The sequence below is a fragment of the Dermacentor silvarum genome, chromosome 4, assembly GCF_013339745.2.
Source record: "Dermacentor silvarum isolate Dsil-2018 chromosome 4, BIME_Dsil_1.4, whole genome shotgun sequence".
Lineage (NCBI taxonomy): Eukaryota > Metazoa > Arthropoda > Arachnida > Ixodida > Ixodidae > Dermacentor > Dermacentor silvarum.
The window spans coordinates 34,549,297-34,621,228 of NC_051157.2; the positions used below are offsets into that span (position 1 = coordinate 34,549,297).

General features: G+C 47.5%; 2 protein-coding genes across 5 annotated transcripts in view; both read left to right on the forward strand.

The window, feature by feature from the left end:
• The first annotated feature begins 4,959 nt into the window (after window positions 1-4,959).
• Window positions 4,960-28,502, forward strand: LOC119449760 (cystinosin homolog). 4 transcript variants are annotated; one of them, XM_037713014.2, is made up of 10 exons: window positions 4,960-5,444; window positions 14,756-14,847; window positions 15,601-15,682; window positions 16,579-16,758; window positions 19,361-19,501; window positions 19,780-19,879; window positions 20,936-21,055; window positions 22,528-22,710; window positions 23,599-23,716; window positions 26,575-28,502. In XM_037713014.2, the coding sequence occupies exons 2-10, from the start codon at window positions 14,778-14,780 to the stop codon at window positions 26,715-26,717; spliced, it is 1,137 nt and encodes a 378-aa protein (XP_037568942.1). In that variant the 5' UTR covers window positions 4,960-5,444; window positions 14,756-14,777; the 3' UTR covers window positions 26,718-28,502. The 4 variants fall into 4 exon arrangements, with proteins under 4 accessions (XP_037568942.1, XP_049521387.1, XP_049521386.1 ...); XM_049665430.1 differs by lacking the exon at window positions 4,960-5,444 and adding an exon at window positions 6,045-6,064; XM_049665429.1 differs by lacking the exon at window positions 4,960-5,444 and adding an exon at window positions 6,110-6,148.
• A 24,292-nt stretch (window positions 28,503-52,794) lies between these two features.
• Window positions 52,795-71,932, forward strand: part of LOC119449764 (E3 ubiquitin-protein ligase RNF14-like) — a 103,426-nt gene continuing 84,288 nt past the window's right edge. Inside the window, exon 1 of the mRNA XM_049665433.1 lies at window positions 52,795-53,221. Within this exon, the coding sequence (XP_049521390.1) occupies window positions 52,930-53,221 (292 nt within the window). The 5' untranslated portion in view covers window positions 52,795-52,929. The remainder of the gene's footprint in view (window positions 53,222-71,932) is intronic.

Here is a 71,932-nt window from a genome sequence, read left to right on the forward strand (position 1 = left end):
CGCGCCAGCGGCGTTTGCTCGCGCGAGCTTGCACGTGAGGCTGCAGCGACGGGCTGCAAATAAAACGCGCATAGCATGGCATTTTCAGCGCAGCTTAAGAAACTAGGGTCTTTAGAGTTACGTATCTATGTATTTTCTATTAAAGGAACACACCTCCTAATACTTACCTAGTGATGTTGCGCCTCAGATATGCGTAATATTTACTTTGTGATCGATAACGTTCACAAGTATGAACAGCCGTACCAGTTTAAGTAGTGTGGGCGGTAAGCAAGTGGTCCAATTTTGGCCGGGTGGCTGAATCGGGTGACAGACAGACAAACAGACAGACAGACCAAATTTTCAGCGTTTAAGTTCCCCAAGAAAGACTATCGTCTTTAATACTTCCGACGCTGCTCGACGAGTGTCCCGTTCTGATCTCGTCGAAAACCTCCGAGCCGCCCCCAGAGGCCCTAGCTGGCAACAGTCACCAACGATGCGCGCGTTCGGTGCCAACGCGGGAAAACCGCCGACGGCGTCGACAACAGTTCTGCGCGTTGCTGGTGCTGCTGCATGTCCAAGTTTATACAGCTGATAAAACTACTATCCTTACTCCGTATAGCTCTCTACTAATTTGCTATCGCAATTGATGCTTCAGCTTTCGGGTGAAACTGCGACAATTTTTGATTGGAGTGAAGTTCTGGTTGTTAGTACTTGTGAAAACAAAATACCAATTACTGCGCTAATTACGCTTTACCCCAAATAACTTTTTTGCGAGTGTACTCTCCCTGGCCAGAAATAAAGGTGAACAAACTGTTACAAATTTCATTTATGTGGAATGATGTGTAGGCTTGTGTTGGCTTACAACAATGATCCATTCTTCTCGAATGCAGCACAACGTAGAGTTAGTAATGTTTCATTTTTCTTTTTTTTTTCTTTTTTTAGCTAGCGCTTTTTGAATGGATTGGACGTGCGATAATTAACTGCTGTCAAGCAATTCAATTAAGTCGAACCCGGCTATATCGAATATGAAGGGGATCACAAAAAAGTTCGATTTATAGGTAATCCGTTATATAAAACGAAAAATTCATACAAGAACCTTCAGGGGGACTTTACTGCTGTTCGTTATACGTAATAATTCGCTATATGTGGGTTCGATGTATCCGGTTTCTACTGTATCTAATTAATGTCTGCCGACGAACTTTATTATTATTATTATTATTATTATTATTATTATTATTATTATTATTATTATTATTATTATTATTATTATTATTCCCGTGATAATGTTGTGTTACGGAATTAGGGTGCACGCAGCAATTGCGAAACTGAATCCGGTCTCTGATTAGGCATGTCCACTTACCAGGAATTCTGGAGCCGTCTCTCCACGTCAGTTATTCAAAATGAAAGCCCCCTTCTGCCTACCCAGGCCCGTGGCAGCGTATCAAACTATATTTTGCACATATATCAGCGGTTATACTGAGAACAAAAAAAAGCGAGTGTAGCAACCAGAGAGCGTGAAAGCGGGGCGCACGTTCAAGGGCGGCGTCTGTTCTCGGCCAACGACGCCTGCCTTCTCCGGATGCGACCAAGGCCGTGTGCCCTGCGGAGGACAACGTCCTCTCCCGATATCATCTTGGCCAAGGGCTTCGAACCACCGCCACAACAGATCGCGAAACAGAGACGACAGAAACGCCCCCGTCTGGATATAGCGTGGTGCAGTGTGTGCTGTCACGCTCACACGCGTGCATGCACAAGCAAAGCGAACAAATGAGGGTGGGGAGGGTATATAGGAAGAAGGATATGAGCAAACACGCTAAAATACGCGAGTTAGCCGGAATTAAAAGTACTTGCTTTATGTTTACCCCAAGTAATGTGTCCGAATGAATCTCCGAGCACTAAAGCAGCTTATTTCAAGCAAAGAAGAAGGGAAATCGAGGGGCTCGATTGTGTGAATCATAACCACATAAAGCCAACAGACAATGAAGCCAAGCAATCGCATCGGGGAAATTAAGTCCGGTTGAAGTTGGAATGTAGAAAATAATGAAGAAAATGGGAATGAAAGTGGACGAAAAGATAACGTGTCGCCGGCGGGAGCCGAACCTGCAACCGCCGCATTACGCGTGCGTTGCACTACCAATTGTGCTATACGGCGCGACGGCCATCAATTCGTTCGCTATCTAGCCCTGGGTGTGTTAGCCAGCGCCACTCGGAACCATGGTGGGCGGATTTGGAACATCCTTTTTAGCCCGATGGCGTCCCGTAACACGTTATCTTGGGAGAGCAGACACGTGGTTCGCATGCTACCTAATGACATCAAGGCTGCCAGATTCGAGAAGGTAAGGAAGTAATACAGGTGGATTCTGATTCCAAGTATACTTTATGACGACTTCTGCAAATCGGTGTCCTAAACATTTTTCTCGGTCCTTCAAGAGAATATTCATTGACCTCTGCGATCTTCTCGCGGTAATTCTAATGGCATCCACTTCTTCATGTCGTTCTCGTGGTAGCTAGTTTTGTTATTGTTGCCACAGCTTCTGCTTTTACTCGTCCATTTTGTGGACATAAGAATACCTTCATATCCAAAACAAATTGATCAATTGATTTATTGAGCGAGCGAACGTCCCAGAGCAATTATATAACTTGCACATAAATCTCAGAACACGAGTGTTCTTTAAACTTTGCCCCCATTGATCAACTAATGTGATTGGTCCAGTTGGGTTGGTGGCACAGAATAAATGCAGTTCAGCGAAAAAAAGAAAAGAATGAAATTACATTATTTACCTGCCAAAACCACGATCTGATTACGAGGCACACCAGAACGTGGGGGACTCCAGAATAATTTGGACCACCTAGGGTTCTTTAAACGTGCACACGGGCGTTTTCGCATTTTGCCCCCATCGAAATGCGGCCGCCGAGGCCGGGATTCGATCCCGCGATCTCCTGCTTAACAGCGCAACACCATAGCCACTAAGCAACCACGGAGGGTGCAGCTCAGTCAAGCTTCGCTTGTTCGCATTGATAATGTTCATCCCTTCTTGATTCGTTGTATTTCACACGGGTGCAAGTCGACGCTACCTTTTCGCAACCGCGACCTGAACCACACCCCACGCCGCCTGAAAGGCGCTCCCTGCTGCTTTTACCGAGATTATTTTGCATCCTCATTGCGTGTCGCAGCTGGCTTCGCGGCGTCAACTCGCGAGCGGCGTCACTTGCGTCAACGCGGCGACGCCATTATTTCAGGTTGGCTGACGTTTTTGCGCGCGCAGTCAAGGACGCGATACGTAGACGCGACGACGCTCGGGCACACAGTTACCTCTCTTTTCCCTTTCACCGCCGACGAACGCCGCTCGCGCGACTGCGATCAGAAACGAGCATGACACAGTACGTCCGGTCGGAGATAAGTTGAAACAAACACGCCGACCGGCAAAATCCTGTTCATACTGTAGTCATGCATAGCCTTGTTATTATTGCGATAGCAATTATATGGACACTTGAACCGGATTTCTGCCGTCGGCGTCGTCGTCGCCGTCGTCGTCGCCGTCGTCGTCGCCGTCGCCGTGACGTTCCCTATAGATAAAATCTTCGCCGCGCGCCGTATGCCCGAGAGGAAGCGTGCGGAGACGCGCGCTATCACGGAGAGCGAACGCACTCAATCTCCCACGCGCAAGCAAGGAAGCAGGAAGCCAGCGCCGGAGGGAGCAGGGGGGGGGGGGGGGGGGGGGGGGGCGCACTTCTCTGCCAACAACCGCGCTCGTCGCTCGCTCGCACCGTCTCTTATCTCCACACGGCTCTGACCTTTAAGTGCATTCGCCGCTCAGTTTCCGTTGAAGCGATAGACCGCACGTACCTTCGCCCGTTGCGGCGTATGCTTGCTGCCAGCGTTTTGACAGTCGTTGTCTGCTGTCATTCAGTGTGATCTCTTCGTGTTTGTGCGCGCTCACACCACGCTTGTTCATTCAGTTCGTAATAGTCGGGCCACATTTTCCAACGCACGCTACACACGCAATGCTGCCCGGATCGGCAGTGCAGCGCTACAGGTGTGTCCCTTCGCACGCGCTGCCCACGGGAAGCGCTTCTCATCAACACCACCGTTTCACATGCGCCTTCTCGTGGTCATCGAGTCTCTCTTAATGTCGGTCTACTTACGCCGCAGCACACCTGCTTACTTAATCAGGTCATGTTTACTACAATTCATATTGCTACGAAAGCCGCTCACCTTACTTCGTATGACATTGCTGTGTTGCTATCGCATTCATTGCTTCGCCCTTAGGGCGAAACTGTGACATTTTTTTTTAACACGGCTCCGGCACGCGGTAGTGTCCATGTGTATTGTAACGTGTATGGTTGGTGGTATCGCGATTCTTTTCGACAAGTTTTTCATTAGTAAAAACAGACAAACGCTTCAAGGATAGCGCATCGCTGATGGTCTCCGAGAGAGAGAGAGATACAACTTTTATTGGTGCCAGCAATTCACGAGGGCGGACGCAGCCTCCCTCCGCCTAGCAGACGACCAAGATCCCCTGAGTCTCAGCGGCTGCCTCGGCTAGCTGGACGGCCGAGACCTGGTCTTGCTGGTCTGAGCTGAGCAGCAGGGTCTCCCACTGCTGCCGGTTTTGAATTTTGCCGCTCTCGAAAGGAGCCGCCTTCGAGCATGCCCATAGAATATGTGGCAGATCCGCCCTACTTTTACATAATTTGCATTGATCGTTGTATTGCCCTGGATAGATTTTGCTGCAGGCCACCGGGAGTATCGTGAGAATGCGCGCCATGCTCACTAAATCAGATACGTGGTAACGCCTTCCGATGACGGTCGCTGGACCTTGCGAACGAATGCCATTACTATAAGCACTGCAGAGCTTTCCGGGCGCGCGGCCCATTCCGCAAATATCGAGCTTTACGCGATAAGGCACGATAGGCGAGAATCTTCCATATCTTTCAGCTCACTCCGGCTTCATAGATAGGATAAGCGCCGCACAGTCCGAATAGAGAGATGCAGCCGCTTCATCGCCGGGAGCGCGCGGCAGGCGCGACGAAACATGGTAAACCTCTAAACCGCTCCGCGTTCAGAGCAAGGGAGTCACGCGACACTCACTCATTTGCCAGCCCGCTGACTCTCGCTGCGAATACGGGGCCGCTTCAAGCGACACTGAAGGATGTCGACGCAGGCGTATAAGCATCCGAATACGCTCGTTCTTGCCTGTCGCGTGTAACTACGCAATAGCTGCAGCCTTTACAACGCTGTACCGAACTGCGGCGCCTCGGTACGCTCGCAGCGAACAAGGGGCAACCCCGGCTTTCCGCGAGGCATCGCGCAGCCGCCGCCACTCGCTACCGAGGCGGCGACATCGGCGGACGATCTCGCGTGCATCGGTGGAGTCAACCACGGCTGATCACGTGCGCTGCCCTCCCTCCCTGCTGGGCGGCTCGGCCTGCTCGGCGCCAGGAGCTGCGGCGGCAACGAAAAGGTTAGTTTTCTCCGTTCGGCTGGTGCGCTGCGCGCATGACGTGAGGGCGTGCTCGGCGTAGCTGCGCAAAATAACTCCGCACTTCTCGCCCTTGTTGCTTTCTCGTCGCCTACGATGCTAGAGGGCGTTTTGTGATGTCGTTTTGTGCAAACCGCTATCATATGTAGCTAATCTTACAAGTTGATAAGACGTAACTTACGTACAACGCACATGTACCCGACAGAAACGACGATCCAAAAACATGATCGGCTGGATGGATAATTTCGCCTATGGCCACGCCAAAGGCGACGCTAAGCTCGTAACAGCTGCTCAAAGCAGTCTTGAGCCAAATTCACTCCACTGTTTACCACACTAAAAACATTCGGCGCTGGCCATGCGCTACTGTCTTTGCTCCTGTCATTTAGACAGCCAGGCGCAACGAGTCATCCTTCCCCGGGAAAGAATAAACAGCTCACAGCTGCGGTCGGGTTTGACACGCTCATACCAGTGAGTCATACTTGAGGCACGTAATTCTGTTCGTAGCTGTCTCTATCTGCTCTGTGTGTTGTGCCATTTTCAGCCGAGCGCGTAGCTGCCTGCGGATCTCCGTTCTTGGTGGCACCAACCCTGTTTTGTTCACCGTATGTAAGCGAATTGGACTGCATCGAGTGCGAGACACGATATATAGCACAACGTGCATAGCTTAACAGCCAGAAGCAGTTATGGTGAGAATCCGTGCTTATGCAGTCTCTCTAGAATTTAGTAATTGGAGGAAAACAGCACGTTGCATTGAACGAAAACTTCTGTAAACAGACTTCCCACTTCTTTGTAAAAACCTCCGCGTTCGTCATTAGCTGGCAGCGCTGTTGATCTTATTTGTTCAGGATAATTCGCTGTGGTGCTGTTTGATACATGGTGTTAAGAACGAAAACTGGATGTTGTTCGCAAGAAATAGCAAGGAACAATAGCCCTCCCTGAGGTAGGCCAACGCAGGCGGGAGAGGGGGGGGGGGGGGCGAGGAGGAAGAAACAATTCGGGGAATAAAGGGAAACGAATCTCCCGACCACTCGGGAAGGACAGTCCCCTCCCGTTAAGGGGCTGCAGGACATTCTAAGTTCTGGCACGCTGTCATGCATGAATGAATGAGTGATTCGTGTGGAAGAGAGGAAAGGGTTGACGCTACCTTTCTAGCGTAGCTAGGTGTGCCGCTTTTGGTAAGCCTGTATGTCGGGCGCAGGCTTTTCGCCCTCTCCCCATTTCTCGTCGAGACCTGCGAGGGTGAAGGCAGAATAGGTGGGATTTCAATAACATGGTGTCTTTATGACGTGTTTCCAGATCCAAAGTTGCTTCCGGTGCACACAATCAGCAAAAGCATGGCCTTCGTGATTGGCTACTGTGATCCGTAGTGTGTACTTGCTGGGGCGTGTATTTGGACACCCGTCTATTGTTAGAGGCCTATCAGACGCGCCTCCATCCAAGCGCTCGATCAGGGCGGTGGAATGCCCTGACGTTTCTTCTACATCGCGCTCACTTTCTTCCGTTGTATTATTTTTTTTCCGGCTTAACAATCGCAGTGTGTAACTTCAATATATCCTGAACGTCATTACATTCAGTTTTGTTGTTATATCTGGCCTTCATCACCCTCCTTGCCAATATTTGGATCCTCTTCGTCCATGCCTTTCATTAATCATTTTCTCTCTCTCTCTCTCTCTCTCTCTCTCTCTCTCTCTCTCTCTCTCACACACACTCTTCGTCCTCGCTAAGCAAAGTAGAATTTCAGCACTCAAATAAGCATGCTACCGAAAGCATATTTACCTTTTAATTCGGATATTCTCTCCCGCACAGGTACACAATGCAGGAGCAACAAACTTAGTGCTCTGCTGCAACCGAACATTTTTGGACAATGATGCATTCCGGATCAGGCGCGCACATCGTTAGTGGGCTAATCAATCATCTCATCTCTTCGATTTGGATCTCTGTTTGCGAGAGACAAATACAGTTCGCGATTACGGTGGGGAGCTATGATAGTCTACGCGCCTGGAAAATCTGTACAAGCACGTGATGTTAAGCTTCATTTTTATCCTCTCGTATAGCTGGAGTATATGCACTGAAAACACAATCGATTATGACAGGGGGCTGCACGTATCCCCAACTCTAGGCTCACTATAAAGGCTGAAAGAGGGCTATACTCAGACAATGAACGGGTGCTTAAAGACCCCCCGTGCTATACCCATAACGCGCAGCTGACTCCGTTCTACGCGAGCTTTCAGACCAGCTGCTGCCTGACCTACAGTAGTTACAAGCCCCTCCTTTTCTTCTACCTACGCCGCACGATCGTGCGTCTCTTGACGCATAAAAAGCACAGCTGGCAACTGTCATGGTGCGCGAAATCGTTGCGCCTTGACGCAGGCGGACATTTCCCTCTGGAGCTGCCGGAAATATTTGAAGGTCAGTATACGAAACTTTGGAGGTTAACAAAGAAGGTCGAGAGAAAGTTAAAGACCACGCGACGAGGCGATGCAGCCAAAAATGATATGATTAACGTCAAGAGGCAGGAAGGCAGCGGCGTTGATTAGAGAGCGGACGGCGGTAGCCGATATTAGGACATTAGGACAAAGAAATGGTGTTGGGAAGGCCATGTAATACGTAAGGCAGATAACCGGTGATTTATTAAGGTTGCAGAATTGGTTCCGAGTGAAGAGAAATGCAGTCGATGACGGCAAAGGATAAGGCGCTGCGACGAGATTAGGGAATTCGCAGGCATAAGATGGAATCAGCTGACGCAATTGAGACAGAGGTAATTGGAGATCGTTGAGAGAATCTTTCGTCCTACGGTTGACATAAAATGCGCTGATGATGATGTGACGATTGTGATCATGCGATAGATTTCGCACCGAGAAGGGGAAAAAAGAAAGTGTGTGCGATGGCTGCGAACATTTTAAGCAGGATACACACGGTATGTGCAAAAATGAAACTTATCTTACGACCAGCTTTCGCTGGTCCGCCACTCGCGTCCCGATATAGCGATCGGCGGGATTACACAATGATCGCAGGGGCAATCACCAATCCCAGGCGGCGTTTGCGTAATAGACGTTTCGGGAATATGGGCTCACCTTCACTCCTTTGGCGATCGTTGTGTACTGCCGCGTACTCCAACTCTTGATGCTTGCGAGTTCGCACGTTGGTGAGCTGGTGGCAACCAGAGAGTTTCCTAGAAAAATATTACTACAACGAACTCTGGCGCCCGTGCATATATGGCAGCCGCAATTAAATATAGCGACTCAGACAGCAGGGTAAGTGCTGGCTAGTGCATGGATTTGCCTCAAATGCTTTTGTGACCTTGCGAATTGATCATTTACAACAAAATATTGCGTTATAAATGAAGCAATTCGCAATGGTTACGCATGTGCGCAGAGACTGTCTTGCTCATTTTAGAAAACTGTGAGTGCTTGGACATTCAGAAACGTAAAGCGTTAGAGATAACGTCACCAGAACGTCTGAATCCAGAAGGGCGAAGATTAGACAGATCCGTGTACTGGTCGTCATTAGCTGAATGATCGCGGTGCCGAAGTTCCCTCTTGTAATTTTTGTGGGAGACTCTGTGGTGGCAACGAGTGAATTGACCGCCTTACGGCGACCAACGTGTACTGCAACACGGAGTCTCGTGCTACCCGCTGCGGGATAGCCCATGGCGTTGCAGTGGTGTGCCCGAGGTCGCGGGTTCAATCCCGGCCTCGGTGGCTGCATTTCCACGTGGGCAAAAGTCAGAAAAGTTCGTGTACGTGGATTTAGGTGTCAGAACCCCAGGTGGTCAAAATTAATCTGGAATCTCCCCGCACTAAATACGACAAATCAGTTCTGCGGAATCTCACGAGATGGAGGAAGATTCACGAAAGGCAGCATTGCCTTCCACCCGAATGTAGAACCAAGCTACAAATGAAACCGGTACTTGTTTCTCAGAAAGAAAGCCGCTTCGCAGTTGAAGAAAAATTCGCGCCAGGACGATTCCTTTGTATCTTGGTGCTATGCAATGTAAAAACCATCTGTCACTTTAACGCTCATTTCTTTTTAAATCATTTTTCGACAAGCCGCGTAATTCCGACAAGACATTTCCATTGCCGTGCACAAGAAGAGAAAGAGAGATTCATGAATATCATATGAAAAAAAAAGAAATTGCTCGTGATAATAACGCTATTCGATTGGCGTTCGTGTGCAGTACGTCGTGGTGTACGCCTTACAAAAAAGCCCGCCGGCATTTTGATGGTCGAGTGCTTCAGAATAGAGCTGTCAAGATATTTTCCGTCATTTGCAGCGGCATTTTTTACAGTGTACGTTCGGGTTAATGACAGTTTTTTTCCGTTTCACGTGTCCCCCACTACTGCGTTCCTCATAATGAGATCGCGATTTTAGTACGTAGAGAACGCCAGAATTTAGGTTTAATTGATTTTCGTGCCAGGTCTGATGCAGGATCGGTTGCCCTATTTCCGGGAGTTCGCTAAATTTATGCCTTTCACTGATTAGTGGTTGTCAGCTTAGGTGTGTGTGTGTAAAAACTTTTTATTTACAAAAGTCCTGAGGCTCGACTATTTCAAGTCGAGGCGGGCCGCTCCCACGATGGCACCGTTAGGCCCAGCCCTTCAGCGACATCGTGGGCCCTCTGGACAGCCCGTAGCTGATCTTGAAAAGATGAACTCTGTAGCATCTTCTTCCAATGGAGCCATTCTTCTTCAGGGTTGGTGAGAGTCGCAGGGCATCCCGCGAGCATGTGTCTGATCCCAATGATGCCATTACACGCATGACAATCTTTCTTGACCTCTCTTTCTGGGTACATTTTATCAAGGTGGTACGGCGTGGGATAAGTTCCTGTTTGTAATAGTCTCATTGAAACTGCCTGAGCCCTGTTCAGCTTTGAATGTGGCAATGGAAATTGTCTGCGTCCTAGATAGTAGTGTTTAGTAATCTCGTTATTTAGGTGCCAGAAAAAAATAATGATCAACTAAAAATTCGCACGCCCATGCGCGTTTTCAGTGCTTTAAATATAGCTCGCGCGTACTTATCCACTCGGGCGGAAGATGGAGTATCAGGAGCAAGCGTTTTTCTAGTTAACTTTCCAGTCGATCCCTCAGGTAATCTCCCACTTAGCCCTGTTCACCTTACGTTTCCGCGCTACTGCCACGCTGCTTCCATCATCCCTATAGGCACCTTGCATTGGCCAGAGAGCGCTATACGCTTTTATTTATCACCCAAGCGTCACCGGCATCGGTTGCTATATGCATGCGAAGAAAATTAGATTACATTCCAAATGACAACGATCCATATGCTTCATTGCTCGTCTGGGTGTTACTCCCCGAGCTTTAATTGCCGAGCTCAGGTTTAGTGTTTCTAATCTCGACCACAAGCATGCCCAAGTTACGCAGAGCATGAGCACTTCCGGAAATTTCAGGTATCGGACAATCTTGCCTCGTGATAAGCGATCGGAGGTGTCACGGCTGATGTGCGTCGCTTCACTCCCATTTAGTTTCCATATCACTCGCTAGTATAGGTGTTGCGGCCGGCGTTGTTGTCGATTGTGAAAAAGCTTCAGCGCAAGGTATCTTCCGTTGAGGGGCCCGGTATTGGTAACGCTAAACACATTACATTGTCAGTTCATTCCACTGCAAAAAAAAAAAAAAAGTGTATGTAATAATACCAGAAGAGCAGTAAATGTCCAAAGGAAGATGAGCGCTGCGCAGCGAGATATTTGAAAACGGATAGATAAGCGTACCGTTTAGATATAAGAGACAACAGTATAAATACAGAACGCGAGTCGATGATAGTCTAACAAATGTAAAAAGGAAAACACCAAGTTTGGCAGAAAGTCATGCGATGCATGCAAATGTACACCGGTGGCATTTGAGAATTTGTCGTTTCATGGTAAGGGAAACATATCGGCCGCAAAAAAAAAAAAAAAAAAAAAGTTAACTCGTGAGATTTGACTTCCCCTGAACTCGTTCCTTGCCGATAGAAATAGGATCATTTTCGGTGCATCTATCTTTAAACGTTTTATTTCAAGACGTTGTAGCCGTAACTTCTATCGTGATACATAAAATTATACCCTCATCACTGGTGTTATGAATGTATGTAAAGCATTAATAATTGTTCAAACACTTCCTGAGAAATTGTATGTGAAACTTCAAAGAAGCACCTGAAGGAACATAAATGAAAGTGATAATTTGCTATTTTTAGTCTAAGTACTGAGAGTAAAAAAAGAGGAAATATACATAATATCCACCTTACTTACTTTTGTAAGTACGACCACGTGAAAAAGTTATAATGCAGATTCGTGGGCGTCAATACTAGTCCTAGTGATGCTCATGATATGCGGAAAAGCCGTAGCTTCGCAAATCCCAAAACCTCTAAGTTATTATTGTGTAGGAAGTACTTGTTTTTACTAATTGCAGCAGGCACCTGGTTTGTTGTTTACTGCATTCTTCAGGCTCGCGAAGCTATGGTTGTCAGGTCAGAGAAGCATGGAGAAGCGTCCTCATACTTGACTATTGCGTTCGATCAGCTTTTCTGTGTAATCTAGGTGACCTATAGTGTGTGTTCAACTGGCGCTACAGCCTCCACATTTATTGTTCAGTTCCTGTGCAGTGATGTATAGAGTAATGCGGAGTGTTGCACAAAATGTACAGTGATGAATAAGGACGCTTTCATAGCCGGTGTTCCTAATGTAAGAGACTGCTAGTCAAGCTTCGGTCGTGCTCCTGTGTGAGTGAAAACCCCACGCTACGGGAAAGATTGCTCGTAATAACTTGTTCGTACGCTGTTGAAACGCTGATGGATAAAATCAACCCACGGTGGGAAAAATAAAGTTGTACTTGTTATTAGTCGCACGCAATTATCAGAATAACACAGGCTCATGGGCATGTACCTTTGTTTGGGGCATCGTTAAAACAGCCTAGACGTCGGATCAGAAAATTAGACAACTCGACAGAAACTTCTATATGTTCACTGCTCCTGTCATTCATAAATTATATCGCCTATTCAGGGAGACGGTAATTTTTTGGCGGGGAAAGGCTAGAAACACTGGAGGCTAGTTTCAACGATACCTCCAGTCGACTAATAAAATTAAAGGGCCCCTAACCCACCCAGAGGTCGAAATTTAGTTGAGGTGTTGCAGTTGTGCACGAGTCTACAACGAACACGTAGCCGCGAGGATTTTTCGAAATGGTGCCGGAATAGCGGAGTTACACGCGTTTGATGATCGAAAGTTCGAAACACGGCCCTCGCTCCTTTCGCTCTTTCCTTCGCTACTCTCCTCGTCGGCTGGTCTCTCCTCCTCGCCGAGTGCTCCTCCAAATGTCACGTGACATTCCTCGTCGCCAACGCGCTTCTCAAAACACTGTTAACTTCCGGTTAAGCTACGTCCGCGCTAGCGGCAAATATACCGACGGCGAACTTAAAGCCCCTCCATCCACACGCCACCGCCGCTGAAACCGCGTATGGAGGGGCTTTAGGCGAACTAACCTGCAGGGCCGTAGAAAGTCAGCCGCGCGAGAGGTGTCCAAAGTACACGGCAGTTCGGCCTAGAATTACTGTATATGCTCGCTCCCGTAGGGAGCAAATACAGTAACTCTAGTTCGGCCGGCGCACTGGCGCACCGCCCGCTGCACGATCGACGGGCCGTTGACGGAGGAGACGTTGACGGAGAACACGCTGGGTTGGGGGTGACTAGCCTGCTGTTAGGGGATCGGTGGTATTCCTAAATAAACGCATCACTGTTTTGATGATCCAAATATAATCTCACTATCAGGGAGGGAGCAGTCTACCTGACTGGAGCAGTATTTTTTTTTATTTGGGGTGTTGCTACGCTGCGCTCCGCAACACCCCAACGACCGCCGCTTCGCGTCGGCGCCCGGCACCACGGCGTCCTCCGTGGCGCCGGGGTTCAAACGACCGCGCTGGCAAACAGAGAGAAAAAAACACCGCATATCCACGGGGTGAATTATGATGAGTGGGCGAAGCTCCGGAGGGAATCATCGGTAAACCGTGAATCTTCCGTGTAATTCGCCCAGTCTCGCCGCACTAAATCGAACGATTGACTTCCACCAATGACACGCGCCATATGTGACGTCATTCCTATTTTATAACAGCACCCTTCATTATAATTGCACCATCTCCCGCTTAAAAGGGGACGCTAGCACAAACGCGTTAGAAACGTGCAGTACTCTCTAGTAAGGGGGAGAGGCCACAGCGTCTTACGCAGCCGTTTACACATGCCGGAACGTGCACCGCGTTTGCCGACGCCATCACATGACTGCTGAGAGAGTATAACCGCCGTAGTCATAAACGCTCCTCGACTTGAACTTGACTTGCCACCGCATTCAACGCGTTCGAATACGGGGGTAAGGCGGAGAGGCCACAGCGTCTTACACCAGCTTCTTACACGGGCCGTAACGCGCTAGCACAAACGCGTTAGAAACGCGCAGTCTTTCGTTAATGTTGGGTATTTATTGTCATCGTGGTGCGTGTGTCCATGTGCGCTTCGTGGCGTAGTGGTTAGCGCCGCGCGTTCGGAAGCGAGGGGTCCCTGGTTCGATTCCGCGCTACGGACACAACTTTCGGAATTTTAGGGGCGAAGCTCCTTAGGGTGTGGGTCTGTCCCTCCTCTGTAGTATGTAGTCGTCGTCGTCGTAGTAGGTAGCCACGTCTACTTTTATGAAAAAAAAATGCGAAAGTTGTGTGTGTGTGTGTGGCGCGCCCGCGGTACAGTGCCCGCGGCGCGTAGCGCTGCAGCGTTTGGCATCGTTGATCGTGACGGCATTCTGAACTCGATGCGCGTGTTTACTTGAAATGGTCAAAAAATATCTGAGCCTTCTTATATAACCTTTTTTTACTGAAAGAGATACTGTATCTATGTATTAACACTTTGTATGTAATTTGTGCGTTTTTGGCATGTCGCAGCATTCTGTCTGGGGTATAGATTGATTTCTGTGCTGTTTTATTTTCTATATTGGCTGTTGTTTAAGCATGTTTACTAAATGTACTGTACTGCCGGAATGTTTGTTCATGTTTTTATGTCACTTCATGTTATCTTCCTTTCCTCATTGACCAATATATTATCTGTGGAGAAGCCCGAAACACAACAGTTGCGATCATTTCCAATATCGTCACAATAAATCACTCATTCAGTCCATTTATATAGGTCCGGTAAGGTACCAGAATGCGCGTCAATATATACTCGCGTGTATCCTATACTGAATATATGCGAACCTCCGGAGGCGCGTGTAAGTGTTTGTAGAGCTGACTCGTTGTCTCAGCGCTTACGCCTTCCCACTTTTTCTTTTCAGACTGGAAAGAACACAGTCAAATATGTTTTTGTTAACCGAAGCGATGACGACCTTCAAGCTGCTGTGCATCTGCTTGTTCATAGCAACACCAGGTGAGAACGACGCTCATAGGGAAGTTAATTCGATATGTAGCAGGAAGAGCAATGTGAGATGCACAAAACTGAAGTCTCTGACAATCCCCCATAGAGAGGGGTGGTCGAAACGTTATAAGTATTGACTTTTGGCAAGTCCTTACGGTGTTTGGTTATGACTGACGTTTCGGAACGCTTGCGCATTTTTTGTTGTAAGGGAACCGCAACCTTTCCCAAACGTCAGTGCTTAACGAATGCGTCACGCTTCTGAAACGATAATCCTGAACGTTTCGATGCTCCCTTACCGTTAAGTGATTTGGTCAGTAACTGCAATTGTCGCCTTTCATTCACGGCGCCCGACCAGACGAACTTAGGACGAACCGCAACTCCGCGAAGCATTTTATTCCCGTCATGGTGATGTCTAGGGTTGTGCACAACGTATAGGACTTCTTTTGGGATGATTCCTTAACTGTAGTGGCTTTCCTGAAGTTGAATGCTGATAGCAACTGCGTGAGCGAATTCCAAGAAGCCGGCGCATAAATGCGGCGTTCGTTCGTCTCGCTTATTCTAAACCTTTACAAAAGTAAACAAAGAGATTCTGTTGTGTTCTTATCGAATTTTAATGCGTGAGCATTAGGAGTGTCAAAGCGGGAAAAGTGCACGTGTGCGAAGTGTGAGAATATATAGTGACTGGCAGGACGCGATGCTGTGAGGAGTGAAGAGTGCGCACGATGGCAAAGCGTGTCCTCGACGTGTTGTTCGCTGCTGTTTCAGGCAACGCCTTGGAGTTGCTCGTGTCGACGCCGGACATGTCCATCCCTCTCGGGAGTGAATCAGGATTCTTCGTCCGCCTTGAGTGAGTACCTTGGCCCGTAGTTCATTATGGCATTCTTTATTTCCTGGTCGGCGCGCGCTTTTTTTCTGCGCTTCTTTTTAGTTCTTTATTTGTAATAAAACATATAATCTCTTCATACTTGATATTAATTCATGTTTGGGCAGCAGCAGGGTTTTACGTGGGCATCATTGCATTTATTTAGCAAACTCGTTGGTAAATTATAAACCCGTAAAGTTTGTAGGCTGTCTACAGCCAACCAATGTACTTACGGATTCGCACCTTTTGTAAACTTTTGTTTACTAACAGTAGACGTGATGTGAACATACTGTTCAGAAGACTATATATGGGCCTCCAACGCCTCGAAATAAATAGACTTCTAACAAGTTCTTTCTCGGCAAAGAAAAGTTCAAAGCAGTCCACGAGGGCGAGGGATAAGCTCCGTTCTGAATGGCAGATATTTTTTTTTCTTTTTAACGGCGTGCGTATGAGCGCCGACATTCTACTCTGTATAGGAAGGGGGAATGAGATGGGAGAATTTTAAAGAGTGAGAGAAAAAGTAGAAAATAAGAAAAATTTCGTTCCACTCATAATGATATTTACTAGTGAGTGGATGTCGAAAACATTCAGGTCTTTTTATATCACGAATAGAATTTTGGCTAAACATTTCCGAGAAGGGTAATTTTAGAGAGGTCAGTGAACAATAAATCCAAGGCCTGCCACTGTATTGAAGAGCAGGGCTTGGGACTTAACATGTCACATAACGCCGGAGCGGGATACAAGCCCGAGGTCTATCGATAGTCCGTGAACTGCATAACTTTCACAAAGGTGTAGTCCTTGGTGAATTATAAAATGGGCACACGCGTCTGTCAAGAACTTCGACGGCTGCACTGTGAAAACGTTGTGGCCGTTGCTTGCAGTCGCGCTTCGAACGAGAGTGTTCAAGTGCACGCAGCAGTAAAGGAGGGCTGCAGCGCGGTCAACCTGCCTGGGCCAGCCTGGATACCCTTGGAGGGAATCGAACCCGCCTGGATCAACGTCTCGGCCGTCGGAGCCGGCCACGCTACTGTCAAGCTCAACACGTCGCGGCCTTTCGTCAGGTTCGATTCTTCTCTCTCTTATACACGCAACGTTATGATGTGCCCGCATGTAGGGGCAGGGGCCTAGAGCCGAAGCGAAAAAATTTACGCTCGATTACGTCTGTCTTTATGGTTGCATGCAGCGCGGTATAATCTACCAACGCAATTGCATAAAAAAAAAGAGTGAGCGTACACTGTTATACGCATATCTTCACTCGTTTGGTCGGTTGGTCACGAAATAAACAGTAAACGTGAATGACGTACACGGCTTTATAAACTGTGTATATACATTATAAACGGTTGATTCTGCTCTTCTCCGTAGTTCCTATAGCGCAACGTAACAGGAAGGCCAAACTACACGTACGGGTGTCGCCGCGCGAAAGCACGCGCCTCACTCAAGCGCAGATGGTTCAGGAAATCAGTGCTGCACCATCTGCGCATGCGTGAGGCGCGTGGGCGTGAGCTCTCGCGCGCCGGCACGCGTACGTGTAGTTTGGCAGCAGCTACGGACAGCTGTTACGTGACGCGTAACAACTGTCCCATGCCGAACGATGTTTGAAAAAAAATGTCACAGTTTCGCCCTAAGGGCGAAGCGATGAATGCGATAGCAACACAGCAATGTCATACGAAGTAAGGTGAGCGGCTTTGGTAGCAATATGAATTGTAGTAAATATGAGCTGATTAAGTAAGCAGGTGTGCTGCGGCGTAAGTAGACCGACATGAAGAGAGACTCGATGACCACGAGAAGGCGCGTGTGAAACGGTGGTGTTGATGAGAAGCGCTTCCCGTGGGCAGCGCGTGCGAAGGGACACACCTGTAGCGCTGCACTGCCGATCCGGGCAGCATTGCATGTGTAGCGTGCGTTGGAAAATGTGGCCCGACTATTACTAACTGATTGAAGAAGCGTGGTGTGAGCGCGCACAAACAAACATGAAAATATCACACTGAATGACTGCAGACAACGACCGTCAAAACGCTGGCAGCGAGCGGATATATACGCCGCAGCAAGGGGCGAAGGTACGCGCGGTCTATCGCTTCAACGGAAACTGAGCAGCGAATGCGCATAAAGGTCAGAGCCGTGTGGAGATAAGAGACGGTGCGGTCGAACGAACGACGAGCGCGGTTGTTGGCAGCGTAGAAGTGCGCCCCCCCCCCCCCCCCCCCCCGCTCCTTCCGGCGCTGGCTTCCCGCTTCCTTGCTTGCGCGTGGGAGAGATAAGAGACTGTGCGGACGAGCGACGAGCGCGGTTGTTGGCAGAGAAGTGCCCCCCCCCCCCCCCCCTGCTCCCTCCGGCGCTGGCTTTCCGCTTTCTTGCTTGCGCGTGGGAGATTGAGTGCGTTCGCTCTCCGTGATAGCGCGCGTCCCCGCACGCTGCCTCTGGGGCATACGGCGCGCGGCGAAGATTTTATCTATACGGAACCTCACGGCGACGGCGACGGCGACGCCGACGGCAGAAATCCGGTTGAAGTGTCCATATAATTGCTATCGCAATAAAAACTGTCCCATGCCGAACGATGTTTGAAAAAACTTATACTATAGAGGTGTGTTGTAAAATTGTGGAAGAACTTTATGTCCCGATGACTGCCATACTGAAAACTCGTCATGACCATCATCACTGTCATTATCATGGACATCATCATCATCATCATGTGAGTCAGCGATGAGCGTCATCATGAGATGTCGTTGCACCGACACATACATCGTGCGCGGAGCCATATATGGGGGATCCATGTGTCGCATAGAGGCCATATATAAGCCTGGTCCAAACAACGTGATTCTGGAACAAAATCGTCATAGGCACATTTCTTACCTTGAAGGGCGCCGTTCTTGTGCGCGATATATCCCACAGTATGTGGCCTGGCAATATACTGGCTGTTTCTGCGAAGACTGTCAGAAATTAAAGATCACCTGTGGTACATATAGCACAGCTATGGTGCTTGAGCTGGATTACTCAAAGAGGCGGACATAATTTGCAAGAGAAATCTAAATGCATTTTTGACTCATTATTAAACTAATTTTGTTTTGCTTTTATCTTATTACCGTGCGGTACATATTGAAATTTACACATTGTAGCCGGTGAGACTTCAAGGCACATCCTCTCAGAAAAAATTCGGTACATTACACAATTATCGAGATATGCGCCACCAAACTTGTGGTAAAAATGCACCGTCGTTACACTTACACTTTAAACGCAACGGCGTTTTGCGAATTGGAGCACAAAAGTAACTAGACCGCCAATGTGATTCTCCGCAACTACTTGCAAGTGGATATATATATATATATATATATCGCCTTGCATTCTAGCAGTCTACAATTTGTAAATTGCAATATGTGCCGTTGGGTAATTCGTTAAAAACTTAAATAGTGAATTTTAGTCATAAGTCACTTATGCATTTCGATTTCTCGCGCAAATAATGTTCGCTTCTTTGAGTAATCCAGCTCAAGAACTAGGAATGTGCTATCTACCACATGTGATCCTTAAAACATTATCGGCAGTCCTTGCAGAAATGCCCATATGCAAGCTGCTTATATACTTCTACACCTCCAAGCGTGTGCCACCTTTGCTTGCGTGGTGGTAAGTGGGCCGCTATACTTTCGAGCGCGAAGTGGATGACGCCTGCAGGTCGGCCGACGCCTTCGTCCACATCGAAGTCTTCAAGCTGGGCTGGCTGGAGACCTTGAGCGTCGTGGTCGGCTGGATCTACTTCCTGGCGTGGTCCGTCTCCTTCTACCCTCAGATCTACCTCAACTGGAAGCGAAAGTGGTGAGTGCACTTCGGGAGAGGCCTTTTTTTTTTTCTATTTCTGCCCTCTTCTTCCTTACTTTCCCTATCAGATTTCCGTGCAAATTCAGAATTAAAAATAAACGCAATTAGATCCATCCTAAAAGGCTTAAGCGGCTCAACCCTATCGCTCGCGCATTGCTGTTTTCATCGTAATTCTAAATTGTATTTCATTCAGCATCTCGTTTCTTCTTTGAGTTCAGCGGATGACCCTCCTTTCCCAAAATTAACGCAATCTGTCTTGGGCGAATATTTCGCAGTGTGGAAGGACTGAGCTTCGACTTCGTTGGGCTCAACCTGACCGGATTCCTGGCCTACTCGTTCTTCAACCTGGGCATGTACTTCAGCTGCGTCGTTCAGGTAAACGCTGGCCGTTGTGTAGACGTCCATTACGACCTCTTGTTACTCCGTATCTTAGAAATTTTACTGCCACTGCAGGAGCACGGCTAATGAGGTTAACCTGCTAGGTGAGGCGCTTATAGCAGCCAACATTTAACAGTGGCAATATACCTGCGTTTTATCAGTAAGCGAACGCTAATGTGGTGCGCCCTTTCTTTCCGCAAGCGTACCGTTAATGCGACGCTTCTTGGAATCGGTCATGAACAGTATCGTGGTGCATATTACACGGAACGTTTAGTGAACGCACCTAACGTAATGTGACCGTGATATCCTGTGGCTTTGGCGAGTAGTATATGTACCGTGGTGCACATTGTGTAATATATTCGTGCAAAATAATTAAATGGGGAAGTTTCACGAAGAAAGCGTGCAAGTTTAAAAAATAAGCTATCCGCTGGTTGCGAGAATACGCTGGTGAACCGCGCTATAATACCATGTCTACTCGCCTTGCGCTGGCTTTGTCCGTAGTCAACTTGTGTCAACGATCGACAGCGATTGCGACACTTCGTAAGGCAGGCTTCGATGAATACAGCTGCATGCAGTAGACACGACCTGCAATGAACATTCCTTTTTTCTTCCTTTTTTTATATATATAGAAGCAGCATTCAGATAGAGTGGCGCGTTTTATTTTGTGCATGTGACGGGTCAGTTGAAACCCTGAAAGAAATGCTATGTGCTTCATAAGAAAGCCGTCTTCAGAGCAGGCAACGTAGTTTCATAGATGCCTGCCTCCCTCAATAGACCTGATTTGTCAACCGTAGCAAAGCCTGTCATTATAGTACAACGAACAGACCAACGCCGATGTAGCGCACCCTATAAACACTGTAAAATAATTTACACCCTTAGAAGTGAAAAAGGGTGTAACTTTGTCTATAACTCACACCCTTACATTCAAGAAGGGTGCAAGGGTGGGTGCTATGGACAGAGTTACACCCTTATTTATTTTTAAGGATGTAAATTATTTTAGAGTGCAGTTGCCTTGAGTACGTCTTGACAGCTCCGTGCTCTGCTTGCGAACAGGAGGAGTACCGCGAGCTGCACCCGACCGGCATCATCCCAGTGGAGCTGAACGACATCGTGTTTGGCCTGCACGCCGCGCTCGCCACCTTCGTTACTGTTGTGCAGTGCTGCATCTACGAGGTGATCCTGCTCGAAAGTTTTCTTTGTTCTCTCGGCTCTGCCCGCAGATTATTTAGAACTTATCTAAACATTTGCGGGGTCTACGTAAGTTTGAATGTTCATCTGTGGTGCGGGAATCGAATCAAGAGTTCTTAATTAGGGTTTTACCTTGTCTAATTATTCCCGCTTGCGCCGCTTGTATTCGGCGAAATTCACTCTGGGCAATCTCAAAGTTACCTCACCCGGGAAAAATGACCCGTTGTATCGTCATTCCGCAAGACATTTTGCAATCGATAGCACTGACATGGTGACGCGCCTATAATGATATTTTCATCGCCTACTAATAACGGACAAGGAGTATAGACGTGCTGTTATTGCGATAGCAATTATACGGACGCTCGAGGCCCACTTCACGCCGTGGTCTCGCTGCCGCCGTCGACTTGCGTGGTCCCGCTATCGACGGCGCATGCGCGACCTGCGGGCAGAAGGTGACGCAAAGTGCACTTGGCCGCTGAAACGACGAAGCGATGTGGACGCATCCGTACGCTGTATACGCTCAATTGGATCAGCACTGGAGCCAGATCCTATCCTGCACCCCCCCCCCCCCCCCCCGGAAAGCTGTGATGGGGATTTGGAAAACGTTGTTTTGGCTGTTGTTTCGGCTCTAGCCCAGCCGTGACACGAGCTGTGGCACGGCTGGGCTATGCAAATCGCGCGATATCTCACCGTATGGTTCTGCGCATGTTTCTTTGGCAGCCTTTAAATACATGGCCACACATAAGCGATCACGCTCTCTGTTCATCGACTGCCGCCCGTGCAAGCACCTGCTGCCGTTCCTGGCCTAGTTGCTTTTGGTTACTAATGCGTAAGCATCATTTGTCCTATGAGGCAGAAAAGCCGACGTTGCGCTCAATGAGTGCTACCAAAAATCATCATCAGCGTGGATAAAGGTGGATTAAGGTTGGGACAAATTAGAGCAAGGTGGATTAACGGGTATAAAAGTGGATTAAACTGGATCAGGGTTTATTGAGGTGGATTAAGGTGGATTAAGGTTGGTACAAATTAAAGCAAGGTGGATTAAGGCGGATTAAGGTAGAGTTATGAAGGACACGTGACAATGTATGAGGACACGCATCATGGACGTATAACCAATTAATTAGAGAAGTCACCGTGCTTTCGCATTCAAATCACGTAAGGATACTTAAAGTGACTGTCAATTTTCGGGGCTCAAGCTCGCCTCAGAAAACGTTTGTCTTGCAGCACGCTCGTCTTGCGTATTTGCCGGCGTCGAGCACCACCTGCGACAATATACCCAAAGTGGTTGAATGAGTTCGTGCGCCTATCTGCCAAGTAAACGATATTCATACGGGACTCATATGGCCCCGCGAACGGCGAAGAGGGCTATAACACGCGGGCAGTAGACCTCTCTCGTACGAGATGTGTCTGCAATATTGCTCGGGTAGCAGATGTGTTCTGTCCTTGTGTGACCGCAGCACCGGGGTCAACGGGTCTCGCTGCCGGCGCGACTGCTTTTGGCCGCGGTGTGGACTGGAGCCGCAATCTTCGGAGTGGTCACACTCGCCGCGGGCAGTCACTGGAGGACCCCGTGGCTCTTCTACCTCTACTACTTCTCTTACTGCAAGCTCATCATCACGCTCACCAAGTACATGCCCCAGGTACGCGCGCCCGTCATGGCTAAAGCCCCCTAAGTCCGGTCACCAAGTAACGCTATACGCTCAGCTCATTGTGAAGCACTGTCAGGCGAGAGAGGGAGTAGCGAAAGCTTGAGATGGTCAACCCTGCTACACGCAAGGAGGAAAAGGAGAAGGAAGGACGGTAAAAAAAAATAAAAAGAGAAAGGGTAATAAAGGGGTAAATGGAACAAAAGGGGATAGAAAGAGAGAACAGATGCAAAAAAAAAAAAAAAAAGAGGGCAAGAATATGTCCACATAAGCGCGGTGTAGCGCGCCACAGCTCTTGAAGTTTGTCATGCAGGATCTAATACTGTTGATTGGGTAGCGAGCCTTGCTACACGTGTACGACTTTGCTGAACATTAAATGAAAGGTACTGAGATGATGACTAGAAAAATATAAGGCGATAGTAATGAAGTTACTCGCATGCAAGGCTGCCTTACATCTCTTAATAATATTAACTCTTTTCCACAAAGATGCGCTTAGGTATCAAATCAACTGCTCGTATATGTGCGTTGTTCGGGCTCCTCACGCCTGCCAAACGTCTTGCGATGTTTCCGCATCGTGCTCGATATGTGCGCATGTTTGTAACTTTTTTGTTTCGTTCTTAGTATGTAGTTCCGTGTCTGGCGACTGTATTTTTTTTTTATTCCGCCTGTTTGTTGTTGTTGTTTTTGGAAGTGAAAAACATTTGCCTACTTTCCTTCAATTTTTATTTGGATTTTGTTATATATTGTTATATACAGTTGACATTTTCGCATATATACAGGCTCCTCAGCAGCCAATTTTCCAATTATGTCCCAACAACAAATATGCTATCGGTGCTGTCATTCTAATCGTGCAACTGCGATTTGATGTGTTCCTGTACCCAGGCCTACCTCAACTACGTGAGGAAGTCCACGTCAGGCTGGAGCATCGGCAACATCCTGCTCGACTTCACAGGAGGAAGCTTGAGCCTGCTCCAAATGTTAATAATCGCCTACAACTACGGTGAGTCTCCTATGCGGTGGTTCGTAGAGCAATTTCTTGCAACGGCTGTAGCTCCAGCAGTGTTGCTATACATCATGCCTTCACTATCTTTCCGCAGTCAATTTATTACATAATATGGGATCAGAGTGACGATGACTCAGCACTCATTATTGCTGAGTCACGGTCCGAGTTTGGTCACATAAGGATGACTTGAAAAATTGACTTTGCAAAATATGAGTTCGGAGTGAAGATGACTCAGCAAAAAAGTGGTCGTGTCATTGAGTTAGCGGCACTCGGGCTTTCGCCTTCAAGTCGTCTTACCTGTAGTTGTAGCACAAGGGACCCATAGTAATTATTATTATTATTATTATTATTATTATTATTATTATTATTATTATTATTATTATTATTATTATTATTATTATTATTATTATTATTATCATCATCATCTACCGTGAATCAGCAAAAACATTTTTGACCGTTCCTAAACCATGACATGCGTTAGACCGTCAATCGTTTAGATGGACTAAAAGAAACGTCGAAAAACATGGCGCGTATAGCTTTCGGAAGTTCAGCACCGAGGCATCGCACCTGAAACGTAAAAAAGACAGATCAAACGAGTGCAAATTCCAGCGCACATGTGCCCGCGCGTATCAAAACGTTTTGGACATGAATATCTTACTGCGCCTGGCAAACCCCCAAAATCACTTACCAGCTGCACAATACCGGTCGTTCTGTTTTTCTCGCATAAGAGCTCTTTCATGCACAGCAAGCGTGTGGATTCTACGGCTCTTTTTTTTTTTTTTTTTTTTTTTCAGGTTTGCAATGTTATAGATGGTGTGTTTTTCATGGTGTTTTCTTGCTTGTTACGGAGGCCAGTCTTGTTTTAGTTGTTTTGCGATGTTATCGACGTGAGTAAAATTTACTATGTAAAACAAGCACGCAGCATAAAATTCTCTCTACAGCCGGACGTTGCACTTTTTTTTTTGACGTTTCTGTTTTCATTGTAGTTCATCAAGTTGGCACTGCGGCGCAGCGCGCGGTAAACTGCGGACATTTTCTCAATGCTGCGTATTCCTTCCATACTTGCTTCCGTAGTGTCGAAAGCAGTCTTATGTGTGTGGCTTGTTTCGGAGATTGTTGTTCGCACCTGCGTGCAGGCATGTGCTTGGTACGTTTTCTTCGTTTTCTTACCACCGTTGGACGTCAACACCATAAGACTATTTTCCGGGGGTCGACATTACCGAGCCTCGTTAAGGAAGCACTAAATATAAGCAGTTGCGCAAGTAACGAGAAAACCCAGGCCCTTGAGTTGATGCTTCGTGGCTCGAGAAGCAGAGCAATTTGTTACGCAAACAATCACGCACACGTGCGATATATAGGTCGGGACTATGAAGAACAAGCTGCACGTGTAAAAACGTGTAAAAATAAGCGCGTCCTTAGGGTGATCGCATGTCCGCTGCAGGCTTGTGGATGGCACGGTTAAATAGATGTACTCCAGGCGTTCTGAATTTAACGCGGTGAAGACGCTCATGCGTTCTCGTTTTCAGCAGTAATCAAGGCCATGAACGTTCATGACCACAAAAAGTTCTTTCATCGCTGCGGTTCGAGTTCGTTTCTCTATATAGGTTGTTTCACATGCTCATTAGCGGATCCAGAGGGGAAACCCCGGAGCACCGACCCCCCCCCCCCCCTCTACCCACCTTCAGACAGACACTGGCACTTTTTCTGACACATTACATCATTCTTGCACATTTTGCGCATAACATTCGTTTGCTCACAAAATTTAGTCTAAAGTGAACCTCCCTTCTATCCGCCATATCTTGATGCTGCTCCCTGGATTATCCCTGGATTCTCCCTGGATTCTCCCTGGATTCTCCTTGGATTCTCCTTTGATTCTCCCTGGATGCTATAGCTGCCAGTATGCAATGCGAAACGCCACGACGAGTGCGCCGCTCAGTGCCTGATCTGAATTTTCAAATCTTCTCAAAAACAAATTTATCCCTGTAACCTATTTCGACGGTATATACCATCCCAACAAACGGTATATACCATAGAACAAAGAAGCTCGAGAACAAGGACCGCACAAAGAGCGATGCAACGAAAAATGTTTGGCCTAACGTTAAGAGACAGGAAGAGAGCGGTGTGGATCAGAGAGCAAACGGGGATGGCCGATATTCTTATAGACATTAAGAAAAAAAATGGAGCTGGGCAGGCCATGTAAGGCATAAGATGGATAAACGGCGGACCATTATAGTTACAGAATGGGTACCAAGAGAAGGGAAGAACAGTCGAGGACGGCAGAAAACTAGGTGGGGTGATTAGGTTAGGAAATTTGCAGGCGCAATTTGGAATGAGTTAGCGCAAGACAGGGGTAATTGGAGGTCGCAAGGAGAGGCCTTCGTCCTGCAGTGGACAGAAATATAGGCTGATGATGATGATGATACCATCCCCAGAAGGTGCAGGAAATATTTTTCTCTTCACTTTTTTTAATACCGCACGCTTGTTTCGTTTGTCTTATATGACTATCAATCGATTATTCGCTTAACAATTAACCGTACTGACAACACTAATTTATTGAGTGAAGAGTTAACTGCTCAATTGCTCCGCTTGAACAATAGACTTCGTGCATGGAGAAGAACCAATCCTACTTATTTGACCTATCTATCTATCTATCTATCTATGTATCTATCTATCTATCTATCTATCTATCTCTTTCTTCTTTTTCTCATGGATATGCGATTATCACGATCACGGTTAGAACGGTCATTTAATCTTTTTCACTGACCATTGGCCAGTGTTACATAAGTGTGTGTACGTGTAGGTGGCGTTGTTAGACTTGTTGCTAATCTTCGGTTGTGTACGCTTTCCGCGTGCAGACGACTGGATGTCGCTGTTCGGCAACGTGGTCAAAACGGGACTCAGCTTCATCAGCATGGCGTTCGACATCCTCTTCATCGTCCAGCACTACGGCCTCTACCGAAACGGCAGGGTCGAGCTTACAGATCAAGGAGAAGGCTAACGCCGCAGCAGTATAACCACGAGGTTCCTTAATTGTCACGGCGTTACCGTGATACCGATATACTTTCAGCCACGAACTGCGCGCAAGTGCCGTATCGCGATTTAAAAGCGGGCGCAGCGATTTTGACCAAAGGGAAGGACGCCTCGGAGGAGGTCAGTGTCAAAGATAATGGGAAGTTTAGATGTCTATCGGAAGTTGCTTACGACGGGTCAGCTTCGGCCCCGTATTCGCAAACTTATATTACGCAAGTGCCGTCCGTGATTGGCTATCGATCGCAGCTTCGATTGTCTCTTTATTGACCCGGTCCCTGAGTGACAGGCGCCCAAACGCCGGCTAATGAGCAGAGATTCCGGCGCAATATAAATGTAGTGACCACGGGCCCTGGTTTCGAGCAGAAGATTCTGCCGTATTTAGGCAAGATAGTTAGAAATGATACGACCCCTCGATTGACATTCGACCGACGTTTCGCGTGCAAACAAATTAATTGCTTGCATTCATGTACTTGTAAAAAGAAAACATACGAGCAGCGTCATACTTAAAATATTCCCAATGATTTCACGCAGAAAACCAATAAGACCGCTCGCCCTAATTGCATCCCTCACCCATTCAACGCAGAAGGGGCGAGAGGAAACTATAGATAGTGAAAAGTCGTTGCCATGAGCTATAGGGATGCGGGATTATTAAAATCAGTTAATAATAAAAACAGGGTTTACAAAAAAAAAAGGAAAAGTTACCAAGGAAGATTGAGATGAAGTGATCAACTGTTAGCGAACGAGGGAGGCGTCAGGTTGGAGCCAACGTTCCGACAAAGGGACTTGCATTCGTCAAGGCTTACCCGGAGCTGATCCTTAATGTTCAGAAGGGCGTCCTCTACGAAACTGATGCCTTTGTACATAAATGTCGATATCGTTTCAGTGTACTTATAACGTGGCGGGCGCTAAGTGCTTTGTAGAGGTTTTAGCTAGAATACTAGTCATGCAAACACGAACGCGGTCGCGCCACAGCGAACGTTAGCGGTAAGTGGAACTGGCACGAGCGACGAAGCGGCGAATGGCGGCTAGTGCATCAAAGCTAGGGCGCTACTTCGCGAAAGTGGTGGTAACGTACGTTTTTTACGACTCGGTGCCGTTCGCGTTGCGGACGCACCGCCATGCCAACCTGTTCCGATTGGTCAGCGCTTGGTCACAGGGCGCTGCGCACACGTATACAGCTTGATCGACTCGGGACCGAATTTCCAGCGTGCCAAATTCTTCCAATGTCTCTTAAGAACGGTTTATCCTGTTATTCTGTGTACGCGGCAGCTGTTGTACATGTTTCGCAAGGTGTCATTCTGTGATCACATGCGCCCATCACCTTTGCCTGTGATTGGCACGAAGTGCGCGCTAGCATGTAGTCTATTGCATGTAGTGTGCGGAGGCTTTCCGCCGAAACCTTTCTTTATATCCAAGCATTGTTCCAAAAGCTTGGAGTGCTGTATTGTAACGGTCACGTTCCCGACATTTTGAACTGGTCCTGCCGTGTGGCGTGTGGCTCTCACTTTGTACATGACATTACCGTGATTCCGGTTGGAATGATGTCTCAACCAAGCGGTGACCCTGCAACGAAGGAAAAAAGAAACGACATGGACGCCTCTTGTGGAGGTTGCGGAACGTGACTTCACCAACTGCCTGCAACAATGTCCAGCAGTTCGTTCGCACTTCGTGAATCGCTTTGTCTTAAGCTTAAGTCGAGGGCACGCCGACTCGCGTTGTTGATGTGCCTTAAGTAAAGGTTCACATGAAAGTGTCTGCGTGTTTGTGAAATAAATATGAATATGTATGTACGCATGATGATCCTTATCACCAGCCTGTCTTCTGCTGTACAACTGTCAAACTACCCGCCGTGGTGGCTCAGTCAGCTAAGGCGTTGCGCTGCTGGGCAACGCCTTAGCTGGCCAACGCCAAATCCCGGCCGCGGCGGCCGCATTTCGATGGAGGCGAAATGCAAAAACGCCTGTGTGCTTGAGTTGTAGTGCACGTTAAGAACCCCTGGTGGTCAAAATTAATCCGGAGCCCTCCACTACGACGTGCCTCATAATCAGAACTGGTTTTGGCACGTAAAACCCCAGAAAGAAAAAAAGAAGACAACTGTCAAACTGGCCGTTCCCTTTGTTTCTATTGTTACAAAATGATGTGCATTACATTCCATAGTATCGGTTATAGAAACATGTATGCTTTTGGTGAAACAGCCTACCAAATCCACCATTATAATTATTTGCCATCGGTAACGCTGGTTATCTGGTTTTCATATCCCTCTATGTTCACCTGACACCTACCCCGAATATTATACCTACCTCCCTATCACATCCAGGCAAGCTTAATTTTAATTACCGTAAAAACAGGAATATAGGCCGAACTTTTTTTCAAAAAACCATTGCGAAAAGTCGACCCTCGTCTTATATACCGGACATTGACGGAAGACCCTCGTCTTATATACCGGACATTGACGGAAAAACTAGGGAAGTCTTGCAACAATGGGCAGATGAAATAAACAGCCGCCTTCGCCATCGCATTCAGGCTGCTTTTTCACATTTTGTTTCAAAATGAGCGGAAGCCGACGGCAATTCACCATCGCGAAGAAGGCGATTGAGTACGCTGAAGCCTACGGCAACCCGCCAGGTTGCCGTGGGCTTCGTATCGTGCGACCATCAACCCGCGTGTTTGTCAGCACCTTATCATCACGGCACGGAGCAGCATTTAGATAAATACTGTCACCATTGTGCAACCGGCTGAGTCGCATTTGTTTAAAGGTCAGGTTGTCTTTCGGTACTTTTGCCATTGAAAAATATTTTTTTTTTCATTTTTAGAATTGGTTGATTCGGGGGGTCGACCTATATTCCGGTTCGGACCTATAGTCCGGTTTTACGGTACTAATACAACAGAGCCACCGCTAAGCACACCGTGCACGTTTCAGAGTACGCTTTACTTATAATGGCTAAATTCATTTTTTTTTCTTGACGGTGACCTCATCTGCCCTAACCATACCTTAGTCATAATGAGCCTGCTTATGCCCATTTAAAAATGAAGGCTTCTCCGAGAGATCTCCAGTTTCGTCTATCTTGCGTTTGCAGACTCCATCTTAATTAGGCCTGAAAAAATTTCTAATCCCATCGCTCTACCTATCCTTCTGCCGTTATACATTGCTTTTCCCTTCCCTAGGCTTCCATTCTGTTTTTCAAATGCTCCGCCAGGCGGCGACACCGCTCGATCTCGCGGCAAATAGTGCTCTAGAATATTGCATACGCTAGTGCACGGACTTGCACATATCATTACGTTTTATACTCGACCAGGGGAGGTCAACCGACCGCGTCAAGGAGCCTTCACGTATCGAGCGCGAGCGGGCATGGCAGCGTAGTACCCCAGCTGACGTCACAGACGAGAGGGCGCCACTCAAACTAAATGAAAGACCATGAAATTAGGGCGCCACTCAAATTAAATGAAAGACCATGAAATTTCGCAAGAATGGCAAGAAACAAATTTGAAAAAGAAGTCGCAGTTTCGCCCGATAGGCGAAGCTTCGATTGCGATAGCAAATTAGTAGAGAGCTATACGAAGCAAGGATAGTAGTTTAATGGGCCGTATAAAGTTGTAAACATTCGCTTACTAACTAAATAGACAAGCACGGTGTCACGCGCGCACAGGTAAACATGAACACATCTCGCTCGATGACCGTGGAAAGTCGCTGTGAAAACGCCGGAGTACGTGAGAAAGCGCGCCAGCAGCAGCGGGCAAATTGACCTTCGCGCGGTGTCTCGTCTGGCTTCAACGCGAACGTTGAAAGCACAGCGCATACGAAGCTACCGGAACTCGGCGAAAGCACTTTGTCCCCATCGCAGATCGCGTTGAAGATGAGGCCCGCGCGGGCGGGCACTTCGCCCACGTCGCAAATCGCTTTCGTGATACGGGCCCGTGGCCGCGCGGAGAGCAGCAGCCGACGGAGCATTACGCACCCCCCTCCCTCTCCGTTGCCTCGCCCCCGTGCCTCGCGCGCGAAATACCGCGCGCTTCTGGCCTGCCTCCCTCTCTCGCGTGCGTGCGTTACATTGACCCGCGATTGACGGCTTACCATCGTACGCTTTCACTGGTACACGCAGCGTACGGCGCGCGGCGACGATTTTAATAGCCGTTGGACTTTATACGGAACCTCACGGCGACGATGACGGCGACGGCAGAAATGCGCTTGGAGTGTCCATAAAATTGCTATCGGAATAAAAGGAATACCTGTACATTTTTCGTTACATATTTATGTCCTGCAGTGGACATGAATATAGGCTGACTGATGATGATGATGATCTGTACGATAATGCAAAAGGCAGTGCTTTGCTGTTTGAGGCCCGAGCTGGTTGCCTAAGGATAAAAGCCTGCTGGAGTAAAGCGAGTTGCGAGTAAATATTCGCAACAGGGTGAGGCATGTGTCTGCTGCAGCAAAAGTATGGAGACGACTCAGCACATCGTAATAGAATGCCAAGATATATTCATTCACTCAGCGAGACCCGTAGGTAAACTCCACATTTCAGAAGCGCTGGGACTCAAAACAGATGGATACATTAACTGGTCTGCAGTCGAGATAAGTAAGACATGTTTAGAGTATTGGTGGAAGAAAAAAAGAAAAAAAGAAAAAAAAGGGGGGGGGGGGGGGGGGATTGATAGAACCCGAGTCGTTACAGGCATAGGTAACTGTAACATATAGAGAGAGAGAGAGGCTTTAATGAAGAAAGAAGAGATGGGCAAAATGCTAGACTGCGATAGATGTAAAATCTGATTAGATCAAGCAGGTTAGGTGACTGTCGCCGCGCCGTTTCAGAGAGAATGCCAATAAACATCGTAATCATCATCGTTGATAATGCGACCTGCTCAATCTGTACGATCTTTCCTTCGAGCATATTTATTTATTCACAATACCAGCGGCGCGCAGTCTTGCCCCTATAAAAACGGGGTGAAGATTCTTCCGGACCTCAACAAATTTTACTACCTACCTAGCTTACAGGCCAATTGAATGGCATTTAGTAAGGGTTACTCCCCTTACTCAATGTCATTCAACGTTTCGACAGAATAGAAAAAAGTTCGCATCAAATAAAGAGGCAACAAAACAAAGGTTGCATTTAATACAATGGAACATCATTATACAATGTTATCAAAGAGCGTATTCAGGTTACCATCAAAGGTTTCGCGGTTTGACATGGATGCGATGTGGTCCGGAACATTGTTCCAATGTGCAATAGCGCGAGGCAGATGCCTGCGTTTGACCATGTATGCGCATGAAACTGCGTGTGTTGTGAAGGCGTCGTGACGTGTGCACAAGTGCATGAATTGGCTGACGGTGAGATTTATTTGGCTGTTTTAGAATAGGGGCCCCTAACGATTAGTGTCGCGTCCACAGCGCATGCGCCGAACCCAAACTGTATCTTTGGGTTTGGGTTTTCGCACGCTCCTAACGCGTGGGTGCCCCAAACCTGTTTGCGTCGTCTCAACGTTGCCGCGAACATCTCAAAAACGCGTCAACGCCTCCTCATTGAAAATAATAAACTCTCAGGTGTACTTCACCCTGTAAGATACACCGATTGCATTATTATTATTTTTTTTCCTTGCTGTCGCGAACGCAACGCGGACACTTGTTGGGGCACCCTAAGCTCTAGACCGCTGTTCTAAACATCCCTATTGATATAAATGTACCTGTGAAACAGACATAGAAGAGTGATCACGCGGAGAGTTTGCAATGACTGAAGTGAAATGTCTTTTTATTCGGGTGATGCTATAAATACGGTCTTACTTATGCGAGATGAATCTGGCTGCTCTATTATGAACAGCTTCGAACATGCTGATAAGGTATTGCTTATATTGTGACCACGTGGTTGAAGCGAATTCTAGTTGCGGAAGAACATAGGTTAGATATGCAAATTCATGTACACCAGAAGGTGTGTTACGTAGATAACCGTGAGAGAAGCTTTAGAAGAGATGACTGCTACATGCGTAGACTAGGAAAGATCAAATGGAAGGTGGACGCCAAGATATTTGTACGATGGGGTATTAACATACCAAAATAATTTTCGACGTTTCTGATGTAGTTCATCTCTTTCAAATAAATCACTATGTACATGTAATTTTCAGAAGGTTTACAAAGGTGTGTGAGTGTGTGTGTGTGTGTGGGGGGGGGGGGGGGGGGAGGGGGGGGGAAGGTGGGGAGGAATGTCATGGTAGGTTTGTACTACTAAAATGGTCACGTAGTGGAACATATTGAGAACCACTAGCTTAGACTAATGAAATATCCGTTCAAAACACTATTACCGCTAACTTCACCCTAAAAGAAAAATGGGCTCAAAGTTCCGTATTTTTGATTTCGCGCTGTAAGCCCAACACTAGCAGGTCAGTGTGACGTCACCAATGTCAAAAGTGTTTTTCTCGTATTTGCGCATTTGTGGAGCTGAAAATGTTCGCTCGAAACTTGCTGAGTTCAGTCTCTGGGTCACTTAGAATACAATTTACTGCGTACTTTAACGATAAAAGGTTGGCTAAGCCCTAACAGAGGGCATCAAAATCCATGACGTCACGGGGTGCTGGTGCAGTAAATTCACGGCGGCGGCGCCACCCGGCTTTCGTTATTGCGTCTTTTGTGGCTTAACCGAACTTCAACTGGTAAGAGTACCTTTTTCGGTATCGTAGAAGGGTAACGTACTAATGCAGCTGAAATACAGATAAAGTCAGCCGTGGAAATGCAATAAAGAGAGCGCTTTACAGATCACAACAAAAAGTAGATCAGAAGCGACAAGGAATAACCGCGTGCTATACAACTTCAGCAATACAAAATCGTAGAACATCTCACACGATGTTAGCGATGCTATAACAGATTTCTTTCAGCCTAAGCATAGCCTAGTAAGTCAGTAATTTTCGACGACCGGCTAAATTTACGAGCCGCCCCCGAATTAAAACGTTGTGTTAAATTTAGCCAGGTATAAGCACTCTGGTAGCCAAAACTTCCACATTTAGTTACAGTTGCGGGAGGCCATAAGAAACTTGGAGTACGCTTAAGCTTCGCCTTTAAGAGTGGAATGCAATTGGACGCCGTTGATGACGACACCGATACCGTATTTTCTGCGACATGGAGCCCGATCAAAATTTAGAAAGGCTTGGCTGTCAACATTCCCCTCAATGTTGCCTAGAACCAAGGTACAGCGAAACACCATCAGAATTGAAGGACGCTTAAGCTTCGCCTTTAAGAGTGGAACGCGATAGCATTCAAAACTCCCTGGCTGCTTATCAGGATTTTTTCTCGTATATTCAAATTACAATCTGACGCTATCACGTCTGTACGTCGTGGTTAAGTCTTACTTTACGATTTTCCTGATGGATTTTACTTTGAGAAATTCAATTTTTGTTCATGAACGCCTTGCGCCACGCGAAGGGCCCGCCCGGTCGGGGTAGTTCGGGATGATGTGGTTTGGCATGATTATTTCCGCCAGATGCCGATGCTTAAAGCCGACACCGACGCGGGATTTTCTGCGACACGGGGCCCTTAACGCTATCGCGTTAATAAACGAAGACGTGTGGTCACTACCGCACATGCTTCCGCATGCCACCCGATTCACTCGGCGGTGGAACGTTATCTCAACCATTATCGTCTCAACTCAAAAAATGAGTGCGTGACGCAAAACGGACAGGCTGCGCCATCTGCGAGCAACCATAGAAACTGCTGAAACACAGGAGCGTCGCGCGAGTTTTGATCTTGTGTACGCACTACGCCAGCGGCGTGAGGGTTCGTCGCTTCCCGTTTATATTTTCATCCTAAAATTCGCTTTTGAATCGAAGCTTTCTTGACGAGTTCCAAGCACTTTTTCGTACGTATCTGGCCTCTAACGCCGAACGCCACGGACGCACGCTTCGACAAGCGGCATCGAACGCTCTTTCCCGAGCGTATAGTGTATCGAGGGCAAGCCAGCGCGTTGATACGCTTGGCGCGTTTCGATCCGCAGTTGGGCACAAGAGGAAACCGACGCATTAGAAACACCACGAGTGCAACACGACACTATGGATCCACCACGAGATATTTAAACATGTAATAAATATATGATGTCCTGCATGTAAATATGTGTATATACGATCCATACTATATATATATTAGTGCCACTGACGGTGGTCTGCTCCGGACCACCGTCAGTTGCACCTCGCTCCGCGAAGAGGCAGGACGTCTATCTCGAGTGAGCTTCTGAACTGTTTGCAATGTGGTGAATGCGGTTTAAACGATCCATCATCATCATGATCATCATCATCAACAACTCGTTCTCAAGCTTCTTTGTTAACCTCCAAGTTTCCGCCCCATATGTTAGCACCGGTAGAATGCAATGATTGTACACTTTTGTTTTCAACTACAATGGTAAGCTCCCAGTCAGGATTTGGCAATGCCTGCCGTATGCACTCCAGCCCAATTTTATTCTTCTATAAATTTCTTTCTCATGATCAGGGTCTCCTGTGAGTAATTGACCTAGATAAACGTACTCCTTTACAGACTATAGAGGCTGACTGTTGATCCTGAATTCTTGTTCCCTTGCCAGGCTATTGAACATTATCTTTGTATTCTGCATATTAATCTTCAACCCCACTCTTACACTTTCTCGGTTAAGGTCCTCAATCATTTGCTGTAATTCCTCCCCGTTATTGCTGAATAGGACAATGTCACCTGCAAATCGGAGGTTGCTGAGGTATTCGCCATTGATCCTAAGCCTCCCCAGTCTAAGAGCTTGAATACTTCTTCTAAGCATGCAGTGAATAGCATTGGAGAGATTGTGTCTCCTTGCCTGACCCCTTTCTTGATAGGCAACGTTTTACTTTTCTTGGGGAGAACCAAGGTAGCTGTGGGATCCTTGTAGATATTTGCCAAGATATTCACGTATGCCTCCTGTACTCCTTGATTACACAATGCCTCTATGACTGCTGTATCTCTACTAAATCAAATGCGTTTTCATAATCTATGAAAGCCATATAGAGATGTTGATTGTACTCCGCAGATTTCTCGATTACCTGATTGACGACATGGATATGATCCATCGTAGAATATCTCTTCCAGAAGCCAGCCTCTTCTCTTGGTTAATTGAAGTAAAGTGTTGCCCTTATTCTATTGGAAATTATCTTGGTGAATATTTTATACAATACTGAAAGCAAGCTAATGGGCTCATAATTATTTATTTCTTTAACGTCTGCCTTTTTATGGATTAGTATACTTTGGCGTTTTTCCAGCTCTCTGGTACACCTGAAGTTGTGAGGCATTGCGTATAAAGGGCCGCAAGCATTACAAGCATATCGCCTTCATCTATGATTAAATCGACTGTTATTCCATCTTCTGCCGCATTTCTCCGGGATGCCTGTCTTGTAAGGCCCGTCTAATTTCATCCCAAGTAATAGAAAAAGCCTCTATGTCCTGCTCATCACTACTTCCAATGAAAGTTGAGTGGCTGCTCTGGGTACTGTATAGGTCAGTATAGAATTCCTCTGCTGCTTTGACTTTATAGAAAGCCATAGGAATTGCTGATGAGATTACCCTGCTTATCCTTGACTTCATGCATCTTGCTCTAGAAGTTTTCCTCTCACTGATTTCATGCTGCGGCCATTTTTTACTGATACCTCCATTTTTCCGACGTTATAATTTCGAATATCGCTTACTTTCTTCATGTTTATCAGTTTTGAGAGTTCAGCGAATTCTATCTCATATCTTGATCTCACTTGGGAGAGCTTATACTTACTGATTGCCTTGGTTCCTTACCTTCCACTTCAATTGCTGCTTCTAAAATCACCTATTTACGGTTTCATTCATTACCTCTATGTTATCTTCATGTTACTGTTCTAAAGCTGCATATTTGTTTGCCAGCTCCATCCTGAATCCGTCTGCTTTCACGCTTACTGCGTCTAGGTTGGCCTGTTTCTTCTTGACTAATTTTCCACTTAATCTCTTCAAATTGAGAGCAACCTTTGACCTCACTAACCTATGATCACCGTCCTTTACCCTACCTAACACTTCTACATCCTGCACTATGCTGGGATCGGCAGAGACAATGAAATCTGTTTCATTTCTGGTTCCTCCATTAGTAATTTTCCAGGTCCGTTTCCTGTTACTGCATTTCTTACCTTCTTCTTCTTCTTCTTCCTGGGGTTTTACGTGCCAAAACCAGTTCTGATTATGAGGCACGCCGTAGTGGAGGGCTCCGGATTAATTTTAACCACCTGGGGTTCTTTAACGTGCACTACAACGCAAGCACACGGGCGTTTTTGCATTTCGCCTCCATCGAAATGCGGCCGCCGCGGCCGGAATTCGATCCCGCGATGTTGTGCTCAGTAGCGCAATGCCTTAGCTGACTGAGCCACCGCGGCTTCAGTCATGCATAAAAAAATATGCGAAGTAATGCTAACGCATGTATTTTGCATTTACCGCTAAATCACCACAGACTTTTTTTTTTCGGTGAATATATTTTTCTGGATTGACTTACAATGCCGTTCCTCTGTGCAGAAAATGAAGTTAACTTTATGAGTTATACTCTTGCCTCACGACGTTAGGCTTGCTTCCTACCCCAATTCCTGGCATGCTTCTCCGAATGACTAATGTGGAAGATATGAAATAATATATATAATTAAATTTAAAAGTAAAAACAAAACAAAATAAACAAGCTGAAACTATTTTTTTAAGAACTACAATTACGCTCTCTGCCACAGGCTATTTTTAAAAATTGTGTTTGGCCTCAAAAAAACGTGGGCAGCTTGCACTAGCGGTGCAAGGCTGGAGTAAACAGCAGAGCTGGTGATCGGCCTAGCTTTTCTTCCAGGTTTTACTAGGCTTGGCTAAGTTTTGCTAGGAAAGGCTAAGCGCTGCTAGGCACGGTATTCCGGATCGGCTCGCCGCCGACGCGCAGATTCTCGCTTGGCCACGCGACGCACTTCAAGATGAGCGGCTTCTTCTTCGGGTGTCCGGATCTTCTTTGGTCGTCCCATGTCAAGGCTACATCTACTCGCCACAGAGTCCACGAGAGTTCTGCCGCCGTCGTGGCGGCTCCGAGCTTTTATATCCCGGTGACGTCACGACTAAGCTCCGCCTCCACACTTGCCGGGGAGTGGCTGGTCGAAACCTGCCGAGCCGCCGCCAGAGGCGCCTGCTGCAGTCACGGACACCGCGCGGGGAAACTCGGGCAGCAGCTCTGCGCGTTGCCTCGTTGGTGCTGCTACAATTTCTTTCTCTCTCTCTCATTTTCTCTTGCTCTCTCCCGAGCATAGCGTGTGCCGCGCGCATGCTCTCCTTCCCTCTCCTTAACGTCCCATGTCAAGGCAACATGTGCACGGCAGGAAGAGGACGCGAAGCACACGCCGCTCCTCGAGGTGGTTGCTAGTTAACCCAGGTGACTCATCGCTCAGCGATGTTTTTTGTTAACGCGTTACTGACGGTCAGCTTAAACAGCTCCGCTGTTAAAAACCACCCTGCACAGACTATCAAGGCGATATCCTGTCGTAACGTACATTGTTAGTGAAATCAAGAAAGGTAAGCAGCTAGAGTATTGTCGGAGAATTCAATAAATACGCATAACATACAAAGTTTAAGTTCACAAAAAAGAAACACGAAATTAAGTACTTGACCGCAATTCAACAGGTTGGAAACAGGAAATCGAAATGCACAATATCTACGATGAAGCAGCCACTGTGACAGCAGACGCGGAAGTATATGTCAACGCGCTAGCAATGCATACAAGTAATGTAGCAATAGCTTTGATTAATGCGTATAGTGCTTGTGAAGGAGAGAGAGAGAGATTTTATTGATAAGAAAGACAGCGAGGTCGACCTGAGCTAGTGCGCTCTAGTCGGCTACTCTGCACTAGGGAAGTGGAAATGGAAATGAAAGTACTGTAATGAATGATGATGAGAATAAAAGTGGTAAGTGATTATGTAGAACACCCCGTGGCCCTACTAGAGCCGTTTGGCTTTTTTTTTTTTTTTTTTGTCATGCAGTAACTTCAACAGCGCTTTAGTTGCCCGCATTGAAGTTGGAGTTTCGGCCATGGGCCAAGAATAGCGTCCTCCAACAGTGGTTGCATGCCAGTGCTGGCTAGAGAATTATTCAACGTCCTTAATTCCTGCATATATCTGAGCAATCGCGTAATATATGTGCTCCAGTGTTTCAGGCAATCAGAGTGTTAGCAATCAGGGCTGTTCGACTGGCCCATGAGGCATGTGAATGAAAGTGATCGTTACATAACATCTGAAAATGCATTACTGAAATAATCTTATGGAAGCGTTGTTGCATTAACCTGCACTGCAGATTATTAAAGGTCAGTGCACTCTCAGCGACAGGGTGTTGAACGAAAAAGCAACCCATCCGAATTTGTAAATACTTTTTTAAGGGGCCTCCAAGCACCCACTTCGCGCCGCCATGCTGAACACAGCGACTGCTGCGATAGACTGTTTTCAAGTTCTAAATTATGGAAAGCGTGAAACCTGAATATAAAGATGTACATAAACCCACTGCATACATTGCTTCTTGTTCACAATTGCACTGTTCTCCCTTTGGGCCTTGGTCCTGGAGGCATAATGAAATTATAATTCTAGTGAAGAAGCATATTTTTCTCGTCTTTAGGCCCAAACGGGACACAAAGGTCACAGCAAGATGTACATCAACCCAATGCATATTAACGCGATAGCGTTTAGGGCCCCGTGTCGCAGAAAATCCGGCGTCTGCAACCGGCGTGTGAGCGCGGGTGGTGGAGAAAATCATCCAACCACATCGACCGCGCAGGCCCTCCACGTGGTGCAAGGTTTTCGTGAACAAAATTGAATTTCTCACAGTGAAATCCGTCATAAAAAAGGTAAAGTACGACTTTACCATTCGGCGTCGGATTCACCGTCGGATTGTTTACCAATCGGCGTGGGTCTGTGATCTATAGCGATTCCAAAACGGCAGTTAGGGCTTTTCAGAAGGGTCGCATCGCCGAGCAAGCTACTCGTCTTCTTAGCGTCTCCAATCCGGATGCTCTCACGCATCATTCGATTCACTGGTTTCCCGCTCACGTAGGGTCGGTCGAGGGTGCTCCCCCGAACCTCAATGAGTCTGCTCACGAGGCTGCGCGCGACCTCACCCACCGCGCTTCCTCTGTTAGGAGAGCCGACACCCCTCCCCCCCCCCCCCCCCTACGGCCACAGGGATGCTCTTGCTACTCACAACGAGGTTACAAAATTCTTCTACATGTCTAGAAGGATCTTTCCACCCCCTCACCCCAAATTTAATAGGGCGCTAGCTGTTTCGCTTAGACTTTTACAGACCGGCACATATCCGTGTCTGGCGGTTCTGCACGAAGTTTACCCAGACGTATATCGCGACGACGCCTGCCCGTCCTGCGGGCAGACCTCCACTCTAGGACACATGCTCTGGGAGTGCGGGTCGAGATACCCCAAGTTCAGCAAGGATGAGTGGGACTCGCTTCTGCGTAGCCCCGCTCTGGACAAGCAAATCCTGGCTGTCCGGCGTGCCCGCGACTGGGCCTGTGGGCTAGATCTGCCGGTCCCGACGTGGGACTAGCCGGGTACGCGACGAGTTCGCGTCCTCGCCGAACCTCTAATAAAAGTTATTTCACTCACTCACTCACCAATGGGCGTCGGATTGTAATTTGAATGTACGAGAAAACCTAATTCTGCTACGAGGAAACTCAAATATTTCTACCAGACCTGCGCGCGTCGAGGCAATAACAAATAATAAAATAATAAAAAAGGTGCTAGGGCCTTCACATTTTAATATAGGACCACTTATATTGCCCCTGGAAAAAAGTCTTTCCAGCAATGCATTTCAGCGTAAAAGTGAGGCCGACTTTAAGGGGATCGGTGTAAGCTTTTTTGGTTATTGTAAGCTGGCTTTCCCAAGTTCAGTTTTGCAGTGAATGAAGCCTACTTGCCGTATGCGAACGATGGATGCGAACGGGTCCCGATAACGTTACCGTGTTCTATTCTTAAAGGCGAATCTTAAGCATCCTCCAAGTTTTTTCACTACCTCTTTGAAGGCTGTTTGGGAAGCACGTTTCTTGACTTTAAGCCCAAACCGGATACAAGGGTCACAGCAAGGTGTATATCAACCCACTGCATATTTCATTGTTTCTTGTTCACGATTGCATTGCTCTCCCTTCGGGCCGTGGTCATGGGGGTATAATGAAATGAAATTCTAGTGGAGAAGGCACTTCAAGAAGCATGTTTGGTGTCTTTAAGCCCAAACGGGACACAATGGTCACAGCAAGATGTGCATCAACCCACTGCATATTTCATTGCTTCTTGTTCACAACTGCACTGCTCTCTCTTTGGGCCTTGGTCGTGGGAGCATGATGAAATGAAATTCTAGTGGAGAAGGCTGTTTAGGAAGCACGTTTCTTGGCTTTAAGCCCAAACGGGATACAAGGGTCACAGCGAGGTGTATATCAACCCACTGCATATTTCATTGTTTCTTGTTCACGATTGCACGGCTCTCCCTTCGGGCCATGGTCAGGGGGGTATAATGAAATGAAATTCTAGTGGAGAAGGCAGTTCAAGAAGCATGTTTGTTGTCTTTAAGCCCAAACGGGACACAATGGTCACAGCAAGATGTGCATCAACCCACTGCATTTTTCATTGTTTCTAGTTCACAACTGCACTGCTCTCCCTTTGGGCCTTGGTCCTGGGAGCATGATGAAATGAAATTCTAGTGGAGAAGGCTGTTTAGGAAGCACGTTTCTTGGCTTTAAGCCCAAATGGGATACAAGGGTCACAGCGAGGTGCATATCAACCCACTGCATATTTCATTGTTTCTTGTTCACGATTGCACTGCTCTCCCTTCGGGCCGTGGTCATGGGGGTATAATGAAATGAAATTCTAGTGGAGAAGGCAGTTCAAGAAGCATGTTTGTTGTCTTTAAGCCCAAACGGGACACAATGGTCACAGCAAGATGTGCATCAACCCGCTGCATATTTCATTGCTTCTTGTTCACAACTGCACTGCTCTCCCTTTGGGCCTTGGTCCTGGGAGCATGATGAAATGAAATTCTAGTGGAGAAGGCAGTTCAAGAAGCATGTTTGTTGTCTTTAAGCCCAAACGGGACACAATGGTCACAGCAAGATGTGCATCAACCCACTGCATATTTCATTGCTTCTTGTTCACAACTGCACTGCTCTCCCTTTGGGCCTTGGTCCTGGGAGCATGATGACATGAAATTCTAGTGGAGAAGGCTGTTTAGGAAGCACGTTTCTTGGCTTTAAGCCCAAACGAGACACAATGGTCACAACAAGGTGTATATCAACCCACTGTATATTTCATTGTTTCTTGTTCACGATTGCACTGCTCTCCCTTCGGGCCGTGGTCATGGGGGTATAATGAAATGAAATTCTAATGGAGAAGGCAGTTCAAGAAGCATGTTTGTTGTCTTTAAGCCCCAAACGGGACACAATCGTCACAGCAAGATGTGCATCAACCCACTGCATATTTCATTGTTTCTTGTTCACGATTGCACTGCTCTCCCTTTGGGACTTGGCCCTGAGGGTATAATAAAGATAAATTTTAGTAGAGAAGTCAGGGGAGTAAAAGCGCAGGGGCAGAGGTGCATTGTGCTTTCTTTTGATACTTCTAAAGCCGTATTCTCGCGCATGAAAAAAAAAAAGCACATTCTACTTTTTCTCTCGTTATTTATTTATTTATTTATTTATTTATTTATTTTTTGATTTGCCATAGCAAGATACACATAATATCTGACCTGGTTTCTAGAGCCTCTTCTGTGTCATATGTGCCTCCGCAATGTCTCGTCACACAAAATGTAACTTGTGAAAGTTATGTTTTGTGGTTGTATACTGTTTCGGGGTTCTTATTGTGCGAAGCCCCTTGTGTGTGATATACAATGTATGTCTAATCACGCGAAAGAATAGGCGGCAGCAGACGGAGAAGTGTGAGCCAAAATCTCGGAGGCAATAGTCGTCGTTCGCCGAATGCATGTTATGGAGGCACCATAATACCTCCCTGCAGGAAGCACAGGTGCCTTCACCAGCCCGCGTAATATCCACGCCTTGGCGAAGTTCACGTTCCTCAACATGCAGGTGAAGTAGCGGTAATCAATCAATCAGCCAATCAATAATTTATTTGATGTGCAGGAACAACTATGAGGTAATAATAATATTAATAATAATCATTTGTTTACCGTGCCCAGGAACGACAATGAAAGTCTGAATGCTGGCGCACGCATACTATAAAGAAAAAGAAAATGGAGGGGAATATAAGTTAAAGAACATCAATAAAAAGAAGAATTTTGAAAAGAATGTACATAAAGCAGGGCGCAAGGTGAATTAATACAAAAGAAAAATGAGGAGAGGGGCAGTTGAACAATGTGTGAGACTATACATGACTCAACAACGCAACGCTCGGAAAAGAACAATGACAGCGAGTTCTTTCCGCAACCTTTCCCGGTCCTTTCGCGCGCCGTGACGCTAACAGGGTGCTGGGCGTGACGTCACCAAGGTAAACTGTTGTCGATTGGTCGGTCGACGCGGGACGACAGCGCTACGTTAACAGCGCCAACATGGCGAGAGCCGGCTGCAGCATGTTGCTGCGAATGGGCTCACCCATCGTACGCCACTAAACCTTTTATGACGCTTCCATTCAGACAGCGCCGTGCGGTGGGCGATTAGGGGCGGACAATAGGGGAGCCTTTCCTCTGCTGTGTCGACGCGACCTTGCGCACACACTAGCACAACGTAAATGTGCTTACAACATATACTAAAATTATTGCGATATACAGGGTGTTGTTTTTTAGGTCCTATTTTTTTTTTAATTACCAGTGGCAGATAGCACAATTCTAGCCATTTATTTAATTTACTCGATGAGGCGGCCATTCGTTGCACGGGAAATAAAAATGATTCATTAAATAATTAACATAATTACGCTAATAAACTTCTTAATTAATTACTTGAAGACACATATTTCAATCTACGAATTAGAGCCGGTGAGTCCGCAAGGAGTATCCACTTGGAAGGAATTCTCAGGACTGCACCAGTATTGAGATATTAATTTTCGAAGTGTCCGACGAAATGCATTGGCGTTCCAGTTTGATTAGGCATTTTGATTTCTCGTAGAAGTAATGGCCGCCTCATCCAGTAATTTAGATCAACGGTTAGAATGGTGCCATCTGCCACAGGCAATTTTGAAACTTTTTTGACCTTCTAAAAAAGATAACACCCAGTATGTATAGTATAGTGCCGTTAGCCGATGTTTTTCTTTGTTCAATGTTAGTGTTGTGCGGTAGGCCTAATTATGCATAGGTCGGCATACTCACTCACGAGTAAACGCTCATTTCACAGCCGCGAGTCGGCGCGTTCAGTGAGAGCTAGACGCAAAGTGTGAGGATGTGCATACTGAACGAGGGCGAGGGCCGATGAGTCCGAGTGCAGGTGTTAGTGAGTGCTGGTTAACGTGAGTACTAACGAAAGTCGATGACGCTAATTTTGAGTGGGCGTTAGTTAATACGAACGTGAGCGTGTGTAGAGAGCCTGCGCAAATATTGGTGAGTGAGTACGAGTGAGTATCCGCTCATCCCGCGTGTCTTATGTTAGAATGAGACGGTAGTTCGTTCTATTATGTAAAGCTAAAAAAAAAAACAGTAAGAAATCGTGAGATAAAAATATTGCATTGTTACGGTTACCCTCAACGTATAGAAATATTATTTGGTTGAGAGTATGCGGTTTATCGTTAAAGTCAATTTGTGCTGAAGCATGCAGCGTAATGGTAGTGCGCTTAAGGAGCTGCAAATCAGCACTTCGTGAGTATTGAGTCTTAGTTGCTGCAGTACGCGTCGCCCCACTTTTCCGTCAACATCGTGGCGAAGTTGACAAATTATCGCCGGAGCACAACACTTCGGTGTCGCGTACGAATTTCTCTGCCGTTGAAGAAGCGCAGCTATACGTTCTTGCAAGCTTCTTGCCAAGCGCTGGTGACGCTGCAGTCAACAACCTCTTCATCCTTATCGCGGCTTTTCCCTTTATTTTCTTTCTTCGGTAAACGTATAAACATTAAGGCGAAAGACCCTCAGCGGATGTTGTCGGGCGAAGGCATTCTTGCAGCCGCACCGATCGCCGAATGTAATGACCTGTTGCAAAATTAAGCACGGTCTTTGCTTGTTTTTTTTTTTTTTTTCGTTTTATTGGCTATACTCCCTTCTGCATCCAGCGAACGGGCGCGAGGTAAAATAAATACAACGAAGTGAAGCCAATTGCGAAAAGGAAGCAAAGTGTTGCCGTGTGTGTGCTTTACGTTTACTATAGAGCGATACCCCTCGATATAACAAAATTAGATTCTTATATATATATATATATATATATATATATATATATATATATATATATATATATATATACGTGCGTGCGTGCGTGCGGGCGGGCGGGCGCGTGTGTGTGTGTGTGTGTGTGTGTGTGTGTGTGTGTGTGTGTGTGTGTGTGTGTGTGTGTGTGTGTGTGTGTGTGTGTGTGTGTGTGTGTGTGTGTGTGTGTGTGTGTGTGTGTGTGTGTGTGTGTGTGTGTGTGTGTGTGTGTGTGTGTGTGTGTTATGTGAACATACTGTAGGCCCGTCAGGGGCCCGTGCAGCAGTGGGTACATGAACAGGTTTTGTTCACGAGGATGACACAAAATATTCCGTAATTATTAGCAGTGTTGAAATTTCATGACGAAAACTACAGAAGAAGAAGTAGTTTAATGATTTGAAAATGTAGAGAGGTCGGCCGGAAAATGGAACATCTGGCCTGCTACTCTACATTGGACGTGGCTTACGAAGGGATCAGTGATATCACAACACGCAGCAATGTTTGGTAGATTATTCGAATGAGAGAAGGAGAGAATGAAAGAGGGAGTACTTGAGGGCATTAACGCGATCTAAAGGCTAATGAATTCCTTTGCGATGATTCGGTCTCGATGAGAGCTTAAAATGTTCGAGCAGGTAATGAGAGTGTGGTATTTCGAAGTGACCATGGTTTAAGAGATTTTAGCGTAGAAATGAGAGAGAGAATAAGCATCTATATATTAGGTAAATATAGCTTTGAAGACATGATTATTCGTTGTGAAAGTGTTTGCAAGTTTGCCCTCGTGAGCAAGCCCGAAGTACTAGACTGTCTTGAGTACAGTCTGAGTATAAGAATCTGACGTTTAATTTTTGTATGCGTTCTATTTAAGGGTTTTTGATAGGGACTCCAGATTAAACCGGCGTACCTTAAACATGACCTGACTAGTGTCTTGTAAGCATTTAGTCTGACTTGTGCGGGCCTTCACAGCACAATTTCCTTTTCAAGAAACATAGTTTTGCGTCATTTTTTAGTGGCTACGAAGTTACTGTGTTCACAATGAACGTGCAGATGAAGCTGCTCGTTCCTTCAGCTTTCAAACATACGGCTTGAAATATGGGGTTCTCACTTGAGGTACGTGATGGTATAAGACCCAGATAGTTCACCTAATCGCTGTTGCTGATTTTGGTGCTTCCAAGTGTATATGCAATATTTAATGTCTTTTCTTATCGGTAAATCAAATGCAATGAGTTTTTGTCGTGTGCAATTTCATACCCCAAGTGTTACACCAAGAGCAGATTGACTGTAGTGAATTATTAAGTTATATTTGGCTTGCTTCGATGAGACTAACTGATACAGCTGCACTGACACCTTTTTGAACGTTACTCGAGCTGGGTGCGATGTTGGCAACTGCGACAATTGCAGTGGACATATTAGGAGCTGACCTTTCTTTCAATCACATGTATGTCTCCGTGGCTTCAGCGAAAGTCTGTTACGGACGTAAGTTTCGAAGACTCTCACGGAGTGCTCTTTGTACACTGTCAAATTCCACCATCTCTAGAGGGTAGGAAACGAGCACAAAACTGACAGGGACAAGGGAAGACAAGTGATGTTGGCGTTTTGAGCCAATCAGAGAGGCTGTAGCAGCCCTATGAGCCAATCATAGCAGACAAAATGACCTGGTGTTACCTTCCAACGCAGAACGGGGCAACCAAATAGACAACAACGGCCAGTTTTCACACACTGACAGAGAGTCTTGCGTATCGGGTTGTCGCGTTTTGCGCTGTAATATAGCACTATGTCCAACCAACTGCAACTAGTCCAAGGGTACATTCTTATACAAGATACGAGTTCGGCAGTACGGCGCAATCTGACTTAATACCCGTGGTCAGCGCGTCGCCAATTTCGGGCGCGAAAACCAATCGTGTAGTCATTCGAAAACGTTGCGCAAGGTAAAAACACACAAGAAAAAAAAGGAAGGAAGAATAAGACAGCACGTTGCGCCACGTCCTCGAATGGCTATGCGTCAACTATAGCCCCAGCCTAGCACACTCCTAAAAACCACAACCTTGTAGCTGTTCGATACCTCGCGTTAGCGAACATGACTTCAAAGGCACACGCCGCGGCCAAGCGATGTTTTGCTAGTGCGGCAGCAAATCCGTGCTTCTCAGAATTCCTGAGAAATATTCGGATAAAAGCTACAGAGCGACTTTGATCGCCAACGAAAATGGCTCAAGGCACGTACAAGGCCGTCCATACTTACGGATGAAGCAGCTGTCTGCCCGAACACTTTTTTTTTTCTTTGTTTCCCAGTACAGTACGGTGAAGTTAAGTACTTGATTGATTTAGTTAAGTTAGCTTATCGCGAAAAAACGAACTGACAGCCTGCGGCTGCAAGAAACTTGCGGTCGCATGTCCAGCTATCTCTCTTATACAGGGTGTTTCATTTAGCTGCACCACATTTTTAAAAATTGCCTGTGGCAGATAGCACAATTATATTCCTTCGTCTAAACTACTCGATGAGGCGGCCATTACTTCCATGAGAAATCAAAATTCCTAATTGAATAATTAACACAATTACGCTAATTAACTTTCAATTAATTATTTTACGGCACATCTTTCAATCTACGAATTATAGCCGCTGAGTTCGCAAGGCGTATCCACTTGGAACGATTTCTGAGGACTGAACCAGTTTCGAGATATATGTTTTCAAAGTGTCCGACGAAATGCATGGGCGTTCCAGTTAACTTTATGCTTCAATGCACAAAACAGCGTTTTCCTCAAAAAGTTAACTGGAACGCCCATGCATTTCGTCGGACACTTTGAAAAGTAGTATCTCGAAACTGGTTCAGTCCTGAAATTCGTTCTAAGTGTATACACCTTGCGAACTCAGCGGCAATAATTCGTAGATTGAAAGATGTGCCGTAAAATAATTAATTAAAAGTTAATTAGCGTAATTATGGTAATTATTCAATTAGGCATTTTTATTTCCCGCGGAAGTAATGGCCGCCTCATTGAGTAGTTTAGATGAAGGATTACAATTGTACTAGCACCCGGGATTGAACCAGGCATCTTTACAATTGTGATCTCTGCCTGTGACAGAGAGCACAATTTTTTTTTTTTTTTTTTTTTTTTTTGGTGCAGCTAAAATGAAACGCCCTGTATACTACGCCGGGTGGGGAAAAAACATAAACGAGAAAAAAAAAGACGAAAAAGAAACGCATGTTTTGAATTTTGTTCAACTTGACCCATTATTCATCTGAAATGCTTTACGCCAGGCTTTGGTAAACTGGTTCCGTATTCACAAAAAGGCCTTACGCTAAAATTATTCGTAAGAGAAAATTCCAGCCGGTCCCGATGACAGACACCTTTTAGCAAAGGTGGCAACCCAATGGCAAGAAAGACTTACGAACGAAAATATTGGGCCCCTGCTAACTGGCCCGCCAATGTATTTCGAAACACACTGTCAGGCCGGCTATCTCGGAAGCAGGTCTGCTAATCTTACGATTTCTGCTAATTAAGCAAACATGACTTCATTGCTGGTCGGTTTCAGATGTACCCTAAAGCGAATAATTAAAAGATTACTTAGTGAATATCTTTAATTATCCACCTGAACGTTACGATTTGTCGCGCAAGTAACGTCCACCTCCTCAGGTTATCCAACCGAACAGATAGCAATGCGCTATCAGTAAAAGACGGTTAAAGAAAAATTATTGGAACTAAAAAATAAAAATAAAGGTAGAAAGAAAAGGAGGAACGGAAAAGAAATCGGGTGGTATTTAATGAATCATCACGGACAGAAGAATACCGGTGAAACTTCGCAGCTGGTGAGTCTACAGAGTGTCCCACCTAACTTTAGCCAAACTTTAAAAATATGCAAATGCCACGTAGCTGGACAGAACCAAGGTAATGTTGTTCGCCGTCGCTTGGAGATACTCAGATTAGTTCTTGCATTCCGCCTAAATACATAATTAGTCTTAATTAATTAATCAACTTCTCAAATAATATAATTAGATGAAAAGGGTCAATGACAAAATTGTAGAGCAACATGAAAAACTCCCGATACAACTTTCTTTTGCTTAATACGTGCTGCATAAAAGTTTTTTTTTCCGAGTGTGAAAGAATCCCACGAATACACGCAAAATTGCCACGTGACTGGCCGCTCGAGGCACTTTGCGTGTTTCGCGGGCTTCTTTCATGCTCGGAAAAACACTACGTATATGTAGTGTAGCTACACCACCGAGGTCCACAAAGATTGTCTGGTGAAGTGCTAGAGCTTCAAATAGTTAACAAAGTGGCAAGGAACCTTTGACTGCATTCGGAAATCCTTGCGTGGCTTTTAGCGTGTTCACTCTCATCTGACATAGAGGCATTCATTATATAGCAATTAAAATGTAAATAGTTCCTGATGTATGCTTATACTAAGAGTTTGCATTACGGGGCGATCATTTTTACATTACCCGGAATTTTTAAAAATCGCCTGTTGCAGATAACATAATTATAGTTCTTCAGCTAGATTATTCAGAGGCGGACATTACTTGCAAGAGAAATCGAAATACATATTCTACAAATTAGCAAAAGTTTACTCATTAACGTCTTTATTAATTACTTGACGGCACATAATGCATAATGCAATTCACGAATTGTAGCCGGTGAGTTTGCAAGTCATATTCACTTGAAATTAATTTCTAGAATGACATCAGTTTGGAGATATGCACCAACAAACTCGCCGTTAAACTGCACTGTTGTGCCACTTAGTTTTTTAACAAAACGCTCTTTTATGCAATGAAGCACAAAAGTAACTTGAACGCCCAAGCATTTCGTCCCACACTTGGGGAAATAATGTATACATCGGAACTGTTGTCTTCCTGGAGATTCATTTCAAGTGAATACGTCGTGCAAACTCACCAGCTACAATTCGTAAATAATTCATTGGTGTCGCAAAGTGCCGTAAGGTAATTAATGAATACACTAATTAGTTAATTCTCGTTAATTAGCCGAATATGTGTTTCGGTTAGTCGGGCTAGTAATGTCCGCCTCTTCAAATAATCCAGCTCAAGGGCAAAAATTAAGCTATGCGCCACCAGGCACTTTTTTTTTTCTTCCAATTCCGTAGAACTTAAGAAATTACCACCCCGTAGGATCCGACGACTTAGCTCAGTATAGCTGTAGCTTTCTCCTGCCGAGCACCAGATCGCGGGGAGCGTCGGTCACGCGGCAGCTGCACTCCTATACGGTGGCGGAAGGCAACGCACGTTTCCATGGCGCCAACAGCGCCATGCAAACCATAATTTTCTGGGCATCAGTTTATTGATCCGTCTACATTGTCAAAAGAGGCGAGTGAATGGACACGCAAAATGGAATCCAATTTACATCGAACGTGCAACCAACCAACCAATGCAATCCAGCGTTTAAAGAAACGGGCTAGTGTAGCGAGGCGAGGGATGAAGTATAAACCGTATGCACGCGATCTTGCGCGCGACAGCGACAAGCGACGCGATGGAGATGGCTGTCGCGGTCGCTCGTCTCCTACAAGTCGTACCGCATGCGAGCGACGAGACGAGCGACGACTTTGAGCGACGTCTCCCAGGTGTTGCCGGTATGAGGGCAGCAAATACTCGCCGAAACTGGCGTGACGCTTGCTTTATTAATTTAAGTTGATGTGTTTTAGTGTAAAGAGCAGCATTGATATTTCTAAAGGTCTTGCACTACGTTATTATCCTTGCACGTATCAAAATATCTAGTCGTTTGTTCGTTCCGTGCGACAATGGGTAGTGCTTGACTGATGTATATCCAGTTCCGGGTTCGCGCTATTGGCTAGTCGCTCATAGCACTTCCGGGCGACGAGCGACGAATTCTAGATTTCTAGAACCGAGCGATTGAGCGAAAAGACCGAGCGATCTGTTCGCGCGACGGTCCGTTTCGTCGCTCGAAGTCGTCGCTCGTCGCCGTCGCGCACAAAATCGCTCTCATGCGGTTTGGGCTTGATGACATCGAGCTGGCGCCCTTCACAGTGCAGCTTCCGCGGTTGTTAGGCCCACAGGATCAAACGCCCTTGCGTATAGCGTGCGATACCCCAGGGGCCGGATTCACGAAGCGTTTTGTTCGTAAGTGCTCTTTGTCATTGGCCAGTCACTAATATATCCAACATAGGAGTGGCTAGAATTTTCTCTTATGAAAACATTTTTGCGTAAGAGCTTTTTTTTTTTTTTTTTTGCGAAAACGGGGATTTGTGTTTTAATCATTGTGCACCAAATTAGAAGGCACGTACTTGCGCTGTTGTGGGACGAACTAATAAACAATTCAATTCGACTTCTCCAGCACGTGCGCGTCAAAGCCGGCAGTGGCCCCACGTCGACAGTGGCCGACGCCAGGCATGGGGCGGAGGCCGGACGGCGGCGGAGCTGATCGATTCGGCCTCCGCATCCAGGCAGCGATCATCAGCGCATGTCCTGTGTTGTCGGTAACCGCCGCTCGCGCGCACACGCCCAGGTGCACGTCCTCACCAATCGACCGCACTCGTGCGCCGCCCGAAAACTCCCTGGGCGACACAGCTTCACTCGACTAACTCCTCCAGCGCAAAGCTCTTCTCTGTTATACCGGGTATTGTCTGACGAGGGTATTCTACTAGGCGCGTGGCGCTGATTCGCAGCTTCCGAGTGCCCATCCGCACTATGAACTTGAATGAAGGGAGTACCAGCGAAGAAACAAGGACGCGTACACAAGAAAAAAGGCGTTAGACACGGACGGACGCCCCTTTTCTTCAAGTTCATCATGCACCACCAACTGGCCCAAGAACTTGCATGCACCCCCATCTGCACGTCTCTATTGGTTAAATGCGGTTAAATTTTAGATTTAACGCTGCGTAGGCTGGATATTAAAATGCGCCGAGACGAGTCTGTTCCCGCAGATGGTTCGTCCTCTCGATTCGCCGTCTGCTAGCCGCATGAAAGGCCAGCGCACGCCGTTCAGCAGAACGCGAGCGTGCGGAGAGGCGTGGTGTGCGCGTCGGGCGGAAGAGCCTCCCATCAGAGAAACGCAGGTAAAGTCGCGTCGGCGCGCGCGCGCTCGCGTGCGTGGCTCGTTTTTGCTCGCATCGAGAGGGTTTCATTGAAGAAAAGCGGCCGCTGCCTCTTCTCCGGACGCTCGGAAAGCAGTCCCATTGAAAAAATAGCGCGTCACGTCTACGTCACGCGGGTCGCGCTCGCCGATTGGCCCGGGCGCGCGGCACCGCGCGACTGCGGCGCCAGGAGAAGGGCCGGGCGAGCGTGTGTGCGTGGATGGGGGGAGGGGAGAGGCGACCATTCTCGGATGCCCCGTCGGACCGTGGTGGTGGCGTTAGGCCTAGCGCTGCAGTGTTTGTGTGTGGGCCGGCGGCGATGCGGCCTCGACGACGATTCCGCCGCCGGGGCTGGGCCTAGGCTTCAACGGGAACCCATGCGCAGCCCGGGCCGGGCCGCCAGCGCTCGGCCATGGCCCGCTCGGGATCGCGCGAGCTCATCTCGCTGGGACAGCCGCGGCCGGGCGTCGCCCGGCGCCAGAACGAGTACATCGAGACCCCGCTGAGGAGCAAGGATGCGGCGGCGGTGGTGGCGCAGCAGCCGGCGGCGGCCAAGAAGGCGGCTGCCGGCCACGAGGACTCCATCATCTGCGGCCGCTGCGGCCGATGCCGCTGCGACGCGTGCCAGGGCCCGCGGCCGCTGCCCTCTCGCTGGGTGTGCGGCGATAAGGTACACTGCTCGGCCGGGGCGCTGGTCGACTGTTGCTCGTGCGTGTGTTGCGCCAAGGGCCTCTTCTACCACTGGGCCAAGGACTACGACCTGGACACGGACGTGTCGTGCGCCGATCAGCCCTGCTCGTGCGCGCCGCACCGGCGCTGCGCGCGATGGGCTTGCCTCGGCCTCCTCAGCTTGCTGCTGCCCTGCCTCTGCCTCTACTGGCCCTTGCGCGGGTGCGTCAAGCTTTGCGAACTGGGCTACGCGGCCTGCGCGCGCTCAGGCTGCCGCTGCGAGCGACAACACGCCGAGGAGGCCGCCGGTTCCCGGACGCTGCTTCAGCCGCAGGAATTATTACGCCGTTAGGCCTCGCGGGCGAGGCGTTGTGCGTGTGTGTGTGTGCTGCTGCTGCTGGCTGCCGTCGCAGTTGTGCGAGCGTCGACGTGCCCCGCTGGAACAAGCGTGAGTGTTCGCCGCCGCAAAATCTCGCGCACAGATAAGGCGCCCCCCACCAATCAGTCCGCCAGTGCTAACAAAAATACCGTCGGCGCCACCGCTTCGACTGCCTGGCGGAGCGAGCAGACGATGCTGCTCGGCGCTGGCGCTCTCGGCTGATCGTCTGTGGAGTGCTGCGCGCCGTGGAACAACCTTTTCCCCCGTCTTGTGTCCATTTTGTACAGTAGGAACTCCCCCCTCGTAGAAGAGTTTATGCGTGCAAGACGACGCGAGTTTCGCCAATTTCGCCTCTCATCCTCTAGTTGTTCTTTTATTATTTTTTCTTCCCCCCATGTTCATCCCTCGTGCGCGGCGAAGCGAGACGATCTGTGTCTTTACTCTGTGTGTCTCTGTTACGGGTAAAATTTTGGAGCACTCCGTTTGTCTTCCTAATACATCAGGCAGCTTTACTATATACATATTTTTTTTCGGCGAGGATCCGAGACGTTCGAGCACGCCTGCCGCTTATAGCTCGCCCCCTCGTCGATGCCATGCATTTAAACCCACTCACGGGGGTCCTCGTCGGGCATAACTGTCAGTTCCGAGCCGCCAAAATAACGCACTTATCGAGGCGGGGCGCGGAATTCAGCCCCGTTCGACCCACACACCGGGGCCGACGGCCGCCATGTTTTGAGATCGGTTAGCCCAGCCGCCTTTTTCCCGCCCTACGCCTGAAGCACCCGCAGCGGTACCACCTGTGAGAAACCGTGGCCAATAGGCGCGTCAGTGAGATCCTAAACCGTCACCAGTGTCTTCCTTTCCGTGAATGCGACGAGCTTCGTCGTCGTCGTGATTCCATGAGCTGTGCTTGCTGTAAATTCGCGGCCGGTTAAAATTTTCGAGCCGGCGAGTTTCCCCTCTACCAAAAAAAAAAGAAAAAATCTCGTCGCTCACTGGCAAGTACGAAAGGAGATCACAGCCGCAGTCTAGCCTCGCCAAAGTCGTCAACTCTGATGGCGGCCCCGAGTGAAACCAGCGTGCTTTTGATGGCATTTCTCGCCTGTGCTCGGCCCCACGCACCGAGGTTGGGCCGTGACGTGGCGGGTCACGGAGTAGGCGGCCCGTATAAGCGCCCCGTTCGTTGTCGCGCGCGCACAACTCCTCCGGCTGACAGTTTTTTGCTCCGGCGCTCGCCGCGCGCTCCTTTCCCTCCCCCATTGTTTCCTCCCCCTGTTTTTCTTTTTCTGAGCGATGATGATGGAAACCTGTTCCCTTGTACAAATGTATTTAACAAAGCTTGTTTTACATTTTTATTTTATTTTTGCAGTTACGTTTGTCTAATTTACACTGTAGACGGCAGCAGTCAACGAGTCCCGTTGTTTCTTCTCAGGTGTACGATGTTGTTTCGACTGTGTGCTGTTCGAAAGAGAGAAAACACCGTTTGGCACGCCCTTCCCGCTTTAGGTCACATGTTGCGTCGGGCCTGCATTTCAACGTGTCAAACTGTGTATAGGAGCCAGGGCTGTGCAATATCACTGTGGTCTTCGTAACTAAACCCGAAGTCCAGCGAGCGTTTGAATCCAAGGGTCGAATGGATTACATCTTCTCGTCTTCTTCACTATTTGTCTGGTTTTTCTGTGTACGTTTCTCCAGTCGGTGGGCGCAGACAGGGTGGCGGTGAGGCGAGCATGACACAGAATGGCCGATGTCGGATCTGCGTGGCTTTCTCGAGGGCGTAGCGAATCCGCCAGCCAACCCCTCCTGGCCGATGAACAACGCGCACTGGATAATCGGTTCAAGAGCCAGGCGGTGTTCTATATTTTGAACAGGCACGATGTGCCCTCCTCGTTCCCCCCGATCGATGTTCAGCGCCGGCAGCCATTTTGGAGTGACAAAAACGACGCTCCAGGCTTTACTATACACAATGAGCTCGACACTGCTCCTAGCAAAAGACCGTCGATGTGTGTCTCAATCCCAATCACTGCCGATTATCGAGCACCCTTGCCGTCTCGTTTTGCTGCACCACTAAATGATTCCGTGCTTGTGCTTTCTTTTAAATCGTGTAGCTGGTGCTGCGCGATATGTTCCTGTAAGTTGAGAACTTCCTATACCACAAGATCGCCCCTGGGCCAGTTGAGAACCTCCTGTACCACGAGGCAGCAGCCATACTCTATGGTTCTTTGTAATATTTCGATAACATTACTGCCCTACTTCTCCAGGATGGGCTATTTCGATCAAAGCTTTTTCCCATACGTCCACCGCTTACGAGCTGCTCTTCTGTGTTCATCGCGCAACGGAGAAGTTCGGAAGGAAATGTCACTCGAAAGGTTTTCCGAGCGGAGGGGGGGGGGGGGGGGGGGGGGGCAGTTTGTAGTACGCGACCGCAAGTCGACATTGCTGTTAACAAAAGCCACGCTCATTTGGCGTCGCTTGTTTGTCCTGTCGGCGGCCTTGGTCAGCCGTATTCGGTTGCACGATCGAAGACTCCCATTGTTTTGCACAGCCCTGGCGGATCCAAGCCACGCTCCGCTCGTCGCTGGAAAGCGAGAAGTTCACTGTCCGTACACGGCACGCACGCTTCGAGCCCTTGCTGCCAAAACGGGGTTGGGTATCAACGGGGGGTGGGAGGCGACGTTCGTGTGCTTCCATGCCTGGCGCGAGGCTAGCCGAAGACCGGGCTCCTAGCGTGGGTGGCTCACGCGCCGCCGCCGACGACGACCGCCGCTCCAAGCGTCGAGAGCCCCTTTCAGGGACTTTTATAAAGGGAAACGCCAAGTCAGTCGCGACTGGTAGAGCATTTTCATTTTGTCGACGAAAGAAAGGGTAAAGGCGAGGTAGTTAACTAGACTTTTCTTTCATTTACTAACTATACACATTGGGTTAGAGGAAGAACAGATAGGGGTTCAGGTTAATCACAGTGCGCTAGACGAAGCGCTGCGGGTCTGTAGTCGTGCGCTCAAATCGCTCGTGTGGCTTTCATGCGTTGATGAGCGGTGAGACCGGGCTCCCAGAACCGACTTAGGTAAAGGGCCGATCGTTCAGCCTGCTCAAGGCAAAGAGGAGAGTCTGGCGGTGACAATCCGAAGGCCATGCTTGTTGCTTGCCTAGTTCTTTTGCAGGAGTAACAGAAGCGTTCAAAGGCTAGAGAAAAGAACAGGGGGGGAACAGGCATCAATCTGCGCTTTGTAACTTGCGCTGAAATCACTCCGCCGGTGACATCGCGGTATGTGGACAGTTTCTAAAGAAGGAATGTATCTAAAAAAAAAAAAAAAAGTTTCACTGTGAAAGTGTAGTCTACCGGTCTAGCTTAGCTTAGTGTTTCTCTTGAGCGTGTCGACACCCCTTTCGTACGCGAGCATAGTGCCTCAGTCTCGTTGACGGGAATAAATTATACTTGCTGTGCCAGCTCGTTCGTTTGCCGGCACTCGAAGAAGAATGGCTGGCTACGCTCTACACGGTGTGACGTAACAGTACGGACCCTCATTTATTTCATTTTTTCTACCGTGGTCCTTTGTTTCGTTCCTCATCATTGGCATCCTCGCTTTCCGAGAAGTTGGCGAAGCGCACATTCACCCTAGCTTTACGCTGGAATCCAGAAATGCGAATCCAGAAATGCCCCTGGAGATGATTCGAGCGCACGCGAAACTTTTTTAAAATAAGGTGTCACTTAAAATCGAATGCCGGTCAAAACCTCGGCGACCCGAAATCGCACGGGACCGCGGGTACTTGAGGTACTGCGTGAGCACGTTTAAATATAAAGTTTTTTTTTTTTTTTTTTTTTTTTGCGTGCTCTGCAATCCTCAGTACTGCAATTGTTTGTTCGTTTTGTCAAACCTTTGCCACCTTAATTCATGGAAGAGAATCCCCAGTTTTTAGCTTAGGAACAAAATTCTCCCTGAACTAGGAGTTTGCTCTTCAATGGTATTCCTTTAACACGACTCTAGGAGGCTGCTCGAGCCACTGTGACACCGTGTGTCTCGATTGCATCTGGAAGTTCAATTGACCACCTTATTTGCAAAAGAAAAAAAAAAGAATAACAAACACAGTGTGTAGTCTCGTGCTTACGTTCTCGTTAACCTGCTCGGCTGAGCTTCCCAGTCACTGTATTGGTTGTCTAAGCATTGATTCTCGAAAAGGGGAGTAGCGAAACGTTCATGCTTCCCGGTGCGAACTAGGAGGATTTGACTGCGTGCCATCCGTTTAACAGAAAAAAAAAGAGATCTTGTATCACTGCCCATTTAAGCTGTGAATCCGCACCAACTTGTATGTCTTCCGATTAATTGTAAAGCTGCCTAGTGCCAACTTTTTTAAAAGGAGTTCAGTAATTGGCTGCTACGCTGTGTGCCTTTCGCAGTGTTATTTCTTTCTTTCTTTTTTTAGATCTTTGTTTTGTACTTCTTACCATTTAAGATATGAATGCGCACAATCTTGCCAGTTGTCTTTCAGGCATTCTGCGATGTATTAAGGTTTGAATATAAATCGGCATTCGTCAGTAAGGGCCAGGCGAAAGCCAACGAACGGCTGGAGCTGCGTCGTTGAACGAGCATAACAATCGTAAAAAATGCTGTGCGTGGTTATCACGTCTTCCTATCACGAAGTGGTGCGTTTAAATAACTCTGATGCATTGGCTGGAGAAAGCGTTAGCTCTCCGAACTCTCTATCCTCGTCTGTTTGCTTGACCGTATTAGCTAACGCCAGTGCGTTATTCTTGGTTGGAAATAATTCATCGGAAGAAAGATTCAGGAAAATAATGAAGAGTAGACGATCCAAAGCCAAGGCCCAGTGTAAAGCTCTATTATAGTCGTTCAATACTCTGGATGTATGCTGAATCTGGCACTGCTGCTACTTGCGTTTGGTGAACTAAATGGCACTCATTGTGACAGACACGACGTTTAGCATCGGAGCCCCACATTATTATCAAACTTAGGTACAGTTTATTGCCCCCATTGCGGTAACGCAACAGCTACAGCCTTCCACTTTCAAGCATGAAGTCCCGGGTCCGACTACCCGGCTAGGGCGGCCACATCCCGTTGCGGGCGGAACGAAAAACGCTCGTCTGGTTAGATATAGAGGCGGCGTTTAAATGGCTTCGAGGTACGAGCAACGGGTGGCACGAAGTACTTGCAGAGCGGTAGACTTAGTTAGCCTAATGTTTCAAATTCTGTACGTATACTTTCATAGCCGACGCTGAACGGAACAGACGAGTGCGAGCGATATGCCATAGGAAAGCATGGGAGAATGTAGGCGAGAATGCGTGACGTGAGGCACAGCTGGGAAAATCCTCTTTTTTTTTTGTCTTCTCGTCGGGACTACGAAAGCATCAGAACATTTGCGCCGCCGTGAATGAAGCGTGCGAAAACGTCGTGCTTTCTCTCGCATACTGCACGCGAAAGCGCTTTCCTTTTTTTTTTTTTTTTTTTCCATTGGAAATAGCAAAAACGAGGAAATGCGAGCAGAGGGTTGCCCTCTCAACTGCCGCAGCTGAGCTCAGTTACTTCTAAATTCAGTACTTGGAGAGCACTTTAGCGGCAGCAGACAAGACGTCTCCCTCTTGTCCCTGTCTGCTGGCCCTATAAAATGCTCTCCAAGTATACGTTTAACACGCTTAGAAGAGCACTGACGCATACATTCAAAGTTAAAGAAACTTTAACACGCGCTTCTTTCACGCAAGGCGATGCCACTTGAAAAGTATGAAGGCCGGGAAACACTTGTATCTTAATTTAATGCTTAAATTTGTCCCATCGAGATTATTGTGACGTCATGACACAGAGAAATATTTTCCAACACCGCATATATAGCAGTGCAGTTAGGTATGAAGATTTAAAAGTGCACGTATAAACGAGTGTACTGCGCAAAATGTTTCCGGCTGCGCTGGCTTGTGGCAGTCGCATCGATTGCAGGAACGGAGCGAGCCGGTGTATCATGAAGTCATGACGCATACGCATTCCGAGTACAGAAACCGAAAGTTGAAACAAAGCATTATAGTAAATGAATTAGGCGCTTGCCACTAGTATCTAGATGGTTCGGATCTTCATTTACCACGAAATTGAGAGAAAAATTGAAAATGTCACGTCACTTCCTTCTTAAATTGACACAGAGCTGCCTGCGTTCACGTGCGCAAGAGGTTTGAACTAGTGGCCGATTTCTTAAGCGGCCGATAAAGGCAGATACGCAACGTTCCTTTGGTAGTGCCAACGGTTCATTAAGATAAGGTGGTGACAGTGAGAGAGAGAGAGACAGAGAGACGCTTTAATTGACCGTTTGTTCAAGGCGTCCGCAGATGATGTTAGGAAATTTATGGTTACAGGGAGCGCTCACGAATCGCCAGTGACGTCATATTGCCGTTAATTTCGCAGCTTCCACGAGGCTGCTGTAGATAAGGGAATGAAGATAGCGCGCAGCTTTTCACCGGCTGTACAAAATTATGGTGGTTGCAATGACGTTTTGCATACTCCCCTTGACACGGGGTAATTGGAGTTCTCGGCGGACGAAGTTGCACTGTTTGTTTCAAATTAGCGTCGGCGCAAGACGCAAGATCCAAAGTTTCTCAACAACGATGTTACCAGTCACTTTCAGTGAAATCAGTTCCCGTGCACTTAGTTGGCCAAATGCTGCGAAAACGACTGACGCCTGCTGTCTGCTATCGGGGTTTTCGGCTCTGGCTTCGCGTTACAGGTGCTCTGAGCGTACCGAAGCATTCTCGTTTATCACTTCGCGGCTCCCGTGCCTTCCCCCTCTGTATAGGGGTTCGCTTGCTTCACACAGGTTGCCAAAAAGTTTCGAAAAGTAAATGTGATTCGGTTCGTGAGGCAGAAATCAACGCAGCACATCCGCAACACAGGGTATCACATCAGAGCTTAGCTAAATGTTACGCGACTGTCCCATGTACGGAGGTCGCAAAATACATAGGAACAACTCGGCAATGAGTTCGCTGAGGTCACGTGGCTGTCATAATTACATCTCGTTTCAGGCATGATGTAAGTACAGTACCACTTACTTTAGGGCGCGGGATCGAATCCCGGCCGTGGCTGCCGGATTTCAATGAAGAGAGGGGGGGGTTCAAAATTGAGGTGGTCAAAATTAATCCGGAGTCCCCCACTACGGCGTGCCTCATGATCATATAGCGGTTTTGGCACGTAAAACCCCAGGATTTAATTCATTACCACTTACTTTCAGGGAAATCATTGACGATGTGACTAGTCAGTAGCAAAGAAATCAGAGGACGTAGGGAGAACGCGGGGTCATCGCTTGCTATCAGATGCCGTGGCCTGTGCAGTACAAAAGCAAACAAAGTAAGCACGAGCGAGACAGATAACGAAATAAGGAAAATCGGCCTGGTCATAAGCTATTCAGTGTGGGGCTGTTGCAAGCCGACTTCCGACACTGTTGGCCGTATAGAGCTAAGATCAAACTTGTGGTCAGGTTGTGGTTGATTATGTTCTTATCAGGTGGCTTCCAGATGGCAAAATACATGTGCGCGTTACATCCAATGCTATAGGTGGTCAAAATGAAATTAACTATATTACGGCCGCGTCTCACAGCCTCCATCGTTGCTTTGCGAAGTTAAAAGAAAGTCATGAACCAGTCAGTCATAAAGCAAACAAAATACAGTTGGCTTAGTCGCGACTGACATTTCGGCTTTCAAAGCCATCCAGAAAATTTACTTCTACTGGGCATTTCACGTTGTGTTCTTAAACAGTCTATTAAGTTCCCAGCATGATTAGCTGGTTCGAGTGAGTGTACGTTTTTTTCTAACAAGCTCGGAAGATTCTCTCGCTGAAAATGCGTCTAGCCATCCTGGCGCGAGCAAGCCCTTCGCGATTTCTAGTGGTAATTTTATTCCTCTTCCCGTCACGTGACGTAGGCGTTAGCGGCGTAGAAGGGCATCCCGGCGACTGGCGTGGTGGATGCCGGCGGAAGCGCGGCGCCAAAGGAGGTTGGGGTGGGGCTGTTTACCGCGCGATCTCCTTCCTGTACTGATCGCTTTCCAGCGACGAAAGCAAAAGAAACGATGAGTACGAGTGACTATAGTTTGTTGTACGAAAGCGCACATCGTCTCCGACCAAAGCTTTCCAAGAAGCGCGCTATCGTGCCTAGTGCCCAACTTGGACTTGTGAGTGTTCTTCGAAATGCATTATTCGAAATATTGGCCGCGATTTGCTAGGGGTCTCGGAAACCGCCTTGTAAACCTTTTATGCCACCCGTTTCACGTGGGACACTTTCGAGCGTGCTCGAGTCGACGCGGATCGAGCGCCGATATGCACGTCGACTTCGACCCTGTTATATTCACGCACACTTCGGTCCTCCTCAATCCTGCTCGAAACAAGGTTCGATGCAACCTCGCTTAGGCAAGCATCGGAACTGCCCACGTGACCGGGAGGTTAGTCGAAAAACTCGTATAGCAGTTGAGTAACGGTAGCGAGAAAAGCACGAGACCTGTTATGTTGCAACACTCTTTGAAGCAAAATGTTCGTTTGCAGCGAAGCAGAGTTGTAGTTTATGTTTTGTTTGACTATGAGACACTGCTAAGCTTTCCCAGAGAAGCTAAGCATGGCTTTATGTGGCCTCATGCAAGATGCTAACTGCCAGCTAAACAAAAACGTAGCCGCTTGTAAAATTGGTAGTTACAATGAAGCATTTCAGCACATCCGACGAGCAAGAGAGAGGGAAGAAAACGTACCAGGACTCCCGCATGTAACTTGGCACAAAGCACAAGTGGCTCTTCTTTGAAACTTTCGTCGGAGATGACACTGCCCGTCTCTTTGTCTATAGAGCTCTGCACAAAATGTGTCCCCTTCCTTGCAAGTGGTGTATTTATTTCCCCGTGTCGACAACGTTACTGCTGCTAGTGTACGCCTGCCCGAACGACAGGCAGGCGAGGCAGATCGAGCAAGAGACATATTACAAAGATATTTATGTATACCGATCCGTGCGATGGTTCCGTGACATCCTCTATTTTTTTTCTTCGTTTCTTTTATTGTTATTTTCTTATATGTCACTGTGCTGTAGAACCCGAGTGCAGCCTGTGAAACCGCAGTGTTTCATACTACGACCGCTAGGGGGAAATCTGGCGCTGAACCCGTTCGGCTATCGTGGGCAGAGCACGTGTATAGTCACTGTACTATTTGACATGGATTTGCTGGGGGAATTAACATTGCAATTTTTTTTCATTGCCCATTGCGAGTCACTTGCGTTGAATGAAAGTCTCGCAACCTATTTTCTTGAGAATAGTGAAGCGTTTTACGTTCAAAAGGAAATCTTTTTGTTCCTTAATTTCTAGTGCATAAGTAAATGACTATACTCTTCGAGTATGCTTATCGCTAAATCTAAGTGATGATCACGCTTTGATTCTACTTAAATCTTGAACAACTATTTCTGTTTTGATGTTCTGGAAAGATATCGAATTGTACAAATTGGAGGGTACGTAATTGAGGCGTATTATTACCATGCAAATTGCTTGCCACAGATAAAAAATAAGCTGCCAGAAGGTTAACAACACAACGCACATTGAACAGCCGTACTGATGGCAGTGCGGTGCTGACACTCAAGCCAGATTTCTGTCCAGTGTTCCTAGTATGAAACAGTTATGTGTAAACATGGCGTCCGAGATTGGGCGGTACGCGCCACCCAATCTCGAAGTCCATGATGTGAAACAATACGGGACCGAGCTAGGATGATAGAGTATAGTTGTTTTTCGGTCGCCGCGGGCCAACGGCGCTCGGGTGTGTTCGCACTTGAGGCGTTATCCACAAATTTTACGTTTTACGGTTGCTAGACTCTGCTGCTGCGATTGTTTTTATTTTGGGGGGCAGCAGTGGAAGGAAGCGCGGGAAAGGGCCAGTCTCGATGTCTCAAGTGCGAACGCCGCCGGCCCGCTGGCAATGTCGTGACTGCCGCAGCTACACGAGCTTGTGTACCATACAGACGGTCACTGTTGTTGGCCTGTGAATAATAAAGGCGCATTTGACGACGCGACGCTGCCCTGAATCTTACCGTCTACGAGTGTGTGAATCTTCCAAATCGAAGAAGTTCGACATTTCATTCCATAGTCATTGTTACCTGCCTCCATACAACCTCAAGCTCAGATTGTCTCTTTCGTGTCGTGATGCGATTTTCGGCAATGGCAAAAGTGACTTCCCCGTCGAAGTCCGTGTTTAATAATGTTTGCCGTAATGACAGGAATACGAATGTGTGTTTGGCAGAACGGGACCTCTTAATTAATTTCGTCATACAGGGTAGTTTAGCGTATGAGGGAACTGCTAATTGGCACCGAAGGCAACGATCACTGCAAGAGTGGGACATCACTCGGTGAAGCAAGGTAACCATCCTGTCGAAGAATTTGTCCCGTTGTATACTTTCCAGATTTCAGAGCAAAGAGACGAGAGCAGCTGACGGCCTTGTATGTTAACGCAGGTGTTCTGTTTCATAGTGGTCCTTACTGTATGTGACAAGTGAAGCAATGGGCTGGCGCCCGTGGCTTAATTATCTGGTGTCTGACACACCACCTTTACTCACATCCATGTGCTGTTTCTCAGCGCTAAGACAAAGTAAGGCAAAAGAGAAGCAGCATTCTTATATCACGCATCTGTTAATAGTGTCTGGTGAGTGTGTCTCCTGGTACAGGTGCTTGCATGCCGAAATTGGCACCCTGTTTTTTTTTTCCCCCCATCGAGTAAGTGGAGCGCACGCGCACGTACACCGCGCACATGCGAGACCACATTTTGTTGACCTAATTGGAACATATCGACAAGGTTAAACCAGCGAAACCGACACGACACGCAAGATGCAGCGTCGTCGTGGTGTGCTCTCTCCGTAGCGTGTGTTGTATCGGTTCCGCTAGCGTAAGTTCTACTACTAAGTGGTTCATTTGGGAAAGGAAAGGTTGGCGCTATCTTCTGCAGCCCTTGAGGGAGCACGGCTCAGCGCCACGCGCAAGTTCTTCGAAAATACACAGCGTACAGTTTCTTTCGGCCGAGTGCGAAGCCAGCCGCTCGTGTGTGAGATTTCGGAGAGAGGGGCCAAAGCCAAACTGCGTTCGGATGCTCGCCGGCGGTGGTGGTGTGGCGCATCCATTATCGAGCGAGGCGAGCGTAGAGAGAGACGACCATTCGGGCGGCGGGCGCACGCGCACACCCCTACCAGCATCAGCAGCGAGTGTGCGTGTGTGTGTTTCTCTTCGGGCGCTCCTTTTCTGGGCTAGTGCCTCGATGGCCGAGCCTGGGCGGCGGCGGCGGACGGGCGGTGGTGTCGGTGGCCGACCGTGGTGCCTGCCCGCCTCCCCCCGCCTTCCCCCCTTTCCTTCATCTGCTGCTGCTGCTGCTGCTGCGGGCGAACGTCCTTCGGGCGAGACAGCGGAAGGAGAGGGACTTCCTGCGGCGGGGAGCAGGAAACGGGCCGCTCTTCTTCAATGGGCGCCCACTTCCTGCGCCGGGGGCCGTATACCAAAGCGTCGTGTGCCCCCCCCCCCCCCCCCCGCTCCCCCCAATGCCGCTTCTCTGGCTGAACTGCCAGCGACGGCTGCTCGGCGGCCACGTGCAGCGACCGACGCTTGTTTCTTGGAGGGCGCGCGCCTGCTGCCGCCGCTGCCTCTGCTGCTCACAGAGAGGGAGGTGGAGTGGAGGAACGCCGGTGGTGCCATCTCGCGGGGATCTTGGCAAACTCCGTGTGGCCAGCAGGAGCACAGAGCGACAGTGACTGGAGGAAGATGCGTAGTGAATGCAGTTTTGTTTTAATTGGCACTGCAGAGAAGTTGACTAGCGGACGAGGACGCTGCCCTTGGAAGCGTGACCCGGTGCTATATACCCGTTGTTGTACATATTTCTTACTAGAGCGGTTATTCAGCAACGCAGCAGAAACAGCTCGCATAAGACATTACGCTGAATGTCAAGCACTCAACGTGCGATATACACATCATGTTTTGTACAACCTGCACGGTTCATTTCGTGTGATTTAAACAATATAGTGGTAAAACAATTTTAGAGAATGGTGCACGAGAAGATTGTTTATATCTTGCACGAAAACTGCACCAGAGATAGTTTCGCCACATTTATTCGTTCTCATATGACTGACCTAATGCTTTCCGGATAAGGTTAAAAAAACAGACTTGTAAGTTAGTATGTAAAAAAAAAAAAGTTGCAAGATACAACAAGTCGAACCATCTGCTTCGCGATGTACTTGAGTAAGGTACTAAACACTCAACAATAACTTCTTACATTGAACAAGCAATAACCGGCTCTGCTGACGATGTTCTCAGATGGGACAGCGAAACGGCGTTCGGTCTTATTTTCTGCGCCCCTGAGTAGCGGTTGTCTACTTAGCGGCCACTTTATTTTAAAGGGACACTAAAGGGAAGCAATAAATCAGCTTACCCCGCTCAAGTATTCTTTCAAGACTCGCGTTTTCGTTCATTTTGGGGAAAATAGATGATTACTTGCGGAGGAAATTGAAAACCAAACTTTCCTTTCTTGAGTTTCGCGCCGAAAACTCGGCATCAGAGCGTCACAGGGACGTCACGATTACAAAGTATATTCTCGTACTTGGGCCGTTTATTGGCTCAGGAAGACTTCTAGAAACTACATGTAGGTTGAGCGCTTGGTTTCCTGAACCTTCTAAGACGCGCATTGCCTTTAACATTTTTTTTTCGAAATTCACTCGGAAATGATTATGCAAAATGTTCATTCTCGTAACAAGTACGATGCATGTGTAACCGCAAAGAAGCGGTTTACTCATATTCTTGTCATTCGCTTTCGAGGAATTTGACACTCAATTGATCTAGACCTCCGTGTCGTCCCAGACGGCCGAAAATAACCCTGAGGTGTGTTTCGAAATCACTGAGATTGTGTGAAAATACCGGACGCGGCAGCAACATGGCATTCATCGCTGCGTTCGAGCAATGAAATGCAGTTTTTACCCTACCAAACATGAGGAGATGATGGAGATACTTTTTTCACGTACATGGATATGCAGCTTTTGTCATCTAACCCTAGTATTTAAATTTTGCAAATTGTTTTCCAATTTCATAACGTAGAGTAGACAGTTAAAACCATCTTGAAGTGCGATTGTATCCTATAGTTGTGTTCGGGTCTCAGGAGGTTAAGCGATGTAGTCCTTTAAACCGACGAAGAGTTAGCTAGAAACGAGCAGCCGCTGTCATAACCCCTAATGTCACGGCCAGATAGTGCGGAAACCTCAAGGTGGCGGCGCCACCTGCCTTCTGTTTTTTTTTTTTTTTTTTTTTTTTCATCTTTTCTGGCCTTACCAAGCCCCCTCTGGCTGTACGAGTGGCCGATCAATTGCCATTGCAGTTGATAAATTTACGAACGCAGCATAACTTTATACCCCTCCTTTAGTGCCCCTTATTTATATTTACAGTCAAATACGTGTGAAATGTCGTTCTTGGGAAACCATCTTGCCAAGGCAAAGAAAGTGTCGCTTTAAAAATGAAACAGAAGGTGCATTGAAGTACGGGACCACGCGCGTTTAGGAAGGTTGAGACACGACAGTTGCAAGCCGCCCCGTTTCATAGACACTTGGGGTTAACTGACTCGGATGTTTTGTAAACGAACGACACTCGGTCTCTGAATCGGTGCAAGGAAAGTCTGCTCACCGCTCCGCGACGTCCTCTTCACATTCTGTACGCTTTTCCATGTCTCTCGCCGAATAAAAGGCTTCCGTGTGCGTTTAGAAAAACGAACGACCACGGAATCTCGAGAAAGAACTAAGGAAAGCTATCGCTTTAATGAGCTTCTAGACGTTGATCTATCAGTGTCAGTTGACTCTGCCGAAGCTCTACCGTCCTGACGTGCTTCGGTGGCATTGTTCTGCTTTCGCTACCGAAAGGGCGGCTCTAACTTGTTCCTACACTTGTGCGGCAACCCCCGGGGAAAATGTTCTAAGTCGGTTCTAAGTCTAAGACAATTGTAAAATGGAGGCTATTGCTAGCGTCGACATCTTTTATTAATTTGTTGTCCCCGTATATATACAAATATTGAGCCACACCGTATTTATCGGTTCGGTAATGCGAACGCCTTTACGAAAGAGATACAGATTTCGACAGACTCTAATGAGACACGTATTGTTGTAACCGGTGAACAGCGAAACATGAACGACTGACGTCTTTATTGGAAGGCTGGAGCTGGGGCCTATGTTGGGGCGCTTTGGGAATTCAGGTGTTGGAATGGGTGGAAAGGAAGGGGTAAGCAGATGATGATAAGTGATCTGTCTGCGTCTGAACAGCACAAAAGCGTCAACGGAATATCTTCCGCTCTTGCTTAAGGAGCTTTCGAAAATTGTACGAAACCTCCGCACTCCATTTTACTACACTGCACTCCTTTGGCGTAGCTATATATATATATATATATATATATATATATATATATATATATATATATATATATATATAGTGTTAGCACAACGAGGATAGTCGTTTCTACGGTGGAGCAGCCAACGGAAACAATTATTATGAAAGTTGTGTGCATCGAGCAAAAGCATTGTCGGTTGTATTGTAAGCAGTTGGTAGCTTTAAATGCATAGGCACTTTTGGGAGTGTCGTCGACGCACAGGGACACGGGCGTCGTCTCTGCGGTTCGATTTTATGATTACCCCTTCCCAAAACAGGCCTAAGTGCCCAGTCCTTCTAATAAATGCGTCCATTCATTCGTGTAAGCTGCTTCGCATGGCTCCGTGCTGGCGTGTGTTTCGTTTTCTATGTTTCTTTAGGTTCAGTAATCCAACGGAATAACACATGTACTGTGTTCTTTTTTTCTTTTTGCTTCGATCACTTAAAAACAAAGCCCCCAAATGTTACTCGAATTACGCCACTACATATTAATTATTTGCTCAGGCGGGCATAATTTTCTAAAAGAATACCTAAGCAACCAATTCACTAATTAAGCTAATTACAATGATTAACTTCTTAGTTACAAACTTCACGGCCCATTTTTATATAGGAAAGTTGAAGGGAATCGTCCTAAAAGTATAGTTCCCTGGTTCAAAATTTCAATTCGGCCATGTAAACCGAAATAATTGGCCCCAAATTATTTGTAAAGTTTACCTGATTACGCACGCAGCACTGCGAAGCGCGGCAGGCGGTGCAAACCTTCGGCGCAGCAGGGCGGCGTAAAATGATGCTTGCAGCTACACGGCGCGATCCGTCTCGCCCCCGATACTGAAATGACTACGCAACCAATCGATAGTTTCACTCACCGCCAATGGGAATAAGATCGCGGGAAAAGGGAAGTGCGATGTCCCTACCACGTGGGTGTACCAGGTGTACCTCTATAGCGTGATAGTAGCAGTCTTGAAGGTCGTGTGGTAGTCGGTAGTTAAGTACTTTCTGTCCGGCAATACTGCATCAGCCCGCACCCACAAAATAAGGGGGACGTAAAGAAAGCGTCCCTTTATAATTTTTCGGGAGCTTGAAAATGCATTGTTAGCCCGGTGCTAGGATAGATACAAGAACATACGACGGATAGATAGAGGGTGAGGGATAGGAGTAGGAAGCGCCTATCGGAAGAGGCAAGCGGTGGTAACTGCCTCACTTTATGGTGCACACATCAACCGCAATGTTTGGGGAAGAGAGAGAGAGAGATAAAAGTGGGGAGGAGAGCAGAGTTCAGCGAGGCGCGCGAGATGTGAAGAAGGAAGACAGCGCATTTGAAAGTGATGACACTTCCTGCAGTGCACCACCAGCGGTATACTATACTGCGCGGGGATGCGGCGCACTTTGACGCCCGCCTTGGTGGGAAAAACGGCGAGAGCGGAAGCCGCGGCCGCCGCCGATAAGGGTGCGCGATGAACCGAGAAGAAGTGGAGGACCGGAAATGACGGCACGCTTGGCCGCTGGCAGCGGCGGCGACGACGACGATGTTTCCTACGCGGGCCGTCCTGCCCCGTCACATTTCGCGTGACGCCCCCCTCCCTTCGAGCTGGGCGTGTGCTCGGAAAAGAGAAAAGAAACAGCATGGCACACGGTGACCAGGGGTGCCATTCTGGACACTGTCAAAAATATCGTTTTCGCGACGAGTTTCACTACACCACCGCTGCCTCAAAGAACGCCGGTTGCGGAATAGTCCTTGGGCGCTATTCTGGACATTGTCAAATTTCGCGATATTGTCGAATTCGCCATCTTGCCAACTCTGATTGACCCAGAGGGCTGCTACGGCCTCTCTGCTGATTGGCTCAAAACCCAGGGTAAAGCCATAGTATAGCCGATGCACGAAATGAGACCGAATGACAACTGTCAGCGTTTGGAACATGAAGTGTATACTATACATCCGTTCCGCTCGAACCCCTGGGTTCTCGGACGATCACTTTCGGCGATGCTTTATATCGCCTTCGCGTGACGTAGTGCTCAACCAGCCAATCAGCTCATCCGGTTTTGCTCAACCAGCCAATAAGAGCGCACCGCTGCCATCTTAGGACAGGCACGATAAATGGTGAAGGTAAAGAAGCGCTTTTTTCACACTCCCCACTAATTTAATATCGATAATTTTGCCGTACAGATACCGGTCGACGGGCACCTTTGTGTTACTGCTTTTAGAATGAAGCCTGAACGTCTTGATAAGTTTCACTAAAGATAAAGTAAGCAATATCCAGCCGAAGGTAATGGTTTTGTCGGGAACAACCAGCTTTTATTTTCTGTTTATAGTCTGGCATTTGCATTAGCATAGCCAAAACACTTGATCTGTAAGCGGACCACCCGACAAGGTTCCATTTCAAAGATGAACTAGGAAAGAGCGCTGGCTTCACCTCTGCTGCGAAGAAGCTGTGGGAACATTTACTCCAGCAGTGGTTTTTAAACTCCTTGGGGGAAACTGCAGGACAGGACAACCTGGAGAATATGCTGCTTGTAAAGCAGTGGTGACGTCAGACCGGGCCTGTAGATCTGGAACAAGACTATCGGTGGTGACACATTGAAACATCTTGTTCAACTACAATAAACTCCAAATGTGTTGCACCATCGAGACATTCTTTTGGCCTTATTTATTACGGCTTATTTTTCTAAACTTCCAAGCAATCACACGTGAAGGCAATACGATCTCTGCACACATTAATAATCATTGCGAATTGTGGCGTTTAAAACCGATTATTTTGTCGAAAATGAACAATTTTGCCAAGCGTACGAAGTCGTTTGAAGCCAGAAGAACGAAGTTCAGGCAAATTCATGTACTTTATATACCCATCATTTCCATGCCGGGGTGCTCTTATGGACATGCGTCGTCAAATTCCGCTATATTGTTAAATTTTGTGATGGCGGCATTTAGAACCTATCTGAGAGGCCGTAGCAGCTCTCTGGGCCAATTAGAGCAGACAAGATGGCGAATTTGAAAAAATTACGGAATTTGAAAATGTCCAGAATAGCACCCCTGACTGAAACGCCGCGCTTGTTGGCTCCCGTTATACAGCGCAAATTTCTCTCTAGGTGATCACTTTTCAATGGGTGCCTAGTCATTGTGGTGTGATTGGCAGTCTCTCTGACAGTGAGGCAAGATCGGCATTCTCTTCCACTGATGAATTACGGATTGCATACTCGCGACCTGACACCAAATCAATGATCAAGGCACGCATGCTGGATCTTACAAAGGCATACAGAGCCCATGCTGACAACATCCACAGACGCCTACATATGATCGACCCAGACGGTAAATTCTGTTTGCACCCGAAGGTTACCCGGAGCAAAGCGTCATTGCAACACAGGATTCGGCTGGGCGTTGCTTTCACCAGTCGCTACGCACCCCTCATCGGCCAGTCGAAAAGCCCTCCCTGATTGCGAACACTGCCAGACGCCTGAAACGCTGGAACACATGCTGTGCGATTTCCCATCATACATGCTGGAGCGAAGGACGTTGGAAAGTTCCCTAGCCAGCGTTGGCAGTCAACCACTGTCGGAAGACGCTATCCTCGGCCCATGGCCTGACACTGCAACATCAACGCGGGCAACTAAGGCGCTGTTGAAAGTTTCTGCAGGACACGAAGCAAGACGAGCGGCTCTAGTAGGGCCACCGTCTAATGTATGTACATAAGCACTGACCACTCCTCTTATCATCATCATCCATCCCAGTACTTTCGCTCCCCTGCCCTCTTCCCCAGTACAGAGTAGCAGGCTAGAGCATACTAGCTCAGATCGACCACTCTGTTATTCCTATCAATAAAATCTATCTATCTATATTTCGCTGTAGTAATTTTTGTGGAAGAAACTGTGCTATTCGGATTCTCCTAATCAGAAACGACATTAGTCAAACTGACACTACCAAAAGATGTCATTAATCAGTTTCGATTGACCGAATCGCCCAAGCTTCAGTTCTAGTCCATGTGTCGGACGCAGTGCTCGCGTTTAGGCCTCGAGCAGCAGCAGCAGCCGTGTGAGGCAGCAGCAGCAGCAGCAGGCGGTGCGAGCGAGGCGGCCCAGCCGGGGCTGAGCCGGGCCTAGTTCGCCGGATGCGCGCAACAAGGTGTTCCTCCCGCGGCGCGCGCTCTTCCGAGAAGCGAGCGCGCGCCATTTCCGCCCTCGACGCGGCGACGCCTGCCGCGTCCCACGAAACTCGGCCAGCCACCACCACCACCGGCGAAGCTTCGCCCGTCGACGCCTGCCTGCGTTTTCGTTGTTGTTGGCTTCCTTTTTTTTTTTTTTTTCTTCTCTCCACTAAATTCGGCGTCCGAGCATATGCGCACCTGTTGCGCAACGTGCACCTTTCCGTTTGTTTAAATTGAAGAGGCGGAGCGGCACGTGGGCTATTG

Excerpts from the sequence above, each read along its gene's own strand:
- LOC119449760 (XM_037713014.2), top strand. The coding sequence starts at position 14,778 with ATGTTTTTGTTAACCGAAGCGATGACGACCTTCAAGCTGCTGTGCATC. Across the intron at positions 22,711-23,598 it reads TCACCAAGTACATGCCCCAG|GCCTACCTCAACTACGTGAG; the intron begins GTACGCGCGCCC and ends TCCTGTACCCAG. Across the intron at positions 23,717-26,574 it reads AATAATCGCCTACAACTACG|ACGACTGGATGTCGCTGTTC; the intron begins GTGAGTCTCCTA and ends TTCCGCGTGCAG.